The sequence below is a fragment of the Lissotriton vulgaris genome, chromosome 6, assembly GCF_964263255.1.
Source record: "Lissotriton vulgaris chromosome 6, aLisVul1.2, whole genome shotgun sequence".
Taxonomy (NCBI): Eukaryota; Metazoa; Chordata; class Amphibia; order Caudata; family Salamandridae; genus Lissotriton; species Lissotriton vulgaris.
In genome coordinates this window covers 1,860,256,684-1,860,328,772 of record NC_141694.1, presented here as the reverse complement: position 1 = coordinate 1,860,328,772, position 72,089 = coordinate 1,860,256,684, and positions in this window count along the sequence as shown.

Here is a 72,089-nt window from a genome sequence, read left to right as displayed (position 1 = left end):
GCCCGCAGCTGAAATCGTGATCGCCAGCACCCTCTGAAACTTTAACGGGGTGCCGTCAGCATGCCGCAGCAAGGCCCCCCCCCCACGTCGTCACCCTTTGTTTTAGGTAGGCCTCAATGTGCGTCACTGGACAACAGGGACTACCCGGAGCGCGCTGCAACACAATGCTACTCCCCTGGGCCTCCTGGTCTGTCTTTGACCTGGCAATTGTGATCAGCAGGGAATCCCCCCTCACTTGCGTGTGGTCCCTGCGCAGACCCCCCTCGGTATCCCTTTTATTGGCAGCCACTAGTTCGCCTACCCGCAGGGCCCCATAGAATGCCTGTGCAAATGCTGCCTGGAGTAGGACAACCTCACTAAGTGAGGAGCATGTCTACTCTAGTTCAGCCAGCAAGGGGGTCAACCTGTCAAATCATATCGGATGCCTGGTATCCTTTTTGCGCCCCTCTAGGCGCCGACAGCCGCGCAGCGCCTTTCCGACTATAAAGGAGTCCGTCGGGTCCCTGATCCCTTGGAGCTGAGCCATAAACGATATGGCGGCCTTATACCGACTGGCGGTTGCCGCCGACCAGCCCTCCTCATGAAGTGCCATTAATAATTGGGTAAAGGACCCCTCCTGACCCCATCTATGCTCCCATGCAGGGCCCAAAAAGGCGCAGTACGAGCGGAACGCCCCTTCATAAGCTTTCCTGGTCCTGGGCACTTAACTGGCTGCCACAAGGTTTTGTAGTCCGGGGTGCCGATTTGCCATAATGCTTTGGGAAATGGCGCTGCCACTAGCTCCGCTGAGGCTAAACAATCCCTGAATGCCTGCATTTTGAAACAAGAGGGCGCATCAGCTGCATTATTCAGTACACCCGGCACATGTTTTGCCCTGAATTGTACATTTAGCTTCAAGCATTTCAGCACAATTTCTTTCAACAATCGCAATATCCACTTGCAGCGTGCTGCCTGCTGGTTAATGCACTCAACTACAGTCATGTTATCCGACCAGAATATCACCGAGCGGTTTCGGAACTCTTCTGGCCAGGCCGACAACGCTACCCAGATTGGGAATAACTCCAGGAAACCAATGTTGCTCGTCAAGCCACTTGCTTCCCACCATGCTGGCCATTTCTGGGTCGACCAACGGTTACCAAGGATCGCGCCAAACCCCACACTGCCCACAGAGTCGGTCCATAAACCCAACTCTGCTGACGTGGCCGGGGCTTTGCTCCAGACTACCCGGCCATTGAAATCCGCCAGAAATGCCAGCCAAATGAGCATGTCCTGAACAACCTCTGCCGACAGCCTCGTACGATGGTGCCCTTCTTTGAGGCCAACTATGGCCTGCGCAATAGATCGTGAGAAAGGGCGAGCCATCGGTATAACCCTCAGTGCAAAATTCAGCTGTCCCACTGTTTGCTGTAGTTGATGCAGTGTCACCTTGTCGTTCCGAAGACATTGTAGCAATGAGGCCCTGAATTTGACGATCTTCTCCGCCGGCAGACGGAAGCAACCCTCCACGGAGTCTAGTTCAATACCCAGAAACTCCAGGGAGGTAGTCGGACCCACTGTTTTACCTGGCGCCAACGGAGCCCCGAAACCCCGCATGAGCACGCAGAATTCCTGCAATGCCCGTGCACAGTCCAGAGAGCCTGCCGGGCCGAGAAACAGGAAATCATTGAGATAATGCATCACATGTTGGTGCGCTGAGGCCTTCGAGAACGCCCACTCCAGAAATGAGCTAAACATTTCAAAATAGGCACAAGAAATTGAACAACCCATTGGCATGCACATATCCATGTAGTACTTCCCCTGGAATGTGAAACCCAACAAGTGCTGATCCTGGGGATGCACCGGTAGTAACCTAAATGCGGATTCAATATCCGATTTTGCTAACCATGCACCGGGGCCTAGGCAATTCAACATGACCACTGCGTCATCAAAAGATGCATACCTCACACTCCAAATGCCTGCATCGATTGCCTCATTCAAGTAAGCCCCCCTTGGTGCAGATAGATTATGAATGAGTCTGAATTCGCCCGGCTCCTTCTTGGGAACTACCCCTAATGGGGAACACACAAAATTTGCCGTTGGTATTTCACCAAACGGTCCTGCAACCCGCCCCAAGCAAACTTCTTTTGCAATTTTTGTGGCGACCACCATTGGGTTGTGCGCAACGGACAGCTGGTTTCCGCATAATTGGGTCCCCCAAAAATTACCCGCCGTGATACTGAAGCCATACGAGAAGCCATTTTGCAGGATCCCGGCCGACACATGATCAGGTTATTTGTTCAGCCAGGGAGTCAAAGCCAAAATATCCATGGGCGATTTTTTGTCATCCGAGGCACCGTGTCAATCTTGCTTGGTACCCCCTTTTCCCCCGGTAACATTGCCTCTGGATCGGCAGCTAGTTTTGGGGTGGGAGGTGTTACCACAACCTGCGCAGGCATGCCTGAACCTGCATGTTCCCTGAGGGCTACTACACGTTCCCTTGTTAAAACCCCAACATACCCCTTGCTTATTCCCATTCCCGCCCGATCTAGACTGAGTCTCTCCCCCGTGGGCTGGTCGAAAGGGCTGCGGGTGTTTCTGCTGAAAAGCCCTGGAACCATTCACACTCGACCCTGTTCCTCCCGCCGAGCCCGGCGTGAACTGCGCATGCCAAGATACAGTGTCCAAACAATCTCAAGTCAGTGATTCATTAAACTCTTTCACTTTTCTAAACGACACATCATACCTTTTCCATGCGTCCCCTCCATATTTCTCATGGAAGCCTGTGATCCTGCTCTGGTAGCAAGCAAGGTCTCCCAACAATTCTGGTGTTCGCTCACCCATAATTGCTACAAACACAGAAAAAGCCCTGATCCAGTTAATCATAGACTCCTCCACCCTGAATTCTGCCATTTTTGCCCTCCATTCACTGGGGTGCCACAAATCTTTCTGGGTTTTGGCATATTCTAATTCACGATTGTCTGTCAACAATGAAAACATATTAATGTATTTATTCGCCCACACCATCTCTTTCGTGGCCATCGGAACATGTGCCAGGCATTCCCGCCTTGAATGTACAGCACCCTCCCCCATTATTGGGAGCGACCTCTTACCATTTTCTGTCGTACCTCCAGTCGTGTCCGCCGCCTTATTCTGGTTCTCGACCAGTCGTGTTCGCCACCTGCAGAGGAATAGAAGGCATGTTCCCTGCCCCAGAGCCCCTTGCCTGCCTGAGCTGTTCGATAATTTGCCAGGCCTCCTCAGCTGGATCTTCCGCAGCCGCGGATCCCCCCGCTCCCTTCTTCAACCAAGGCAATAGCTCCACTAGATGCATTCCAGTTCGGGGGTACCTGTTCCTTATCAAGTGGTGTAATAATCACAAGTATTGGCAATCCCCCATCAGGTGCGGGCACCGGGCTGGCCACTGGGGTTACTGGAAGCAGCGGAACTTCCATCGGGACCGGGACCTCGCTAGGACCCCTTTCCCTTTCTTCTTTTTCCCCTTGTCCCCCCCTGGAGTAACATTCGGCAAAGCAGGCCCCACAATCCTCTTAGGTCTCCCTGAGGGCCCCGCCTGAGCTTCCACTTTCTTCTGGAGCGCCGCTAAGCTGCGACCCAATCGGTCCACTTTACCAAATTTCCTGTCCATCGGCGACACTTGGTTTACCAGTGTGCGAAGCATCCGTTCCATCTCGGAGCTCTTCCCATTCTTCTTTCCAGGCATATCCGACGTTCTGTGAAGGTCTTCGGATCCCAGATACGCCTCGAAGACTGAAACAGAAAAAACAATGATTACCACGTTCAAAAAACTGCTGCTTGTTCCCTTGAGGGCTCACGAGCGACGAGTGGTGCAGCCTTCAGAGCGCGGGAACAAGAGGACACCTGCCTGTACCCCGTGGCTTTTATCCTGCAGCGGGGAGGCAGGGTGGCATCCGCCTCCCGCCCAATAGTGCACAGACTTCCGGGCGGGCGTTAGGACAACCCTCTTAGGCGGTGGGGGCGTGCTCCAAACACGCCACTTTGGGCATACCGGCCGGGGACACGCCCCCCGCCTGCAAAGGTTTCCCAGGCGGTCGGGGCACCCGGCCATACGTTCGGGGTGACCGAGAGGTCTCCCCTTTCCACACACCTCCTGCCAAGCACCACTTCACACACACCACCAGCCAAGCGCCTGTCCACGCAACCCGCCAGCCAACCACCAGTGCATGCACTCCACCAGCCAAGCACCATCCACTCACACCGCCAGCCAAGCACCTAAACATGCACTCCGCCAGCCAAACAAAAATCCACACACACCACCCGCAAAACACCAAACCATGCACTCTGCCAGCCAGGCACCAGTCCACGCACACCTCCAGCCAAGTGCCAGTCCACGCACACCGCCATCCAAGCACCAGCCTGCACACACCACAATCACATTTAGAATTCTTTTTTTCAAAATAATACTAAACAAATGGAAATACCTACAAATCAGCTAACACAAATTCTAAAACTAAACACATTGCACTAATGCCAATCCTTGAAACAAACTTAATTTTTTTACAGAATACAGACCAGGCAATTCACTTTACAGCTCATTAAAACTCCCAAAACTTATTTTGCGTGTGGTTGATTTAAAACAAGCTGACACACACAATCCAGGCTTAGGACAGTCAGGGCAGTACATACGAGACTCCTTCCGCTCGCCTCTGCGCCAACAGACTCTGCATCTTCTAGTCGGAAAGTCTCTTCTTGTGGAAGTAGGAGGAATGTATTCAGCAAAGTGGCGATCTTTCAATCTAGCCACATCCTCCACCACTCCAAATCTAGGAACACTTGCCTGTTCCACTAGTACAAGGCTGCCTATTATAGACTCCTGAAACTTAACAAAAGGCATCTTCAACTCAGGACAAGACTTCTGGAACACAACAAAAGCATTAAAGGATGCCAAATGGAAAAGATGAATAGCCAACTTCTTGTACCAAATGTAAGCCTTTCGAAGAGCAGCGTAAGGTTCCAACCTCTGATCTACTCTGTCAACACCACCCATGTACTTATTGTAAGCTAAAATGCACACAGGTTTGCGCACTTCAGCACCCTGACCCCAAACAGGCACAGGTTCAGTACTTTCATCATGGATAGTAGTCAGCATGTACACATCTCTCTTGTCTGAAAACTTCACAGCTAGAAGCTCCACACATCGCAATGCACTAGACTGTCCGTGCACAAGCCTTTTGCAAACAAGTTCCTTTGGGAAACCTTTACTGTTACTGAGCATTGTGCCACAAGCAACAGTACCCACTTTGGCCAACTCCTTGAACAACCGCACACCAGTGTAGAAGTTATCTACATATAAATGGTGGCCTTTGTTAAATAATTATCTACCTAGTTCCCACACAATTTTCTCAGTCACTCCAAAAGTGGAAGGACAACCAGGAGGGTAATGCTGAACTCCTTACCAGTGTACACCCTGAAATTGTAGACAAATCCAGTCTCACTGTCACACAGCATATACAGAACCTGCATGTTCCCTGAGGGCTACTACACGTTGTTAAAACCCCAACATACCCCTTGCTTATTCCCATTCCCGCCCGATCTAGACTGAGTCTCTCCCCCGTGGGCTGGTCGAAAGGGCTGCGGGTGTTTCTGCTGAAAAGCCCTGGAACCATTCACACTCGACCCTGTTCCTCCCGCCGAGCCCGGCGTGAACTGCGCATGCCAAGATACAGTGTCCAAACAATCCCAAGTCAGTGATTCATTAAACTCTTTCACTTTTCTAAACGACACATCATACCTTTTCCATGCGTCCCCTCCATATTTCTCATGGAAGCCTGTGATCCTGCTCTGGTAGCAAGCAAGGTCTCCCAACAATTCTGGTGTTCGCTCACCCATAATTGCTACAAACACAGAAAAAGCCCTGATCCAGTTAATCATAGACTCCTCCACCCTGAATTCTGCCATTTTTGCCCTCCATTCACTGGGGTGCCCCAAATCTTTCTGGGTTTTGGCGTATTCTAATTCACGATTGTCTGTCAACAATGAAAACATATTAATGTATTTATTCGCCCACACCATCTCTTTCGTGGCCATCGGAACATGTTGTGCCAGGCATTCCCGCCTTGAATGTACAGCACCCTCCCCCATTATTGGGAGCGACCTCTTACCATTTTCTGTCGTACCTCCAGTCGTGTCCGCCGCCTTATTCTGGTTCTCGACCAGTCGTGTTCGCCACCTGCAGAGGAATAGAAGGCATGTTCCCTGCCCCAGAGCCCCTTGCCTGCCTGAGCTGTTCGATAATTTGCCAGGCCTCCTCAGCTGGATCTTCCGCAGCCGCGGATCCCCCCGCTCCCTTCTTCAACCAAGGCAATAGCTCCACTAGATGCATTCCAGTTCGGGGGTACCTGTTCCTTATCAAGTGGTGTAATAATCACAAGTATTGGCAATCCCCCATCAGGTGCGGGCACCGGGCTGGCCACTGGGGTTACTGGAAGCAGCGGAACTTCCATCGGGACCGGGACCTCGCTAGGACCCCTTTCCCTTTCTTCTTTTTCCCCTTGTCCCCCCCTGGAGTAACATTCGGCAAAGCAGGCCCCACAATCCTCTTAGGTCTCCCTGAGGGCCCCGCCTGAGCTTCCACTTTCTTCTGGAGCGCCGCTAAGCTGCGACCCAATCGGTCCACTTTACCAAATTTCCTGTCCATCGGCGACACTTGGTTTACCAGTGTGCGAAGCATCCGTTCCATCTCGGAGCTCTTCCCATTCTTCTTTCCAGGCATATCCGACGTTCTGTGAAGGTCTTCGGATCCCAGATACGCCTCGAAGACTGAAACAGAAAAAACAATGATTACCACGTTCAAAAAACTGCTGCTTGTTCCCTTGAGGGCTCACGAGCGACGAGTGGTGCAGCCTTCAGAGCGCGGGAACAAGAGGACACCTGCCTGTACCCCGTGGCTTTTATCCTGCAGCGGGGAGGCAGGGTGGCATCCGCCTCCCGCCCAATAGTGCACAGACTTCCGGGCGGGCGTTAGGACAACCCTCTTAGGCGGTGGGGGCGTGCTCCAAACACGCCACTTTGGGCATACCGGCCGGGGACACGCCCCCCGCCTGCAAAGGTTTCCCAGGCGGTCGGGGCACCCGGCCATACGTTCGGGGTGACCGAGAGGTCTCCCCTTTCCACACACCTCCTGCCAAGCACCACTTCACACACACCACCAGCCAAGCGCCTGTCCACGCAACCCGCCAGCCAACCACCAGTGCACGCACTCCACCAGCCAAGCACCATCCACTCACACCGCCAGCCAAGCACCTAAACATGCACTCCGCCAGCCAAACAAAAATCCACACACACCACCCGCAAAACACCAAACCATGCACTCTGCCAGCCAGGCACCAGTCCACGCACACCTCCAGCCAAGTGCCAGTCCACGCACACCGCCATCCAAGCACCAGCCTGCACACACCACAATCACATTTAGAATTCTTTTTTTCAAAATAATACTAAACAAATGGAAATACCTACAAATCAGCTAACACAAATTCTAAAACTAAACACATTGCACTAATGCCAATCCTTGAAACAAACTTAATTTTTTTACAGAATACAGACCAGGCAATTCACTTTACAGCTCATTAAAACTCCCAAAACTTATTTTGCGTGTGGTTGATTTAAAACAAGCTGACACACACAATCCAGGCTTAGGACAGTCAGGGCAGTACATACGAGACTCCTTCCGCTCGCCTCTGCGCCAACAGACTCTGCATCTTCTAGTCGGAAAGTCTCTTCTTGTGGAAGTAGGAGGAATGTATTCAGCAAAGTGGCGATCTTTCAATCTAGCCACATCCTCCACCACTCCAAATCTAGGAACACTTGCCTGTTCCACTAGTAAAAGGCTGCCTATTATAGACTCCTGAAACTTAACAAAAGGCATCTTCAACTCAGGACAAGACTTCTGGAACACAACAAAAGCATTAAAGGATGCCAAATGGAAAAGATGAATAGCCAACTTCTTGTACCAAATGTAAGCCTTTCGAAGAGCAGCGTAAGGTTCCAACCTCTGATCTACTCTGTCAACACCACCCATGTACTTATTGTAAGCTAAAATGCACACAGGTTTGCGCACTTCAGCACCCTGACCCCAAACAGGCACAGGTTCAGTACTTTCATCATGGATAGTAGTCAGCATGTACACATCTCTCTTGTCTGAAAACTTCACAGCTAGAAGCTCCACACATCGCAATGCACTAGACTGTCCCTGCACAAGCCTTTTGCAAACAAGTTCCTTTGGGAAACCTTTACTGTTACTGAGCATTGTGCCACAAGCAACAGTACCCACTTTGGCCAACTCCTTGAACAACCGCCCACCAGTGTAGAAGTTATCTACATATAAATGGTGGCCTTTGTTAAATAATTATCTACCTAGTTCCCACACAATTTTCTCAGTCACTCCAAAAGTGGAAGGACAACCAGGAGGGTAATGCTGGACTCCTTACCAGTGTACACCCTGAAATTGTAGACAAATCCAGTCTCACTGTCACACAGCATATACAGTTTGATTCCATAGCATGCCCTCTTACTAGGAATGTATTGCCTAAAAACCAAGCGGCCCTTGAACAATAGCAAAGACTCATCCACTGCAATTTCTTTACCAGGAGCAAAGATCTCAGAAAAACGACCAACAAAGTAATCAAGGACAGGCCGAATTTTAAACAGACGGTCACAATCAGGGTGATCGCGTGGCAAGGCTAAACCATTATCAACGAAATGCATCATCCGAAGAAGAAGCAAATACCGATCACGACTTATGAGAGCTGGAAATCTAGCTGTTGCCATCAAGGGACTAGTGGACCAATATGAAGACAATGATGGCTTCCTTAGCAAGCCCATCAAAAAAGTTAATCCCAAAAACTTCTTCATCTCTTCAACATTTGTGGGAGTCCACCGGGTAGCTCTAGAATGGGGTTTAAGGCTGGCACTGTTGTCCCTCAAAAACTGTTCTGCATACAAATTAGTTTGCTTTACAATCTGTTGCAAAAACACATCGTCAAAAAACAACTGAAAAAAATATATTGGCAGAAAATTCTCAGTATTCACTCTACACCCAGGAACACCAGTGAACTCTGGCAATGCCGGCTGCACCATGCCAGGGGGAACCCAGAGGCCATCCCTATCATCAGGGGGAGCAGCTACCCCAGCCTGCAGCCCAGAAGCCTCTTGATGCTGTACACCAACGGGAAGCCTAACAGCCACAGATACTTCTGGCTGCACAACACCAACAGAAAACATAGCATCCCCAGAGGGCTCTTGATGCTCTACACCAACGGGAATCCAAGCAGCCTGAGATGCTTCTTGCTGCACTACACCACCGGGAAAACAAGCAGGCCCAGATGCCTCTTGCCACTCTATAACAATGGGAAGCCTAACAGCCCCAGATGCCTCTTGCTGCACTACACCAACAGGAAGACTAACAGCGCCAGATGCCGCTTGGCGCACCACAGCAATGTGAAGCCTTTTGGGCGCAGGCTGCAGCCCACCTGCCTCTTGCCGACGTAAAAAGAAAGGAAACCTTGCAGCCCTAGGCAGCAGCACAGATGCCTCCTGGCCCACTACCAGCACACCAATATCCTCCTCTACCATAGGCACTTCATCAGCACTAGAACAAGATTCATCATCCGATGATGATTCCATGCGAAGAGAAAACTCAGTGCCTGAATCTTCTGCCCCTACCTCTGGGTCCGAATCGGAGTCAGTCTCTGAACCATGGTCAGAGGAAGACTCAAAAAGCAAACCAAGAACTTGTTGAGCAGTAATCCTGCGACTAGCCATTATCCTTGCAAAGCAAGAAGACTGCACACACAAGTGAACAACAACCTACACTGTGCAAAGTAAGAAGTAAACAAGGTAAGGCTTTTACACAAAGATCAATACATTCCAAAACAATTTCACTCTTACCAAATATAGCTACACTCACCAGCACCTACTCTGCTGAGACACAGCAAAAAGAAATGATATCCCACTAGAAAGAAAAAAAAAATGACAGATTAGAAAACAAAATGCACATCAAACACTAATGCTGAAAAAAATAACCAAACAAAAAACACAGAGCCACACAAACTGCTATAAGTACAACCTTTTTCAAAAAGACAATCATCAAGGGAAAGTAGTACAAAATACATTCACATACCAAGCACAAGCAACTACACAAGCTGCAAAACCAGCGGTAACATACCCACAACCTTCAACAATCCAAACAGCAAAAGCCTGGGACAAGAAAAAAATAGAGAAGAAAAAAAATTACTACCACATTTCACAAACAATATAACAATTACAAAAACAACACACAAATTTGCCCCCCAAATTTATATTTGCCCAGATGGGCCATCAAATAGGGCTTAGACAAATTGGGATTAGGTGAGGAAAACCGTCAGGACACTGGTTAATTTTTTTAAAGTTTTTTACTGCCTGATCCCTTTGGTGCCAGTCGGTCTTTTGCTCCTAACAGTACCCCCATCACACGGGGGCAGTAAGGACAAAAAAATACCAACTGGCACCAAGGGAGGCGGCCAGTAAAAAACAACCAAAAATATAACCACCATTGGAACCAAGCCTTGCCCATGGGCTCACTTCCACACCCTACAAAACTCAATTTCTAGGGCCTAGTGGACTAAAAAACAGAAAAGAAAAGGGCCAATTCACCCCCAGAGGGGTGGGGGTGAAGCAGAAAAACAAACCTAAAACAAGTTCACGCTAAGAAGCAAACCTTGCCCAAGGGGTAGCCGCCATTACAAAAAAAACAATCCCTGGTGCCTAGTGGCATTTTCTGCCCCCCGGGGGGCAGAAAAGGGCACAAAAACGGGCCTATTTGCCCCCGGGGAGGGCACAAAATATACATAAAAAATTAAGCTCCCTCCAAGAAGTGACCATTGCACAAGGGGTCAATACTAACCGTGCAAAAAAAATAACCCTGGAGCTAAGGGTGATTTTCTGCCCCCCCAGAGGCAAAACGGACAAAAAAAGGGCCAATTTGCCCCAAGGGGGGGGGGCAGAAAATCTAAACCATAAATATTTGCCACTAAGAAGCAACCCTTGCCCAAGGGGTCACTTCCAAAATATAAACAATGCCCAAATACAAATCCCTGGTGCTAGTGGTGAATTTCTGCGCCCCCCCCCCCCCAGTGGAAAACGGCCAAAAAAATGAGCAAATTTACCCCCAGGGGGGATAGAAAATCATGTACACAATTTCTGACCACCAGGAAGCGACCCTTACCCAAGGGGTCGCTTCCAAAATAAAAACATTGCCCACAAAAACAAACCCTGGCGCTAGTGGGGAAATTCTGCCCCCCCCGCAAAAAAACGGGCCAATTTGCCCCGTTAGAGGGCCTGCTGCTCTAACCATTGAGCCACACTTCTCCACAGTAGCAAATGGCTTCTGCAACTGGTTTGAGCTGGACACCAAATGTGCCCCCAGTGCAGACTTTTGGGACTCTCAGAGTGTGTGCCCCCCGCCCCAAATACACTAAAGCCTGTCTGGGTGGTGGTCACATCTCCCTGTGACAATAAACCTATTATTTGCCTTCCCATGCTCGAGCTCCGCTCAGCAGCAGGAGTGCAGACTGGTGTCTGTGGCTGGCAGCATCCATTTTGTGCTGCCTGGGTCGAGAAAGCTGGTACTGGATAGACCGGTGACCCACAGTAGTGGTTCTAGAAGGGAGAAATCATACCTCCCACACCAGCTACTGGTGTGAAGGTATGATTCCATGGTGTTTGACACCACACATAACATGTTTCTATGCAGCTGTTTTAAAGTTAGCATTTACTGCAAGGTTATAATGCACTTAAGTGTATACATGGTCGGCTACATCACAGAAAAACCCTGGAGAATAGGTCCTGAAGGCTGCAGAGGGGCTCTGCTCATGAAGGGGCACCCTCTCAAACAAAACCCAGTACCCTGCCTTCAGGTTTGATAAGACCTTTCATAGGGGAGACTGATAGTTTTGTGTGGGCAGTGATTTGTTATGTTATGTTAATTTTATTTATACAGCGCGCAGCTGCCCCAGCAAAGGGGCGTCCTGGCGCTTGAACAAGTACCCAAACATAACACACACATAGGGAAAAAACAGACATCTAAGCAGGTGCAGGAAACAGGAAAGTTTTAATAGCACGTCTGAAGGAGGACAGATTGTTCAGAGGTCGGATGTGCACCGGGAGAGAGTTCCATAACCCAGCGGCAAGTACCCGGTAGGAGCGGCCACCCATCCTGCTGAGTTTAAAACGGGGGCAGACCGCGAGATGAAGGGCCTCTGATCTCAAAGACCTTGAAGGAACATAAGGGATGAGTAAATTAGACCATGCAGGCGGCGAGGAGAACTTCAAGATTTTAAAAGTCAGACGGAGCGCCTTAAACTTAATTCTCTGCTTTACCGGTAACCAGTGAAGGGCAGAGATAGTGCTGGAGGCCGACCAGTGCCTGGGAAGGCCAACAATGGCCCGCGCTGCAGCATTCTGTACCCTTTGTAGTCTAGATGCCTCAGCCTGGTTTACCCCCAGCATCAGCGCGCTACCATAATCCAGCCGAGACAGGATTGAGGCTTGGACCACGAGCTGCCGGGTGGGGGGGGTCAAAAAATTTGAGGATTGGCCTTATTCCTCGCAGAATACCATGGCAGGTGGCAGCAACCTTCTTCGTGTGACCCGTAAAGGTAAGAGCCGGATCCAGCCATACTCCTAAGTTCTTTACTTCTGAAGTAGGAATGGGGGTGAGGCCCAGTTCTGGAGGCCACCACTGATCTCCCCAAAGCTCTGCATGTTTCCCCAAAACCATAACTTCAGTTTTTTTGGCATTTAGTTGTAGACAATTGGTTTTTAACCAATTTGCCACTGCCAAGAGTCCAGCGCAGAAACTGGGGGCATCCACTTCAGGGTCTCCACTAAGTGTCACCGCCAGCTGCGTATCGTCTGCATATGAGGTCATCGTCAGACCCCCACTGTTTGACGATTGCAGCTAGCGTTTTCACGTAGAGATTGAACAAAGTTGGACTTAATGAGGAGCCCTGTGGGACCCCCAGGTTCAGTGGATTGAAGGTGGACTGGCATGGTGGTATAGCCACCTTAAAGAACCGATCAGTAAGGAACGAGCGGAACCACTGAAGAGCAGTCCCTGCTACTCCAGCTTCCTCTAGGCGCTGAATCAGAATACGGTGAGACACCGTATCGAATGCGGCGCTCAGGTCTAATAAAAGGAGCGCCGCCGTCCGCCCAGAGTCAAGCACCAGACGCAAATGCTCGATCATGTAGAGCAAGGCAGTCTCGGTGCTGTGTCCTGGTCGAAAACCATTCTGACTTGGATCTAAGATATGGTTATGAGAAAGATGGTCCGTCAAGATGGAATTGACATGAGCCTCGGTGACTTTGGCCGTCCAGGGGAGAAGAGATATGGGGCGATAGTTCTCAGGCAAAAGCGGATCTGCATTTGCCTTCTTTAAAACTGGGGTGACTACCGCCCGCTTCCATGCGGAGGGGACCGATCCTGTAGACAACGACAGGTTGATCAGAGTGAGAATAGGGACACGACACAAGGGGGAGAGCAGTTTAATTTGAGCTGGCTTCAGCGGATCCAGAGGGGAGCCCGATTTAATCCTGAGACTTAGTTTGTCAAAGGCCTCCATAGACAAATCGGGGATGGAAGTCAGAGTCTCATAGTCCGAGAGACTCGAGTCAGCTGGCTCAGGATCAGACAGAGACAGGTCAAATTCTCGGTAGATAGCCTGCACTTTATCCCAAAAAAATGAGGCTAAACTCTCACAATGCGAGTCGGTGCAGATTTCTGCCGAAGTGGCTCTTTTATTCATAAGGTCTTTAAGGACCTTGAAAATTAATTTAGAGGGGTTGGTGCTAGTTTGGAATTCATGGGCATAGAATGCGGCCCGAGTTCTGCAGATTGCCCTGTGATAGGTCTTCAATTTGGCAAAATAAGAGGATTTCAGGTTGAGGTCATAAGACTTCCTCCATTCCCTCTCAGCTCTCCGGCAGAGTTTTTTAAGCTCGGTAAGGGAGTCATTATACCACGGACTGGGTGCCTTGGAATGACATTTGGACCAGCGCATAGGTATAAGGGAGTCAAGGGCATCCGAAATCCAATTGCAGAACAGGTCGTACCCTTGCTCCACATCCAAAGAAGGACTTAAGGGTTTCCGCTCCAATATCTTATAAAATTCCTCAAGTTTGAGCTTGTGCCAATGCCTTTTGAGGATCAGCCTATCCACAGATTTGAATGGCACGTTATCAATGGGACAAAAGACTTCCACCAGAAGGTGGTCGGTCCAGCCAACCGGGATCGGGTTGGATACCTTCATCCTCTCCAAAGTGGAGAAGAAGGGATCGAGGATGTGTCCCCCAGTGTGAGTAGGAAGCGTAACAAGTTGGACAAGTTGCAGTGCTTCAAAATCTGCAAGCAAAGTGTCTATGGCTGTAGATGACACGCGATCAAAGTGAATGTTAAGGTCGCCAGTGATAATAAAGTTCGCACAGCTAGGTGCTAAGGAACTAACCATGTCAGCAAGGGCGGTCTTGAAGGCTGTGTCATTGCCTGGAGGGCGATAGATAAGAATGCCACTCAACGTGAAATGATGACTAAAGGACACTTTAAAGAGAGCACTTTCACAGGCAGGCAGCCCAAGGGCTTTCCATTCCGCTGGGAAGCATGATTTTACTGCCATAGCTATGCCGCCTCCTCTTGTGGCACGATTCAAAGTATAAACCGTATATTCCGGAGGAAAAGTAAGATTGAGAATAGCGGCGTCAGAGTCCTGGAGCCAGGTTTCGGTAAGAAGAAGTAGGTCGGGGGGAGTCCTTTTCAATGAGGTCATGTATAAACTGGTGGTGTTTGACCAGTGACCTCACGTTCAATTCCAGATCAGAAGTACACGGGCAGCGATGTTATTGCTCGTGACCGAGTTACTCCCCTCCAAAGATCGAATCCTGACCGGTCTGTCAAGGGACCAACCCCTGCAGCCACAAGTGAATGGACCGGATAAGGGGTCTACAGGGTCGCATGAACCAGCATCGACCCTATTCCTAAAGCATAGCAGTTCAGCCCGAGTATAGCTGATTGAAGGTATAGCAGGCATAATGGTAGACCAAACTTGTGCCCAGAGCCCTGCCCCGCCTCGGATCTAGGAAATTCGATCATATCACGCCACACCTGAAAGCTCTAAAGTGGCTGCCATTCGAAGCGAGAATCCAACTTAAAATGGCATGTATCACCCACAAAGCGCTTCACTACAAAACACCAAGATACCTGGCTCAGAAAATAGAGTTATCGAGAGGAGACAGACCGGCCAGAAGTGCCAAGGATTTGCTGGTGAGACCACCCATCTTCCGGGAGAAGAAAACATACGACAGAGCTTTTTCAGGGGCAGCTCCTAGAATCTGGAACTCACTCCCTCCAAAGGTTAGGAAAATTACGGACACGGCAACATTTAAGAGGGAAGCAAAAATGTTCCTAATGAGTAAGTTCCTCATTTAGATGAGAAGAGACATCACCACTGCCACGACACTGTTGTGCCAAAGCAGAACAACAAAGGGAAGAAAAGAGAAAGTCTCTAATTGCACTGGGAATAACCTAGAGGCGTTATACTTATCCAGAATTGGGATGAGAAAGGCATAGATAAAGACTATTAGTCATGTTGTTATTGTACTTCAATTTACAGTACTGTAGGCAAATAGAATATCATGTATGATAACCTTGAAGACAGACACCGGCTGAAACTATATTGGAATATGCACTTGCCGATGGCAAGTTGTAGTTTAATTTACTGCGCCATTGTACATTGTTATGAGAAAACGCATTACAATCCTACACTAACCCACCTCATATCAGTATTAATCATTTTACTACATAACCTTAAACCTACCTACTTCATTCTCGGAATGGTTGTGATATGCAAGATGTATTCCTTAACCCACCTATTGTATTGTATCTGTATATGTGAAGCGCTCTGATACCCAAGGGTGACGTTTGAGCTATACAAAACTTTCTAATAAATACATAAATAAATAAAAAAATCGTGGTATGATCTTCATTCACTCCATTTGTTAGCCTGCAAAATTTGTAAGATATGTATAATAATTAGATATAGTTTAGATTTATTTAAATGTACTTAGTTTGAGAATGAAAAACATTAAGCAGCTGATTATAAGTGCAGCAGTCCATGGGACTGCCAAATCTGTGGTGACAGTCCACGAACCACTGGACTGGTGGTCTGCCCACCCTATACTAAATTTGGAGTTTAGACCATCCCCGGAAATTGCCAGGGATCTGTGATCAAACAGTGGTGGCACAGTGGTCAGAGGCAGCAATATGCTGGTGGTGCCACTGCAGCAGCGTTGAGCGTTATAAGAGTTGCCTCACCACCAGCCTTAACATAGCAGTGAGCCAGAGATGGAAAGGCTGGCAGTGAAACAATGCAGTAACGTGCTGTGATGGTGCCTGCCTGAGACTTACCTATGGTCCTTTAGACCGGCACGGCCATGACACCGCTGCAGCACCACCTGCCCACCAAGAAATACAATTGTAATCTGGTGGGTGGTGTGAGAAAGGCTTTGGCGGTGCTCCTACAAGGTACTGCCATCGAGACCTGCGGGAGTACCACAAATGTCTTAATCAGGCCCTAAATATTATCCATCGTTTATGCAGTGTGCCCATGAAGGCTTCAATGTAGATGCATTTTAAGATTTTTATTAGTGTCTTTTTGTTTACATACCTGAAAATTCTTCACAGCACACAGTCTCTGCACATGTTTTACGAGCAAAAGTGTCTCTAAATGATTCAATACCACCAGTGTGTCCTTGAAGGAGAATTCCTGATTTGCATTCAGCTTTTCAATCACTTTGAGGAAGTCCTCAATTGCTGTATCCAAAATCAGTAAGCAGTGTCAAGGGGTTGTCTTTTCCGCTGTAAACTCTTTATTTCTAATTAATATTAGGAAAAACATAATATTTAACAGTATTTGACCATTCAATAGTAAAGAAACATAATAAATTCACAATTTTTGAATTGGGAACATGCAATGAGAGGAAATGTTATTGTTTACAATCATCTAATGGCTATTATACTTTGCAATTAATACATTGTTACCTTCTGTCGGTGACTTGCTTTGAAATGTATTTACTAATTTTTTTCTGCATCTTCTTATCTCAGATTTGTAACCTCAATGTCACAATTCCCAGGTATTTGAATGTGTCCTCTACTTCTAGGGCTCATACACTGGATGGTAACACCGGTGCGTACCAGTAGCATGAGTGCCAAAATGTGGAGATGAGCATGAAAAAAGAGGCATTTCCTTACAAATAGACATTTAAAGATAGAGGGGATACATTGCCCCAGATTCCCATCAACAAGACCATTGGATAACACAAATAGATCTCAAGGATTCTTCTCTATCCACTCCCATTCAACGTTCTCATTCTCTGCAATTCATTTGAAAGGCCGCACTTTCCAATTTCTCTCATTACCCTTTGGTCCTTTACGAGAACATATTGTTTTCCAAACTTCTGGAACCAGTAAGAGCTTTGTTATGGCTTCACGGAGTATGCTTTGTAATCTACTCAACAGGGCTAATTATAACAGATACTGTACTCTGATTGGGGAAGGTACATGAGCTCACTGCTGATCTAGAAAGCTGACCTTCATATTATTGGTCATATCTTCGTTCTATGTTTATTTTTTTTTTGTTGGTGCTAAAGGTTGAATTAAGGAGTCATTTTCATCCCCTCTGTTCCTTTAATAGAATTCAAATCTCCTTACACATTAGTGGGGGCGATCTACATTAATGTGTACACTAAAAAGTAAACAATCCCTTCATGCAACTCCACAACACACCATCTCCCACTGAAAGATTTAAGCCTTTATCATGGAACCCCTGGACTGAGAGGAGTGTGTGCAGGGGCATAGGAGACACTAAACATCTGGAGGGGAACAGGGACACACTTGTGGACTTTCCAGTGACCCTATATAAATCACCCATTGTATGAGACCGTACACCTATTAAACAAATAAAATCACAGTTATGAAGAGAGATATTGAGAAAGACAGGCATGTAGTCACCACAGTTTACAAGTATGCTTTATTATTTACATTCACAAAATAATTAAACCAAATGTAAAAAAAGCATGTATATGAATCTTGCATCTTCATTCACCAAGCAACCAAAAGTGGGTTGAAAAAAGAAAGAATAAACTAAATGCTCTTAGCGACATTCGGACATCTCAAAATACAATTGGACTAATTAGAAATAGTTTTTTTTTGCCGCAGGAATCTATAATTAAATTATGAACTTTATTTTGAAAAGCCAAATAATTTCTCATGCCGTTCAGTGTGGAGGACAAATACTTTTGTTATTTTCTGTGGGTCAACTGAGTCCATAATCTCTATGTAAGTTGCATATGGCAGCATTATTCAGTCTTTTCTAGGATCTGAATTTTCTTCTTGTCCATTAATTAATGACTGATAATACAAACCAAATGTTTAACATTCTCAAGAATGCAATTTGTTACTAGTGCTTTATTTGTAAAAAAAGAAGTGCAGGTGCTGAAAATGTTGCCAAGGAGGCCACCGCTCATGTCTTCCTCCGGTGAACCCCACTTTCAACACTCTCACTGCCTCAGTCTCTATCTTCTAACCTTGATCTGTTCTCTGTCCCCTTAGTCTTTGCTCTAAGAGTCTATCCTCTCACCTCTCTAATTGTTTTCTATCACCTTTGTCATGCCCTGTATTTCTGATTTGCCCTCTATTCATTTTAGCCCTGCCCTTTTGTCTCTTCACTTTTATCCATGCTCTGCTCTCTCCCCTCGATCTTGGCTCTTTAATATCACTCTCTAGCAGTGATTAGCTGTGTCTCCATTTTATCATTTGTCTGCTTTTTTTCCTCTGTCCTGTCTTACACATTCTTTCATTCTATCTTCTCTTTTCCTAATGCTCTCTTCTTCACATCATGGCTGCTTTGTCTTTGTATCTGATTTGCTCTCCTCCTTTTCTTCTACTTTGCTCCGTTTCATCTCTCTCCTCTCTTGTTGTTTCCTCTCCTCTGTACTCTTGCTGTCTCTCATCTCTAACACTGCTGCTGCCTGTGACCCCTGTCAGCAGCCTGTACATGTCCCTGCTATTTTGAACTCTGCATTTTCCTGTTGTCATTCCTAAAGAAGTGGAAGATGACATGTTTTACTTTCTTACCTACACCGAGTGCAAAAACAAAATGTACACCAAATGAAAATGTTTTTTTGCATATATTAATCAGTGTGGTATGACTGGGTTTGTTGCGGAACAGGCGGCTGCTTGAGCACAGCAGGTCATGTCACTGCTATTGATACCTGTAATTAGTAGGTCCAGGGATGACGATGGCATTGGCATCCACTGCTCAGCTTGCTGTGACTCTGCCTGCTACAGCACAGGCATTGTCCCCAGCAGTAATGCTGCCAATGCCAGTAAGTATGGCTGTGGTGCCTACTGGACTCCCTCACGCTCAGCAATGACCATGCTAGGGTGCAGCGCACAGATTCTACTGGTGACGCCATGGAGCACAAAAGTTGTGTTGGGCCACAGCTGCATCGAGCACATTGAGGATAGCAGCAATGCAGGGCTGCCGGATATGATACTTTGGCTAAGCAACAAGTGGAAAGTCCACACTTACTCTCATTTATTTTTCCTCAAGAGCCCTCACTCCCAAGTTCCAAATGCGCTCCTGCAGCTTCCTTGCCTCAACTCCGTCTTGAGCCAGCCCCCAGCTACAATTATCCAATGGGAGGTTAAGGTCCAGTCAGTGGCAGGGTGCAGCAGACTAGGGGAATAGAATGCAAGCCATAGTTTTTCGATGACTTCTTGGATTTGTGATCAGAGTGATGACATAATCACTAATGTGGTGATACACAATCATGCCTGCCTGGACAGGCATATGCCGGCTTGCCTATGAACATTTACCAGCCAGTCACCATGCAATGTATGTCATTCTTTTTTATTTTGAATTGAACATTTAATATTGTGACCACCACCTGCAGGTTCAGAAATTGTAGCCCTGGCCCTGTAAAAGAAGTGCAGGTGCTGAGCACCTGAAAGCACCTTCTCAAATTGCATGATTAGCAGTATCTTCAACATTATGTTCTTGTTATGAAACAATCGCTAAATAACATTTCATCATTAAAGTACATCTATGTATGACGATTGAGGATTCAGAATCCAGCTCAAAGCATTTCAGGCCTGGTGGTCCCTCGTCAGGGGCAAATCTGAAAAGATACATACATTAATTACAGTGACTGTCTTTACTAGGTACATATACAGAACCGTGTATTTGTAGATGTCAATCATTGTCCTATCCAAAACGTGTGTCTAAGCAAACCATGCTAGTCAATAGAATGGCTTCAAACCCTTTGAGTATAAACAGTTATCATTTCCAGAGTACTGCAGCATGCTATACATGTCAGAAGTCCAATGCCGTGCTCTTAAACATGCTCACTGCTAGTGTGTGATGAGTGCTCTTTTAAACCCAACTGTCCATCCCGTGACTAAAGTGATAAAATGCACAACTTACCAAACTGATTCCAGCTCAATACCGTGTATCTATTGATATTCTAACTGTAGTGCTATGGTCCAAAAGCATAAAAGATCTGAAAAACATAATGAGTTTGTTGTGTAATCCAGTAACAATGTGTAAATCAAAATTTTCCTTCACCTATAATTGTTTAAAATCTTACCGCTATAGAGACAACTGGTTCTTAAGCATTCTTCTTAGCCTGCTCCTTCTTGGAATAACTGTTTTAATGTTCAGAATATAAGTCTCATAGTTGTTCTTTGCGCACTTATTTATTATTTATACAGCGTTATAAAATCTTACCGGAATGTAGTCTTAGACCACTCTGGCTTCCGTTCAGTTGCGTGTGGACTTTAAACTATCTTGAAGTAATAGCGTCACACAGTTGTGGTGTTTTTCTCATGCCTCTTAAACTTTCAATATTTCCTGCATGGTGAACGTAATAACGAATTAGAAAACCCCTTCTCGGCGATATGAGATTAATTTACCCTACGGTTCGACAATCTCTCCTTTCTATGGTCCCCAAGTAGCCCGACTTCTGGACGTTCGGTGGAGGAAGCGTCCCGCGAACCCGGTTAATTGAAGTTGCGCTAAGAACTGAGTTATGATGTCCCCACCTCTCGCGAGTGTACTACCGACTTTGTGCGCCATCTTTGAGTAGACTAATGTCATTTACTTATCACTGAACTGATGAAATCTGTGGTCATGATGATTAAATTTGCTCTGGGATAAAGAGTATCCTGTAAACTCAAATAGTCAATATGACACTGTCGACAAAATTATGATTGCACCATCTTTTACGGGTGCTCAACTAACTTAAGACGTCATCCTGAAACGGACAATTTCCATTAACACCATGGTGATGTTACATTGATTTTTCCGCATTTCAAGCTTAAGAATCTATAGTGCGAACGCAAACCATAATTAGTGTTTGTACTTGAGGATGCCTAAAGCGTTGGTAATTCAAGTTATAATTTTGCCGCTTCTCGCTGTAAAATCAATTTTATGCGCCATCTTACAGTGGATTGAGACTTCTTACTCGCAATGAATTTAAGTTCTCTAGAATGGCTTAAAGTGCCCTATGAAAAATAAATGTTTTAAGCGCCATCTTACATTGGACTAAGACTCCTTACTTGCAATGAGTTTGTTCTCCAAGATGCCTAATGTGAACTCAAAGTGTATTATTAGCTTGATGATACATACTATTGATAATGCAATGTGTTTAGGTATTGAAACTATGTAGAAGCGTAGTCTTAAACTAATTAATAACCTGAACATGTCTTCCTGAAGGCATTTATTACGTCTCGTTTGTCTTCTAGCTATCACTCCTAATTTGTCTCTGCATTCTATGGATCTCGAGGTTATGGTAAACAATCAGACATTATCATTGAATCCGAAGTCTGTATTAGGCTTATCAGTCCTCATATGAAGTGTCTATTACTCTTCCCAATGTCTACAAGACTTCTGACATGTTTACAATTCTTCCAAAATTACTTAGTCAAACACCATCATAAAATATGTCCTGCTCGATAGACTTACATTAATTCATGTTACAATTTCTCATTGCCTAATTTACATAAACAATTATCTGAAACATAGTAGATATGATTTACCTAACATTTTCACATTGCCTGATTTACATTAACAATTATCAGAAACATTGGAAATATGATTTGCCTAACAACATTTTCTCAATTCACATTGTTATTATTCAACTCTTCTTAGTTTCCATTACTCTTGCATTAGAGAGAACGTGTCTTTCAGTTCCTCTAGTGTCTATTTAACTCTAGGATGAATCTTCTTTCTATGCCTTAATATATAACGGAGAAACTAAAGTGTGTCACTAAATTATTAAAGATGAAAAGGAAAAATAAATATGTGGTCTGTATTTTTATATAGCTGCTGCAGTAAGTTTCCTGATCCAATAAATTTCCCTCTAAGAGTAATTTAGAATTGTCTGTGCCGTCCCTTGAAGAGAAGTGCTGAATGATTTGAAATATCAGTTGAGCAATATCATGATGAGCTTCTTACCAATCTAATGAAAGGCTGGATGTTGTATTTTTTTTTCTTATTCGACTTTTGTGTTCGGTCAATCGAATTTTCATTTTTCTGTCCGTCTTCCCAATATATAGTATCCCACATGGGTATTTGATGGAGTATACAACTCGTGTTGAGTTAGTCGAATGGTTCTTGCAATTTTATTTTTTCTCCAGTTCTTGGATGCAACAGTGTGTCTCCACATATTGCATTGCTTCAATGAATGCAATTTTCACCATGGAAAGTACCTCGTTTTAGGCTGGTCTTGATGGGTTTCTTTTTAGTCAGTATCTCCTTGATGTTACGCCCACTTTTAAACACAAATGGAGGGGTTTCTTTGTATAATCTATTAAACTCTGGTTCTTCTTTTAATAGCTCCCAACGTTTCAAGATTATTTGTTTAATCTGAGTTGAAACAGTAGAGAATTTAAGCTCAAATAGGCGACTTGGTAGTTGTTTTCTTAGGTTGTTTTTGAAGTAATTCTCTTCTGCGCGAACATGCTTGTTGTTTGTGTTCTTCCAATAACCCTTCTGGGTATCCTTGATCTAACAAATTTTGTTTCTGAATTTCCATAGTGTGCAAACTCACTTCTTCTTCAGATGTGGTGCATTGAATTCTCAGAAATTGTGAATACGGTAGGTTCTTGATTAATGCTGGAGGATGGAAACTTGAAAAATGAAGGGCATTATTATGGTCCGTTTGCTTTTTATAGACTTTTGTAGTAATAATGTTATGAATTTCTATCCAAGTGTCTAAAGAGGCTATTCCTCTTTTTTTGATTGTGCTGGTGAAATGAATTCTGGGATCTATACCATTTAGACACCTAAAGTTGTTTAATAGTATTTCTTTGGTGTCGTTCCATATTAGAAAGATGTCATCAATGTATCGTCTGAAGCAGATTAGACCTGTTTTCCACATACTGTTATTCAGAATGTGGTCGTATTTGAATTGTGCTATAAAAGTGTTGGCGAGGATGGGGCTCCTGGAAAGCCATTGATGTACCATTGAACTGTAAAAAGAATTTGGCGTTCCATTGAAAATAACTGTTATGTAGGCAGAACTGGAGTAATTATATAACCATGTAACTGAGATCATCTTTGTTTAGTTTGTTGAAGCGGAGCCCATTCTACTGCTTCAATGCCAAGAGCATGAGGTATTGAGCTGTACAATGACACCACATCATTGGTACATAACCACCAGTTTTCACTCCATTCCCCAGTTAGTGATTCTATGCTCCGGAGAAAATTGTTGGTGTCTTTGATGTATGTTACCCAATTATTTACAAATGGTTGCAGGTCTGCATCTGTGAACCTGCCTGGAATTTCAAATACGCAAAGGGTTAGTTTCTTTGTACTGAGCAAGAGTCAATGCAATGGCCTGTTAAAAGCACCTGTTCAAGTTTTTCATATATTTGGATGCCTTCTTGATCAAAACACTGAAAGAGATGAATAGAAACAGTATCTAAACTTCAAAATACTGAGGACAATAGTAGTCCCTGACTGTTGCAGGATGAAAAGTTTTTGCTGCTCCGTCATCTATCCATTTAGGGATTCAGTGCAGTCGTAGCACTTCAATGGCATTAAGATGGTACTTAGCAGTCATCTGGTTATTGGCACTGATCAGACTGTCAAACAACTCATCACTCCGGAGCTTTAATACTGTACTTTTTGCCTCATTAACAGCAACTAGTAGCCCTGATATAGTTTGCTGGGGTCCTTGCAAGGACTTGGAGAGCAATCTGAAGATCTGGGACTGCTCCTCTCTGAAAGTGTACCCGCATGCCACGAGCCAACACATCGCCACTGGACTTGGATGTTGATAATTGTTCTAGGGTTTCCAGAACAGGTTCATAATTATCCATTACTTTTTTTTTACAGCTTTTACATGGACCAGCCAGCGTGTTGGGCACAGTGGATTTATTTAACACATTTGCAGGACCTTCTACTCTGTACTGAATGAGGTCTATCAATCTTGCACGGTATGTCATAGATTGCCCAAAAAGATTACCAGGTTCGTGGACATAAAGTAGTGCATCTTCCACAATGGAACATTAATGTGCTGCAGTCTGCATCACCAGATTTGTACAATGTGCTCTACAATGGAAATAAAGGACAAGTGTTTGTTCTTGCCATATTAATGCCTGTGCGCCATAGTGTTTTCCTGCCATATTTGCTGCTCCATCATATGTTTGTGCTCTCAGCTTTGACAGAGAAAGACCATGACGACATAAAACATCTTTGACAATTGTAGATACAGTCCAATCAAATCGTCATGAGGGTACAGATCTTGGTTAGTGTAACAAATGCAACAGCTTTATTTTTCCTGACAAGATATATCCTGAGTGCCAGCAACAATTACAGCGTTTTGATTGTTACCAATATTTTAATGAATTTTATGCAAAATTGCATGGGACAATAACTGAGGAACTTCATTTTGGATGTCTGGGTTGAGACATTCTGCTCAATTTTCTGTAATCCACTGTTTCAAAGAAGGTACATCCTCTGCTCATGTACTAAGAACTTGTGGAAAATTTTCTGTGTGGTTATCATGACCTGGGAGTGTAAGGCCTTGTTTTGCCAGAAGAGCTGTGGTATGAATAATTTTGTTAAGACGAAACCAGGCATCTTTCTGTTGTTGTACTTGTTGTGATAATTGTTGATTGATTGATTGATTGGCCTCCTCTGTAGTGTACTAGTTGGCTCAGTGCATATGAATAATTATAACTGTTCTGGTGCTTTTTGAACCTTTCTATTGCCTTCTTCCAGTTGGTGTACTTGGAAAGCTAAGTTTATTTCAGTGACTTAGCCTTTTCACAGTGAGAAGCTTAACATCCCTGCTACTCCTGGAATCCCGTTCCTTGAAAATGCAGAATGCACTTTTTCTTCATTTGTGACTGTGTTACAATGATTTGAATAGGCAATGTGCTCCTGTGCGGTTGGTTTGGTGCCTCTGTGCTTCCAAGTGTATCCTCGGTATCCTGAAGACAACTTGTTGTTGTATAGGAACTGTACTTGATTCGTCTGAGACACTGGCAACTCCACAAATTGTTCCAGGGACTGGGGTGTAACCACTCTATATTTCTGAATCTGCAGCCCCAACTCCATATTGAATTGTAGACTGCAGCTCCAACATATTGCAATAAATCGTGTTAATTTCTGGGTAGTCTGAATATTGCTTCACTCCACTTGGCTGTTTAATTGCAAAGAATTTCCGGATGTCCATTCTAAGAAAAAAAAACAAATGAGTTTGTAGCAGTTGCAATTTGTGAATATACAGGATAATTAACTACAGTTTCAAAGTTGCAAACAGTCTTTTGTGTGAACTCACATGTAATCAGCACAGGACTTGTTGGGGGCAAAACCTGCCTCAAGTATAAGTTCCTCTCCCAATGTAGTGCAACAGGAAGGGGAAGTGAGAGCGCGCAAAGGCTTCCTAGAAGGTCTATACAGCTGCTTTATAACACCTTTAGGTTTCCACAGCAAGGAGAGCGTTCTAGTCAGCATCTTACCTGACTAAAGTGTTTCAGCAATACATAAGACACTGCAGTATATATTGTCCAGTGGCAAAGGAACCTACCTAAAAAATCTTTTAGCTGAATATGACAGGAAATGTAGCCATGCAGGCTTCCAAAAGTGAATTATTGTCTATATATAGCATAGAAAGAGAAAATGCACAAATGATGTGAGGCTAAGAAACAGAGTGCATTATCTCAATTTGACCAAAAGTATCCAAACGGATTGGCCAAGAAATCCATTATTTTTTTACGCTAGACACAATACAATAGTACACTTATTAGCCGTAGTAGTGGCAGACGCAGATCTCTTTTGCGATTTTCTTGATCTACTCACTGGCTGTAAGTTGCTGGTTGGAATGATTACTGGCTTCCAGTGGCTGGTGGTACTGCTTTTCCTTCTGCTCAGGGACTCTGGAGACTTACCACCAGGTTATGGTTCAGGTGAGCCGAAGCTTAGTCTGTGGAGTTGAAGTTGGATGAGGCGCCGGCTACTCAAGAGCGGTACTAAGATGCCCTGCTCAGTTATTAAATGGTGACACAAGTACATAGAAATTAAACTGAGGGACTTGAGACCTACTCTTCAATAGCAGTAACCTTAGCCAAGCTACCATCAGGTGTAAAACTCCACATAGTTTTAAGGGCAATATAGAATTGTGTAACACAGACATAGGAGAGTGAGTGTGAGATTCTTAAAGGCTCAGACATGGTGCAGGGTACCTATAGCCTCGAATTCACCAATACTCTGCCAGGGCCTTGCTCTCAAAATATATAAGCGAGTGAGTACTAAATTGCCAGTTCCCAGACTTAAATATCAAATAAAACATAGTGCAAGTCCTGTGTTAATTTTTTGTATGAAATTTGGAACCCCTGCAGGTGGTAATTTTACACTTTAAAGAAACACCGCTTTAAAGCACTTCTTCACATAGCATTAATAGCCTAGACACCAGCTAACTCTACCACCTCTGGTTGACTTTCAGCTGTAATTTGCATGCCTAGATTTCATATTCATGCCTATAGTAGAAAAAGTAAAGCTACAAGTACCAGAATGCAAATTGCTTCTGGCTAAAGAACCACGACTGGCTGATCTCATCAACAATTCTTGTCCGCTTAGAACTTTACCATTTAAAGTCACTCTGCTGAAAATCTAATTTGTACAGTCTTTAAAAGAATCATTTTTTCTCTGAACGCCCACGTGAGTGTCCCGAATTGAAGAAGACCCACCGCTGTCACAGGCAGACAGTAAGAGACCGCACAGAGGGGATGTGGTCCTAAAGCATTTGTCACGCGTTTTATCAAGTAGGTGCCTTAGCAGGCCTATATTTCTTAAGGTGGATGGGGGTCCAACTGGTGCAGTGGGGTCATAAAGGCCACTCACATTTCAAATGTTAGTGCAATACTGTGAGTAAGGCTCTTGCACATTTTATGAATCACAAACACATGCACAAGAGGCATACGTGGGAAAATTAAGATTTAAATTGGGAACATTGTCAGGCCACTAATGGTACAGACTTGATAATGGGAGCACTCAGCTTGCACTTGGCATGCCTGCAAAAAGGGCCCTCCTGGTTCTATCAGGGTGAAGAGTGGTTATGCCTGAATGAACATGGCTTACCTTTAATGTTACCAGAGGACCCCATAATATCAGAGACAGTGGTCAAGCGATGGGCTTTCCCTTTTTCTGACATTGCTCTCAAGTGTAAAAGTCCACTTGGTTAAGCTGAGGTAATGAAAGACACCATATCGCAGGATGCATTATTATGCTTAAGGAAAGTCAGGGACTGCAAAGTCGCGTTTTTCCTGATAGTGTAATTTTGTACCTTTTTACTAGGCTTCATTAGAAAAGTGGTAAGGCAGAGGGAAAGTGCCTACGCAGCCAGTGATTCCTAATTTTAGGCCCCAGCTCCCACCTGATCCAACTGTGATCTGCGACTGCAGCGCTTAACCCCACAGTCAGGCTCTGATAATACTTAAATTCTTAAGACCACGACATTCAAAACATAATAAGCTGATAGCAGGGGTCAAAGTGTGGGGGTGGGGAAGTAGGAGAACTGTCTGTGTGGAAAATCAGAGGGAGAGAATAACTGGAGGATTGGGTCAGTGGGCGGAGTCCAAGGTGTGGCCTGAAAGAGCAAAACTACCTTATTTGTATTATTTGCTTGGCATTTCACTGACCAATTATGACCTATCACGCTATTTAATTCAACCTATAGACACATGCTTTTTTAAGGTTTAATATGAGTTATTGACATTAAAATACATTCATAAGGTGGGATCTGTTTCAAATCACAGAATGCGCCAAATACTCTTAAAAGTGGAACCCCAAGCCATTTGTCTCCGAGCCATGCAGTTTTCAGTCATCAGAACGTCTTCCTTTTCCCACAAGAACAGGGGGCAATTTTTTTCTATAATGGGGGGGCATGGAATTGTCCAACAGGAACAAAAGAATGAACCAAAAAAAGTAATGTTGAGGACAGCGATGCTCCTGCTTCCTGCGGTTTATCAGGTCAATAGACTGTTTCTCATAACACAAAGGTTTATTGCAATAAATGTATAGAATTTTAACTTGAGCAAAATCAGGATGAATTTGTGGGTGTGGACTGCTTGCTGAAAATGCTGGTGCAGAAGTTGATGTGCTTGGCGCAGCAGGTTGGTTGTCCTTCAACCTCTATGTTGCAGCTCAAGCAAAGTTGTTGGGGTGTAAGTTCTAAACGTGTCGCTCCATATTTGCTGTGCCAAAGGAGTATTTTTGAGATGGATCACTCCTTGAAAGAGTTTATAAAATTTTACAGGTTACTTTTGGAGCATTAATCTTTTTTTGCACATCTGGAAAACTAAAAAACTGCCAAATTAGAGCTTCTCTCCTCCTCTTTAGGAATGAAATATTCCTCTGAAGAATGGCTGGAAGATGAGTCCATTGCTGTTATTATGGCAAACTTCGTTCTATTTGACAAGATTCTCAGAAGAGATGCTTCTTCTTAGAAAGTCAAAGTAGAATTATTAAAATGGGATGGAAGTTTCAACAGTTGTAATAGGAAGTGTTATGAACCAATCAAATCTCCTCTTTTAAAGTCACGTGGCTTTGTGTACACTTACGCTGTGATTACGATGCGAGTACGCATGATGTTTCACCGCGTTTTAAAAGTAATATAGGATTATTGGAACTTAAAAATTAATGTTTTCATAATTATCCTAGATAATGTCTTCTGTTAGTATGTTCAATAAATACATAAATATATGTTTTTAAACAGTTAAAGACATTCGCGTCTTTGCGTACGGGGCGCCGTACATGACATCACACAGAAGCTTTGATGCGACGTGTAACGTGTAAGCGTATTCGTATTGTATGCTGTGAATGATTAGCAGTACAAACTATGGTGCTTTCACTCTCTCACTGTCAAATCAGAGCACAGGGCAGGCTATGAGAATGGTTAGAAGTGGTCACTCATTAGAGATCCGATTCAGCTGTGTGGCTTATCCACGTTACTTTTTAGCCTGGTTAAGTTTGAGGTTTGCATGAAATACTATGCTATAGGCAGATATGGATCTTTAGGTAGCACATGAAGCTTGGTTATTATCATTTATATATAGGTGCCTGGGGGAGGGAAAAGACGTCTATGTCAATGGCGAGGATTGCACAATAGCTCCAGATCACTCCTTAATTTGTAGACACATACGATTGCATGGCTCTTGTAATCAAGATGCGCCTAATTTGGCCTGAGTTTTGAAAGGCACTCCGACACCTGCTATCATACCAACGGTCAGTTTACTGGAAACATGAGTTATTAAATTTGAAATAATGTTAACAGGCATCGGTTACATGATTACGGTAACTGAGCATGTGGTTTGCTATAAAAAAGTTGTGTTTACTCCTCTGCATGCGAAGCTGGATGTTTTCATCTGGCCATCGATTTCGACCTTGAAAGAAGAGTCAACCAAATGAGCCGTATTAGAGCGCTATTGTCTCAAAAAAAGGTTGCTCTTACATCTGCTAAAGAAACATTTGTCCTTCATGTAGCATCACCAGCACAGAAGTGTATGATTTATTAAATCGAGACGTGCATCTGTATTTTGGGGAGTTAATTCAGAGTATCTTTAATGCATCCTTGAAAACGGGGTTACCTTACTTTTTAAAAGTTAGAAGCAGTGGCCTTGTGACTTCTTTTCAAAGTATATTTGGTGTCTTCTCTACATTTTTTCATTCGATGTTTTCCAGCATCTTTGGTGAATTCCGCTTTATACTTGCATTAGTTGCCGGTGTGCTTTTATTAATTTGTTTACTTAAATATGGATGCACATCCTGCAGCACACAACAATATGTCCCGGCTGTTGCTGCTCCGCAACCGAATGCTTAGTTATTACGGAGCGCTGCCTCTGGCTACCTTGAGTGCAGCTTAGGAATTATCGTTTCGATTTTCCTTTTTCACATCCGATCAACCTGTCTTCCATTACCTGAGCTGCGATTTTGACTGGGCCCTGGATTTGTGTCTCTGCAGTACGGTGTCTTCCAAAGCGGATTATGACCAGCTGATGAGCCCCTTAGTGGTTCATGACTTGCTCTGTTCTGGCAGTGGGATTATGGCCTTAGCATCGATACATGGAATAAAGGGACGTTGGAATGTTTTTGCAGCGGCGCATGACTTCTTGGCACGCAGTTACATTGAAGATGACCCAAGTTTTCCTCGATGATGATAGGCTCTGGTCGTTGAGGAACATGCGTGTTCATTTCACTATTGAATTGGATGGCTGAAATGTTTTCAGATGAGAACAATGACTTTCTCTTGGAGGCTGTTGCTACATACTGAGTTTATATGCTGTTGGATTAAGACTCTTTGATTTTTCTACCTATTCTTTATTATTTAGTTACTGTTTTCTATGAAACAGCGAATAATTTTTTATGCAAATTTGAACTTGACTCTGCTTTTCAGGCTTGGACTCTATGTTCCTAATTCGCCCACGTTTATATCAGGTGCTAAGATCGAGGGAGGGTGTCGTGGGCTGAGCCTTGCACTCACACCGTGTTAAATTAGCATGGGATTATTAGAAGGTTAAATGCCATTTTTGCTTTCCTGCTCTGCTTTGCACATGACACGCACTTGTGATATTGTTTAGAGAAGGCTGAGTATTTTGTTTCACATGACAATAATTTCTACATTTCTAGACTGCCTCGCTAGTTTAGTGTGTATAGTGAGAGCATGGAACATCAAGGTGATCTTGGATATTATGTCTGTTATTCGGAATGATCCTCGCACTTTTGACCTATAACACATATGCAGCTGTGGCCATGTCTGACACAGGCGTGTTTACTAAATGTGGAGGCATAATTACACACCGTGGGAGAACATTCGTATCCTTACAATTTGTGCAGAAGTCAATGTGATCCACTACTGCTGAGTACCAGAGGTATGAAGCCGTCCATGTAATCCTATGAGACCTTCTGTAGTTATAAACTAACCTGTTAGGTAGGGAGGGTGAAATGTAGGTATGTTTTAAACCTGTTTCCTGTTAGCAATATAAGATACTTTCTCCCTTTGTGTTTTATGGAATAGTAACAATGCTGGCAACCATGTTTTTGATAATGATTGGTTGTATTATCTAAGGTACTGCGCATGAGATTACGGCATTAGAAATAAACATTTGAAACTTGCATGTGTCTTTATTTACTCCTTGTTTTGGACTGCTGTAAAACTATAACAAAAGAGTGCTCTCAAGTTTATCCACCTTACTTGAGGTAATCTAAGTCGCATGTTCTGGGTTGACTAGTCATTGGTGTTTTTGCTATAGGACGAAGAACCAATGAGTCACTGATTGCTAGTCTGGTAGGGGGTTTGGGTACTAAGGTGGGTTTGGGTACACCGTAATTCATTGAGGTCCTAAGTCTTTATGCACCGTTCTGTGTAGGAGCAGAATTCCTGCAACAGTAGTTACAACAAAAAGGCTTGATAAAGGGCCTTGAGTTTGAATCAGAATATGAAATTGAAGAATAATTGATAACCCCAGTCAAGAAAGGGAACAAGTGTGCAAATTTACAGTGCCTTCGGCTGGGGTACTTGTTACAATAAAAATGCTTGATAAAAGCCTGAACTTTGAATAGGAATATGAAATAGAAGAATAGTTGATATTCACAGCTAAGGAATGCAGCAAGTAGTTGTGTGTATGTGTGGATGATGTGTTGATTGAGTGGAAGATGGAAAAGGTGAAAAATAAGAAAGGCTGGAGACACGCAAACTACCCACTGCCTTGTCAGTGAAGAGAATCTTTGGATTTCCAGCTCATTACACAGATAGGGTGTTGGATGTCACAGTGGGAGCAAGAGAAACGAGTACCACATCTAAGGTAGCAAGCTAGTGCATAGAGTACACACAGTGTGCGGTAGAAAGGACGCAAGAAAGGACGGAAGTGTGCAAATTACCCACTGCTATTCATGGGTAGTAATTACGAAGAATGCTGAATAAAGAGCCTGCACTTTGAATTTGAATTAAAGAATAATAATTGATAAGTCCAGCCAAGAAAGGCAGTATTACTTGATAATATTACTTAGTATTACTATTAATGAACCAGCATTTGAGAGCGCTGCAGTTCCCTGTGAAAAAGGAACCAAGGGAAAGTGATATAGATATAGTTATATCCGCACTGGAAAACTAAACACCCACTTCTCTTACAAAGAAATGGAAAGTTTACATCTCTGCTCCTCTCTTATTTTTCACCTTATTCATCTTCCGCTCAATCAACACATCATCCACAAATACACACACCGACTTGCTACCTCTCTTGGCTGGGGTTATCAATCATTCTTCTTTAATTCAAATTGAAAGAACAGGCCCTTTATCGACACTTTTTATTATAACAACTACCCCGGCCGAAGGCACTATAAAATTTTCACACTTGGTCCCTTTCTTGGCTGCACTTATCAATTATCCTTCAATTTCATATTTTGATTCAAACTCAAGCCTTTTTGTTGTAACTACTGTTGCAGTGATTCTGATCCTACACACAACTGTGAATTATGGTGTTCCAAACCCCACCTTAGTACCCAAACACACTAACAGACTAGCAATCAGTGACTCATGGTTCTTCCTCCTATAGCAAAAACACCAATTATTAGTCAACCCACAACATGCAACTTAGGTTACCTCAGATAAGGTAGATAACAAGAGCACTCTTTCATTACATTCTTACACCAGTCCAAAACAAGCACTAAATAAACACACCTGCAACTTTAAAATGTTTATTTCTAACACTGTAATCTCATGCCCACTACCTTACATAATACAAGTAAACATATTATCGGAAACAAAGTTGTCAGCATTGTTACTATTCCATAAAATACAAAGAGAAAAAGCATCCTAAAACGCAAAAGGGAAACAGATTGAAAATATACCTAAATTTTACCCTCCCTACTTAGAAGGTTAGTTTATAACTACAGAAGATCTCATACGACTACATAGGCAGACCCATACCTCTGTTATTCAACAGTAGTGGATCACATTCAGTTCTACACAAACTGTCAAGATACGAATGTTCTCAAACTGTGTGTAATCATGCCTGCACACTTCATTACTAAACGCGCAAGTATAAGAGATGCCACAGCTGCATATCTCTTATTGCTCGAATGTGCGAACATCATTCCGAATAACACACACGGTATCCAACATAACCTTTATGTTTCATGCTCTCACTACACACACTAAAGTAGCGAGGCAGTCTACACATGTAGTATATCAAATTATTCTCATAGGAAGCAAAATACTCACCCTTCTCTAAACAATATTACAAGTGCATGTTGTGTGCAAAGCAGAGCAGGAAAAAAAATGGCGTTAAAGCTTCTAATTAACCCATGCTAACTTAACAGGGTGTGAGTGCAAGGCTCAGCACACAACACATTTCCTTCACCAAAGCACATAATATAAAAGTGGGCAAATTATAAACGCAGAGTCCAAGCCTAAAAAGCAGAGTCAAGTTCAATTTAGCAAAAAAAATTATTCGATCTTTAATAAAAAGCAGTAACTAAATAAAACTAGGTAGAAAAATCAAACAGTCTTATTCCACCAGCGTATAAGCACAGTATGTAGCAACAGCCTCCAACAGGAAGTCATTGTTCTCATCTGAAAACATTTCAGCCATCCAATTTAATATTGAGAAAGAACATAGATGTTCCTCAACGACCGGAGCCTCTATCCCCATCGGAGGAAAACTCGGGTCATCTTCAATGTAACTGCGTGCCAAGAAGTCATGCGTCGCTGCAAAAACATTCCAACATCCCATTATGCCATGTGTCGCTGCTAAGGCCATAATCCCACTGCCACAACAGAGCAAATCATGAACCACTAAGGGGCTCATCATCTGGTCATAATCCGCGTTGGGAGACACCATACTGCAGACACACAAATCCAGGGCCCTGTTGAAATCGTAGCTCAGGCAATAGAAGACAGGCTGAACGCATGTGAAAAAGGAGAATCGAAACGATAACCCATAAGCTGCACTCAATGTCGCCAGAGGCAGCACTCCATAGTAACTAAGCATTCGGTTGCGGACCAGCAACAACCGAGAAATATTGTCGGCGGCTGCAAGATTTGCATCCATATTTAACTGAACAAATATTACAAGCACACCGGCAACTAATGTGAGCATTAAGCACAAATCACCAAAGATGCTGGAAAAAAGCGAATGAAAAAACAAGACAAGACACCAAATATAGTTTCTACAGAAGTCACAAGGCCAATGCTTATAACTTTAAAAAAGTAAGCTAACCCCCTACTCGAGGATGCATTAAAGATAGTCTAAATTCACTCTCTAAAATTCCAGGGCACGTCTGTATTTAATAAAGCATACACTTCTGTGCGGGTGTTTGCTACATGAAGGACAACTGTTTCTCTAGCATATGTAAGAGCGACCTTTTTGAGACAATCGCGCTCTTATACGGCTCATTTGGTTGACTCTTCTTTCAAGGTCGGAATCAACGGCCAGATGGAAACATCCAGCTTCCCATACAGAGGAGTAAACAACTTTTTTATAGCAAACCACACGCTCAGTTAATGTAATTATGTAAGCGATGCCCGCTAACATCACACAATAAGCCACACAGCTGAATCGCATCTCCAATAAGTGACCACTTCTAACTATTCTCATAGCGCGCCCTCTGCTCTGATTTGACAGTGAGAGAGTGATCGCACCAAAGTTTCTACTGCTAATCATGCTCAGCATACGCTACAAATACGATAAAACGTCGATAATTTTAACACCGATCCTTGATAATATGCCCCAAATTTCGTAGCGCACCCTGCATCGCAAAATGCGATGCAGGGCACAGAACGAAGAGGCATATTATCAACTACTTAACGCGATACATTATCGCCGCTTTTATCGGCAGGAAACTGCTCATAAAGCGGTGATAATGGGCTTGATAATAGGCCCTTGTTAATTCCCATAGAAACATATGTTCTGGTGTTCACATGGGCTTCTATGGGAAATAACAAGGTGGTATTATCAAGCTCATTATCGCCATTTTATAACAAGTTTCCTGCCAATAAAAAAGCGATAATTTTAACACCGGTCCTTGATAATATGCACCTAAATTTACTGGTAAACAAAAGAGCAATGGGCCATATTATCAACAGAAGGCGATACATTTTCGCCGCTTTTATCGGCAGAAAACTGCCGATGAAGCGGCGATAATGGGCTTGATAATACGCCCTTGTTAATTCCCATAGAAGCCTATGTTCTGGTGTTACATGGGTTATTAGTTGGTTTTTTGAGAATCAGTATGACTGTCTGTATGGTTCGCTGTGGGATATTACTTAGTGCATAGATGCATGAATAAGTGACTCGCTGTATGTGTTTTGAAGACAGCATGTGTGCAGGACTGTATGGGTGGATGAGGGTGTGTATGTGTGTGAAAGTGAGTGAATGACTGTCTCAGTATTGTCTTTATGAGTAAGTACATATGTTTTAAAATAGTATATGTGAGCATTCATGTATATAAGTGAATATATATGAGAGTGAAAGATTGGAAGAGTTGCTATATAAATAAGTATGTATTTCTATAAGTGATTGTTTAAGAGAGTAAGTATGTGTAGGTTTATGTAGGTGTGTGTAGTGGTGTATGTATAGCTGTATATGGAAGTAAATGGATGTTTTTTTGTATGTGTGAGTATGTGTGTGAGTAACCCTACGGATGACTATTAGTGTGTAACAGGATGTATAGGTGTACGAGTACATATGATGAGTGACTACATGTATGAGTGACTATATAGAACTGTTGGTGAATGAGTGGATATGTATGTAGATTTTGGACTTACCTATATCAGTTAGAAGAACCTATTCAGTATCTCCATTGTTTTGAACATTTTAGTTTCTATTTTTAAATCTGTTTATCAAAGGTTATATTATGGTGAGCAGAGGTCTGTCACTCTTTCACGAGGATGATGTCATCAGTGATGTTATTTGATATGTCATGAGTGATGTCACTGACCATGTCATGAGTGATGTAATATGTGACGTCATCAGCAGTGCATTGCGGGCGCACAAGTTCTAGTTAGCTGAACTAACTGTAACAGGGGAATTTCAATGGTTTTGTATGAGTGAAATGTCCACCTAACTATAACATGTGTGAAACCTATGGTTTTTTCTACTTCATAAGGACATTAAATTACCTTGTTTCTATTGCTGGATTTGTTCAATATACCAGGTGAATCTGTGGGCCAGCTATGCTTATCGCCCACTGTCAAACGTAAGAAACGGAAAAACAATCTAAGTCACTTACACTGCCAAAAGTCAAAGTGGTAAACTATTATTAACACGTCCTTGTTGTTTATGGGTTTGTTCAAAAGGACGTATAATATTATCATTATTACCTTTGGTGGAATCTTGACTGTCCTTATATATACACAGTGTGGGTTCCTATCTTTTTATTTGCATTTAAAATCCTTTCCTTTGAACACAATGCAATATGTCTTATGAAGGTGAAGCAGGGTTTTACATAATAAGAAGTGTAGAAATTAAGCACTACAGAAAGCACTATGACAGGAAATTAAATCAGTCATCTCTTTATGTCCACAGCATTTTAAGAGTTTCGGGTGAACCAAAAGCAACCTTATCACGGGCCAAGAAACCTGGCTGCAAAGCTTTAATAGCTATATAGGTATGTTTGTCCTAGGATTCGGCCAGGAAAGTGAAACATTTCCTTAGCTCGGAGCTGATGTTTGTAAACCGGAGGAGTCCACAGATTAACAATTATGAGGATCACGGAAGGTTAAATTAATGTATTGAATACCCTCAAGACTGTCTAATAGAAAAATAATATGTGTACAGTGGGAGGGTGGACTTTGAGAGAAAAAATTCCTCCTGTAAGAAAATGAAATGTGGAATAAGTAGATTCGTTGAGCAAGTACAATGGAGTGGAAACTTTAAAGGGTATAGGATTTGAAGAAACTAAACTTAAAGTTGTTTTATTTTAGGATTCGTCAATAATTGAATGTTTTTTATTTTCTATTCATATTGTTTTTAATATGAATATATTGTCCTGAAGAAGGTAACGGAAAATAGTTTTCACCGAAACGGCGCGTCAACAGCTTTTCATCTTATAATATAAATTGTTTTATCATGTATTGTATTTTTTCTTTTTAATAAATATGTTTTTAATCAAGAATAATGAAAAAATAATATTGGCTGATAAATAAAATAGATATACAACTCTTCCATTTGAACATTTTCTGCCCTTATTATCATTGCTCGTCATGAAGTGTATCTTTTGAGGAAAAACCAATACCGGTGTGGGGATAAGTTGGTTAAACTATAGTTGTAAATTTGTTAATTTATTTTTGACTCCACCCCATAAATATCATATCAGCGGTTTTTGACAGTAGACTGTAAATAGATCACCACTTAGACTTTGACTTTAATAAACAAAGAAAGAGGACTCTTATATTTGTCATTCAATTTGGTTGACACATTATTAAATGTAAATTCTTTCCATTCCATGGTTGGATCACACAGTGTGATTCCCGCATTTAGCATGGCCAGTTAGTGGTTCTAGGCCCCAATGTGCATCAAGGGTTGTAGCGGGTCTAGTGGTTGGTAATGCTTGCTGTACTAGGTGGTCCTTAAGATTGCAGCTTTTTCGGAATGCGAAAAGTGGCCGCTCTATCGTGAGATTACCAGCATTCATGACAGGACAATGTTTCAAGATAGACTTTCGGATAGAGTTAGAGACAAGTGAAAAAGTGGTGACACAGACTATATGGTTTATATTTGTTTTTTGTTTAGGAGACAGCAGAACTTCTCTTGGGCAATACCAGGTAAGTTTTAGTGCATTATGTACCAACCTTTTGGGATATCCCCATGCTCTAAGCTTACTGAACAGGATGGAGGCCTCACAAAAATAGTCTTCCTTTGAGAAACAATTACGCCTGATGAGTAAAAATTGTGAGTATGAAAAGGAGTCCCTGAGTGCTTGAGGGTGATTGCTCTCATATCTGAGTAAGGTGTTCTGCTCAATGGTTTCTCTGTATAATCTGGTAAGCAATTCGCTGTTCGAATGGTAAATAGTGAGATCAAGGAATGGCATCTGTGATCTGTCATATGTAATGGTGAAGTTGAGACCTGAACAATTATTGAGCCAGTGTAAGAAATCTGAGAGTGTTTCTTCATTTTGATGCCACAATGTGACGCCGGTGAGGAATGGATTGGTGGGTGAGAGAATGGACGTCCTCTCTAGGAGGTCCATGAACCAAATTGCTAGGTTGGGGGCAAAAACAGACTTCACTGGCTGATAGTACTCATTCTCGAAGGATGAAAAAATTCCTGGTGAGACGAAGTTCCAATAATTGGATTTTGAACAGTGTAGGGACAGAGTGAGGCCGTGTTCTTGAGTCAAAGCTCCCTTGGATCACATTCAATGCAAAGATCTGTGGAATATTTGTGTATAGGGATTTCACATCCATGGTGCAGAGTACGTCATTAGCTGGGTCAAATAGGTGATGTTCTACCATCCTAATCATGGGCATGCTATCCCTGACATAGGAGTGAGCCATGGGTACAAAGTCGTTGATGAAGTGATCAATGTATTGGCCAAGTGGTTCTAAAATTGAAGCGCAGCTGGAAACTATGGCCTGTCCAGGAGGTTTGTCAGGTTTTTATGGACCTTTGGCAGTGTGTAGATCACTGGTGTAGGGGATGATTTTACATTAAGAAAGAGGAATTCTTTCTGGCTGAGAAAGCCCTCGGATTTGGCATCAGTCGTGAACTGTAAAATGAGTGTCTGTATTTCTCTGGTGGGATTCGTGGCTAGTCTGCAATAGTGATCTGTGTTAGCCTGCTGGCGTAGAATTTCAGCCTTCTATGAATCTTTTTCTTGCAGGACAATGCCTCTGCCTTTATTGGCAGATTTTATGACTAGCGATTCATTCCTGTTAAGCGAATCAATGGCTCTCTTTTCCACAAGCGAGATATTGTAAGGAATTAACTGTTTTCTAGACTCAAAAGTGGCTAAGTCCTTTAGTATTAGTTTCTCAAAGGTGGTCATTTCCCCTGGAATCATACTGGTTGAGGGAGAAAATGTGGATGGAAGCCAGAAGGAAGTGTTGGAAATGGTAGTGGGTGATGGGTTCAACAAAAAATATGCATGCAGGATCAATCGTCTGGAAAAACGTCAGTAGTTCAGTGTGTAATTCTAGGAAATTGGGAATGAAAGAAAGGCCCTTACTTAGCAATGATAATTATGCATCTGTGAGGTTATGCTGGTACAGGAGGGCCCTTTGCAAAGGTTGACTGATCTACTTCCTCATTGCTGCATTTGTATGTTACACAGGGACTAATGAGGCAAAATCTTTACAGGTATGTGTAAAAATATCAAAATAATAAACTATCATAAAATGTACCACATTAAACTGCAGCCATTTTTTCGCTACACAATTTAGTAAACACTGCAACATAATTTTGTCCTAGTTTGCTGCATAATTCCAGTGGCCCTAAAACAGTCAGCACATGTTAAAAGTACTTGTGCATGAAGTTTGCGAACTTAGTTTGGTGTGCATGCAAATCCTGCATTGCTGATCTCTAGTGAGTTGCACTACTACTACTACTACTGCTGAAACAAGGCCAATGGAGGTTCCAATGGGTGAGATGGACTTGCCTCAAGGGTCTTTTGACCTCAGTGACAGTCACTGTCACTAAAGGATGCCGAGAACCCCCTGTCAAAATTTCCAGGCGTGAGGACCCCCTTCTGCCAAAAACTTCTAGAACTTGGTACTCTTCCTTAACGACAACCACAAACGCCCCCAGCTTCCATTGCAATTTATTTTTATGGCGGGAAATTTTATTAAGCCGTGTTTAGAAAATTAAAGGTTTATGGGGTGAATGTGGCTTGGAGTCACAGGCCTACTACAGAGTTGAAACAAAAAGGCTCCAAAAAAAATTTGCCCAAAAATGCACAAAATACTTTCCTTTCCTAAACAAAACATAATTTGACAAAACTTAATAACATTTCTGAACCTATGTGATGGTGTTGCCTGTTTTCCCAGAGAGACTGCCAATTTGTGGATTTTTTTTTGCTACTGCCATCCTCAGGTTTTGTTCCACCTCAAGTCTTGAACGGAAACTTAGTATTTAATACCCCAAGTGCTGAGAACCCGTTCTCACAGAAATAGGATGAGCTGAAAGGCTAGAGAGTTTTGATTGCAGTTTCTCTGAAAGCTGAATGTTTTGCAACCATTTTCATCCAAAACTCTCCCAGGGAAACTTCAAGGATCAAATACTGCCAATGCTGAGAACCCAATCTTCCATAAATATGATGAACTAAAAGGCAGAATGATCCTGATGATATTTTTAAGAAACATGAATGGCCAAAATTCCCCCAATAACATTTTGCTGAATTGCATCTGGAGAAGGCAAGCACTCTGGACCTCAATTAGGTCTTCCTGATGGTGCACTGGGAGAGGAGTACCTGCATCCACTAGAAAAGGTTGGAAGACCCAGTCATTGTCATTATTAATCTCCTTAGGAAAGTACTTTTCTAAAGCGTCCCGAGAGAAGTCAAGTGATTTCTTAGGACCTCAGCAGCACTTTCAAGTTCATATCCTTTGTCCTCAACAGCTTCTGATAAACATGGGAATGCCTCCAGCAGACAGATAGAATAGAGGCGCACACTCAATCAATTTGATTAACTGGTTTATCACTTTAACCTATATTTAAAAAAATGGGTGCTTCACTACCAAATTGTGTTGGCTACACAATGTGAATACTATACAGGGATGCAGGCAGCGGCCTGCATGCAGTGTGCACTGTTCCAAGGAAAACACTATATTTCAATATAGAATCAATCACTTAAATGAAAATAAACACTCATTTGTATAAATACATTCTTTTTATCCAAATTATTTCAATCTTAAATGTTGCAATATCACATTTTTCTTAACAATTATAACGTTATGACTTTAAGTGTCATACTACACATGTCTCTACACATTCGAGATCATCCTGAAGTAATGTTTACTGACAAACAATAAATCCTATTTACATTGACATCAAGTGAACTAGAAACATTTTATATCATGTGTTATCATATGACTGATGGTATCTGAAGATGCGTAGCCCAATGCATTTCGGGAAATTATTTTCCCTTGGTCAGGGGCAATGTCCTAAAAATACAAAAACATGCATACATTTCTGATATATATAAACAATGTAGAAAGTAGATAGACACTTGGGGGGTATTTACTTAATGTCTCTGTACCTGGGCTCATAATTAACATGCACTATATTGCTCTAATGTTATGTCTACAAGAAAGTTTTGTTTGACCATATTAACACCATGTCTGCGTAAGATATCAACTGGTTAACTTCATGGAAGAAAAAATGATGGTGAAATCTTACATCTGTCTATTGTAGTAAGGTGGTGTGGTTGTAAGCCCTTATTCGAACCACCTGAACCAATGCATAGATTATGTTCAAGGCATTGAAGTTATCTACCTGTACGTATTAAATCCATGTGCAGTCTTCTGGCTCTGCGTGATGTAGTTAAATCGATGCGCAACCCGTTCTGGGTCTAGAGAAAATAAACGTAACAAGCGTACATTATTTTCTCAGTATATACGTTGTGTGTATATTCGCAGGAATGGTATTTATCAACGGTCCCTAGGTTACCAAGTCTCCCGAAAGCAGGAACGCTAGTGTGCTACAGTGATAATTAGATTATTAGTTACACGTACTATTAATAAACTAGCCAAGAGTACATTGAGTTCTCAATATGTGCATCCTAAACTAGTTCCTTGGAGCTGTCGTGGGAGAATGTTTTACTCTTTTACTACCATTCTCCAAATATGTGACCATACGTAAAAGATCAATGATTCAACAATACGCACCAAATGAATTGATGGTAACCGTGCAACTGTTGTAGACCGCCTAAATTGTTACACATATCAACAAGATCTGACTGCTTATTCACCATTGTTTTGTAGAGAGTATACTGAAAGAACTGACCTGTTCTTTATCAGCGATTGTACCAATCGACGTCCAACGGTTTCTCTTTGTCAATGTGAGTATACGACCCACGGATTAGACATCTACGTGGAGAATGGACCGTATATTAATATAAGCCTGTTCACAAATAGCTACCTCATTGTTAGTGACTCTGAATTTTCAGTCGAACAATTTTATTTCACATACCTAGTAGTTAGCGTTAATTAGCCGAAGTTCTAAATTGCTTTTCTGTAAACAAATAAAAATATGAGCAAAACGCTCAACTATGGTTGTATGAAAAAACATTTCTTGTTCAATAATGGAACATAATGTTACGTGCATACCTGTGATAAGGAAAGCCGGTAAACTGTCTAGAATTCAGCAGTCCATTAGGAATGACCGCGGATGGATACCATACGCTGTTAAAAGAGTGCCGAACAAATGGATTTATGGGAGTTGTAGTATGTTTGACTATCGACAATTATTCACGATATTCATGCTATGAGCTCTTCACATTTTTATCAACCTCAGTATACGCACGATGTTACAAAAAATATAACTACTCGACAATTCCGAATACCGGTATTGATAATATCGAGGTACCCTCAAGGGTCTGCATGAGATGAAGTGACTTTATGCGAGTTACTTCGTGCTGTCTGCCCCTTGCAAAAGATGATACGCTGTATCGGCCTATTCAAAAGATAAAAAAATTGTGCTCAATGTGTTTTGACAACTGTGGGTGTGATAACACTAAACATGTGACTTTACGAGTGTTTCTTGTGATTGATAACTGTGAGTGTGATGACTATAAACAATTGACCTTACGAGTCTTTCTTGTGATTGCCTATATAGTAGCAGGCCATCTTGTATTAGTCTTTTCCACAACTCCAGCTTCTTCTTGAAAGCAGATTTTTTTTGTACATTATGAAAGGTATACTTTCAGCTCCTTGCAAAGACAAATTCAAGGAATGTAATTTATCAGATGTCTGCAAGGCATGCTAAAAGCACAAGCCAACGAGGATTACACAACTGTTCTGCTTTGTATGGATCCAAATCTAGAAGGAACAGCTGCGATTCATTTCTCAATTCAAAAATACAGTTCAGAACCTTCCCGGACTTCTGTATGGAAAAGCAAACCATTATGTTCAGCTCCCATTTCTGCACACAAAATTGCAAACAGACGAGGTCTAGTGGGGTGAGCATTTATGAAAGTAACAATTTTCCCAACACAGTCCAACACATCCCTAAGTTCTCTATTCATGTCTCGGACTGCAGGGGGTTCCCAGTGAGCACCATATGTCCAGATCCAACAAAGCTGTCACATTTTAAGCAATTGGAGCACAGTAAGTCATTGAGAATGTCAAACCGGGTTGATGCTGTTGCCTGTCTCTTGATTGGTTTACAGAATAAAACATCTTCCAATATTACAGTTTTGTGATAGTATCTGGCATAAGCAATTAAATGAGCTTCCTTAGATAAGTCAGTCCCTTTATCCAATTGCAAAGCAAACAAACTCGATTTTAAGTATGCAAGGAGTTACCTGTGGATATCCTCTGACATGTCAGATTTCGGCTGCAAATTGTTGTGTCTGAGACTGGTACCATTTGCCACTTTTTCACCATGCATTGTCCTGGCTACATCCAGCATTGCTAGAAAAATCACTTTTTCTGTAACAGACTTTTTGTTTTTGGCAATGTGGTACGCTACTTGGTAAGATGCTTTCAAGGCATTTGTTGATGAGGAGACCACATTTTTCACAGTGTCTTTTTGGTGGATGATGACTCGGCGCTTTCTGGCAAAATAATCTGTATTCTTTACTACCAGTGACCCATGTTTAGTTTCCATGTGGCGCTTTCAATTGTTTGGTTTCAGACTTTTATTAGCCAAGGTCATGCCACAAACCACACACACTGGCTTTATTTCACTATTTATGGTGATGTAGGTGAATCGAAGGTCCAGGTAGGAGGCATCATACTTCCTAATGTTTGCAACTCTTTTCACAACATCTGTTTTGGCCTTTTGTTTGAGTGACCTACCATCTTTTGGCAGCAGGAAACTATCCATGTCAAATGTGTTTGACCTATGATATAAAATTCCAAAGTACAATATATATATATTTTTTTTAATTTTTGGGAAACCTTTATTGTGCAGTATAAGAAGAACAAATACGGGCCCACAACCATCAGGCCGGCCACGATACCATTTAAAGCACGAATGCAAACAATACGGCGACACAGTAGCTCATTAATACAGATTGGCAATCAATTAAAGTTACACTGGATAGCGCTGTGTTACCGTGTCCCAGGAGCAGTGAAGGTTAATTTTAAAGATTTTGTCCCAAATATGAAGTTTGTCTTTTTATAAAAATAGTAAGCCAAGGAGAGGAGAGTCCGTGCAGGCACTTTATGACACAATCAGGCAACTTTGTCACGCGAAAACCGACAACAACAGAAGCCGAAACCCCCCAGGCAGCATGGCGGCTCAAGAATATACGTAACAGGATAATGAAGCCAATCAGTAAGCTCCGCGTCCTCCGTCGCCCACCCACTACCAATCCCATTCACGGACCCAAGATAGAAATAGGAAAAGAAAAGAACACAATAATGAGGAGAAAAACAAGGCCCATAGAAACTAAAAACGGTAACTAAAATCCCAACCCCCAACCCCCCACCCTACACGCATGCAGAGGCTACGGCCTACCCCCCCCAGCAGTGTGCCTGTCGCCCAATAAGGAACCCGAAATATAGTAACAAAGAAAAGGAAGAAAAGAAAAAGGAAACCTTTTATTACCAGAGGAGGGCCAAATCCAAAGTCTCCCGGACTCCCCAGCCACAATTGTACTCTTCCACTCCATACATGAAAGCATCACAATGAGCATCAAACACAAAATGAAATGGGGAGAATCATCACTTCAGTACGTGCTGAGGAAGCGCCCCAGTCCGAGTCCCCACCAGCCATTCCAGCACAAGTTGTAAAATGGAAACCCCTAGCCCTGGCCAGATCGTAAATGTCCACCCAACCATGGCTCCCGGCAAGAGCTCGCCTCAGACAGAACAAAGGAACAAGATGGCCACCCTCGGCAGAGTCAAGATATTCAAGAGCAAAATGGACGCCGCCAAGCACAATCAGTTCCATTGTCCCAAGGGAATGGCGTTTCCAGGTTAGACAGGCGTCGCAGAGTATAGTTCAATAATAGCGGAGCTTGCAGATCAGAAAACACCAGGAAAACCAGTTGCTGCGCCGACGGCGCCGTAAACAAAAGTTGCAATGCCACGGATGAGGTCGTGGTTTCCAGCAGGGAGGGAAACACTGTAGCGCCACCAGAAGAACGATCCTCCATGCGCTTGGGCGGCAACAATGTAACACAGTCAGAACTCAGTGGGGGCAGATCAGCACAGCAAGGGAAATAAGTTGGTGATGTAAGCGCCGCTAGAAGTCCCACATCATCGAGCTTCCTGCCCAGCAATCAAGAGCTCTCACGCCATTCAGCTCTCAGGTCGGCTAGCGCTACTAAAGCGGGGCCGCAGGTTAATTCAGGCAAATATTCCATCCTGTCCGCGGTATGAGGTGCGGCCCTCAATCCAGCACACTGTTCGGGTTCACACCGGGCGAAACAGTCCAGGGCCGTGGCATAACCCACCCTCGTCTCAACGGCGCCAGCCATCACTGCCACCCCACTGGGAGAGCACGGGGTGCATGGGCAAGGTCCGCGTAGAAAGACAGGGTCCCAGGCTACCGGTGCAGTCCAGGGCGGCTGGTAGCGGGTGAACCACAAGAAAAGTCCCCCTCTGTTCGACTCAGGGCGGGGGCAAAACCAGAGGCAAGCTCCGTTAGCTGGCTGTACGCCAATACGGGGAAAGCACAGCGCGTCTCACCTGAGCATTCGACAGAGAGAAGCCGCAGGGTAAATTCCAAGCGGCCGAAAGAATACCTCGCGGAAGGGGCTAGTGAGTTTCGCCACGGCGTGTAATGTGAGGTAGAACGCCAGCCTTGCCCCAGCTCGATCGCTTCACGGAGCTCCAGCAGCCGCCATGTTTGCAGAGCAGCCCGGGTCCCAGCTCCAGGTCTAGGAGCGGCCGTCAGATTAGCTCGGCAGTATCTCCGGCTGGCAGGCTGGCAGGGTCCTCGGAGAAACGCCAACAGCCTCAGCGCACTTTCACCGTCCTCCCGCAGTAGCGCAATATCAGGATAGGAAGCAGAATGTATTTGCGGGAGACAAAGGCTCGCGGAGCCGGGAGACTACACGTCCGTCTCCGCCGCCATCTTGGCTCCTCCTCCCCAAAGTACAATATTAATGATTACCACAGACTTGCTGCTGCATGCAGTATGGTTGTCGTTTTTTAAGAAAACTCTTTGCAATTTCACATGAAGTATAAAAAATCTTCTTATCCTATCTAAAACGCAAACAACACAAAAGGTTCCTTCCACATGCTTAAAACAGAATTTGCAGCTGGTCCTGGCTTCCATTATGTGAGCTGGCATTGTGGGTCATTACCAAGGTTCTTCTTCCCTTGAGTGCTCACATATTGATAGCAATAGGCAACATGGGTGGATGACATGTTTACAATCTACCGCCTACTTGTTAATGAGATAAATCTGCCGTTTGTGCCCAAATTGATTATTGTAGTGCTCTCTAAATAGGCTAGTCCAACTTCTGATCTTCTGAAACCTTCATGAAAGGTAGAAGGACTACAAGGGTGTTGTCCATGTCATAGTTTGTCTCAGAAGGAAGATTACTGCTATCCAGTAAAAGCCAGCCTTGTGGTGCTGACTTAGAAACCCTGCCAGACAAGTGTAGGCTGTTGTGGCAGACTATTGGTTACTTAACAATACATTGCATTCCTATATTGACTTTCTTTTCTTTGCTCTCATATTCTATCTTCTTCCTTGCATTTAACTTCTTTCTATTGAAGGAATTAATGTGCATACATGCGTTCTGCCATTTTGTTCGATGTTATGGCTCATCCGATTTGCCCCCAAATCACTCATTATGCATTGGACAACTGTAAGACTACGAGGGCTCTATTTGTATTTGATTTGCTTTGCTTTGCCAGCAGCGTATGTACTCTCTCCCTGGGAATTCCCATTTCCTTGACAGGTTGGTGTCGGACCATCCACTCCTTCATGCCAACCTGAGATAAAAGTAACCCTGGGCGTAGTATGCGTAGTGGGGCTACGCGAAGCTACGCAAAGTGGGCAAGAAACTACACCCACCTACGCACTTCGCTTAGCCCCACTACGCGCTGCATGCCCCCCTCCCCTACATACCTAATTTTAGTAAATGGGCACAGAAAAATAAATAAAAGGCACTTACCTTGTCCGCTGCGTCCCAGGGCTCCCTCTGCTCGTTCGCGTCGCCGTCTAGATAACCAATGCGCATGCGCGGGCGGCCGCGCATGCGCATTGATTATCAAGACGGCGGTGTGAACTGGCAGAGGGAGCCCCGGGACGCAGCGGATAAGGTAAGTGCCTTTTATTTATTTTTCTTTGCCGTAGTGTTGCCTGCTTTGCCTACTTTGCAAAGGGCGAAGTTGGCAACACTACGCCCACTTCGTGGGCGTAGCGAAGTCCTTCGCCCAGGGTTAGATAAAAGCCTGCCAACATTCTCTCCACCTTTGTCACCTATAGTTATAATATCTAAAGCTTGACATTCTCTGGTTCCTGCCAGTGCCACCAAGTGTTGCCTCCCTTCTCACTCATCACTGGAGCTCATTCAGCTATAAGGGATATAGCGCAAAGTAGACAGTGAAGTTTACTTCATGTGAGTGCAGCGTATATGAGATCTTAAAAAGGGGCCCTGATTTGGAAAGCTGTACTGTTATAAACTTGTATATGATTGAGCTCTATATGTGTTTTGTGAGATATGGTAGACTGCATGCATTTGTGCTTCATGCAGACAATGTTTGTGGTAATAGCACAAAAAATCAAGAGTACCGATCTGACCTGCAACCCCTTTGGGCACGACCAGACTACCCTATTGGCAGGGCTACTGGAAATATGAGGCAAGTGAGGACCAAATTATGAGGTGGTTTTAAACTTGTAAAGGCCGAGCTGTAGAGGTATTTTGCAAGGTATGGTAGAATTCTTGCACTTGTGCGTCCTGCAGACAAAATTTATGGTAACAGCACAGAAATTAAGCAAGCAGCAAAACAAAGCACACACTGACCTGATCGGCCACTTGTGTGGGCACTGCAAGACTGCTCTATAGGAAGGGCTAATAAAATTAATTATGAGGGAAGGGAGGACCAAATTATGCATCAGGGTCAACTAAATTGTGTGGTATGAAAATAAAAATAATGCTATGTGTTGCACATATTCTGGGATACTGCTGCTTCATTATGTTGACTTTTTTTACACACGGTAACTATGGGCAAAGGTTTCACCTCATCACTGCTCGTTTAAAAACAAAATACAGCAATGAACAAGAGATAATGTCTAGTAAACCTTTGAAAGGGCCTTCCACTCTGCAGGAATATGCATAGCCACATTAGCTCACCTGGTTCTGGCCGGGAGAAGTAGGGGGTCCCTTAAAACCTTGGAGGTCTTGTGCAGAGTTAAACAGTTCACACACACACCTCTTTCCTCCCACCCCCTCCGATCCATCCCTCTTATCTCTGTCAATTAAAGTATGTCTGGCTCTGTTTCTCAATACCTAATAATCACACACAGGCCGGGCATTGTTAGTCCAGGATCCTCCTCTTCATCCCATCAATGTTAGGCCTCCTCCAAGCCCCCAGCCAAAGCAGTCCCGCACCAAGCACATTGCCTTTCTGTCTGCTGCATAACATGTGTATTTGTAAAGCGCACATATCACCCAAGCTAGGGTCTCAAGGCACTGCATACCAGGTGTAAATTGTTACCCATCTCAATGGTACTCATGTTATCAACCTCAGGTGAATGAAAGGCTGAGTGGACCCACCAGGATTTGAACCTTTGACCATGAGGTCAAACACAGGCCCATACAGTGGATACTTTAGTCCACTAAGCCACCAGACCCAGCTTGGTGGCAGCACCATTTCAAAAGGGGTCGAGCACCTGCAGCCTGCACCACAGTCACACTGCCCCTACCCTGCCTCATAAAAAAAAAAAAGAAAAGGCACCCCCCTAGCCCCCTGAGAGCTCGAGTCAGAGTGCACAAAGCACACAATGTCTCTGGTTGGTTTCTACAACATACAGCTCCCAAAATATCACACTTTCAATCCATTATTGGGATTAGACCCATAAACCAGTACTCGCTTCTCCAAATTCAATTGCCACTGAGTCATCTCAGGACACAAGTGCCGTGTGAAATAAAAGTTTGAACTGCTACACACCATTTACGATACACAACTGTCAATTGTTAGCCTCACTTATAGTCCATTCCCAAAACCAAAGTTTACATCATTGGGAATCAGTTTGGAGCTGTGTCCACCCTAGGCTGCTGCTACCAATAAATACAGCCACTAACTACCCCACCCCAGGAGACCTTATTATCTGCATATATTAACTCAATGTTACTAGGGTGCAACCCCAAGTAAGAGAACCTCTTGAAACACCAGCTGAGAAAATAGGGTAAGGCAGCCCTTCCACAGAAGTCCTGTTGTAGCTAATGAAAGGTTTGGAAAACCAATCCTGGGTGAAGAACATGCACTCCCCATCAAAAGAGAATCACCCACTCAATTGCCACCACTAATCAAATAAACTGATGGCAAGAGTTTACAGGAGGCTGCCCACTAAACAGGACTGGTATATTATGTTACCTTCCCAGCTACTTGGTCAAGTTGGTGATGCAGGGGGACAGGAGGCCTCAGCAGAGGTAAGAAGAAAGTTTAACAAAGGACACCAGCCAAAGATAATTTATCAGAATTGCTTGTGTTCCAGCGAGCCGCAGGTAGAGGAAATTGTAATTGTGTGACAGTGTCACCATTTACAGCACAAAGGCAGGTACACAGATGCCGTTCACCTCTGCAAACTAAGACAGAACCCATTTTAAACATTGTCTATCACATTGTGTTTAGGGCCTAGCATGGTGCAAAGGAGGTCAACGTCTATAGACTTGTTTTTGAAGGAGACTAATAGGTTAGTAGGAATTGACAACTTCAGATTTACAGAAATATTTTCCCCTTATCACCTACAAAATGTTGCTAATCTGAAATGATTTTTCCTGAAACAAATATCCAAAAGTATGTAGCTGTTCCCCTCTGCTATGATTTCTAGTAGTACTGGTAGCTGTTGTAGCACCTGCAGTAGTGAAATTAGTAGGAGCAGTTGGAGGAGTAGGAATAGTTGCTTTAAGGGTCATTGTATTAGTACATTAACAAGTATGATGTTCCAAGAAATAGTAATATGCCATCAAAGTATCCCCAGAGGACAATACAAAAATGCAAAAAACTGGGCCAGAACTAAATTTCACGGAAAAAATGTGGATTAATTGTGCTAAGATTGAAAATAAACATTTGCTGAGAAGCGAAGTTATGTGAATGTAGAAGGTATATGTAGAGTTTAAATTAGGCTCAACAACACATGCTGGTCATAAAACAACAGTAAAGGCAAACATTTTTTGCGACCCTTATGACCATTTATCTCACCCCTAGTAAATAGTTTTTAACTCTTCATTTGAATGAATATTCTCCAATAAATAAGCCCCAATCCACCTTTCAAACCATTTATACATTTGCAACTCTTTGAATCCAAAAGGAAATTCACATCCTTCATGTGTCTCTGAGTGGCAAAAAACCAGGGTGGATGCAGAGTAAGGCAGGGGAAGAGGCAGCTTACTCAAGTTTTACAAAGCTTCAGTTGCCTTCGAAACCAGCAGACAGCTGGGAGATCAGATTGCAGAGGCAGTCACGAGGAAGAAGCACAAAGAGGACTCCAGCTGGAAGAAAACAGTAGCAGAAACAAGGAAGTCCGCTAAAGGGAGCAGGAGTGAAAGGCAGCAGGAACAAACAAATATTGAAGCACTCCAGAGCCCTCCCCATTGGTGCATATTCATGGCTTCAGTTCCCAGCATTTCCTTGTGTGCATCCTGCAGTTTCTCTGATTGGAGCACAGTCATCAATGACGTTGTGTTCTTTTATGATGTCCTCCAATCAGAGAGCTTCTTGAGATGCACTGTTCAGAATCCAAAACTAAGAGTAAACATTTTGGATTCCAGATTCATGAAGTGGCACCATGCGAATACGTGACCCCCTTTCCACGCCTCTACCCCCCCAGGGGTCAGCTTCTACAGATTGAAGACCCCTGCTCTAGGTTGTGCTGCTTCGTAGGCTTGCCTGCAAGACTGGAGGTAAACTTCAATATGGATTGTGGTGGACATTCCTTCAATAACCCAAACCTGCCACCACTAGGGTCCACCTGCTGGTGCTAAGACAGCCAGGGGCGCATTATAGATGTGGCTCTATTCCCTTTATTGATCTGGACTCACCTTTTAAAAGGTGCGCCCAGTGCATTGAAGGGAACTGCACCACATTATGATGAATGAAATGTTCTCAGGGCAGCCGTCAAACTGCATTCATGTAAAAACCAGTGTGGCTGCTTTACAGACGCTCTGTGTTTTCACAGTGTAGGCAGCAAATGGGATGTGTGGGGACCCCCTTTCTCCCCCAGAGGGCTACTCTCATAAGGCAGACTGACAGTGCTCCACCTGATATGTGGTGCACTGTCAGTGCACCTCCTGAGAGCTTCTTTACTTCTGCGCCCACGTCTGTAATACAGCACGGGCACAGAGTTAAAGGAATCCCCTTATTTGCACTGGACAAAACCCCCATGCAAATGAGGGAACACTCTTTGAAAGTAGCACTGGTGCTTAAAGTTCTCCAGCACTATTGGTATTACAGGAGGGGCTGCACAAGTTTCCGCAGCTCCTTCTTTAATACCAAATTGCACTCTGTACTACTGCCCCATGGCATCTAAGGTCTATTGGGGCCTTCCAAGGTCTAGCATTAGAATGTGCTACGTCAGGTTAAAGGACTGGTCAGAAAGGCTGAGCCTAGTTCCAGAGTGCCACATCCTCTCCCCTGCTGAACACCATACTGCCCCACTGAGAGAAAGTCGCACTGCCTTCAGCTACAAAACACCTGGATGAAATTCAATTCAAATTCTGCCCCAGACAAGAGTAATATGCGGCTTAAAAAAGCAAAGTAACAACATCCTGGAAAAAGCAAACACTCATAGGGAATGCAAGTTTAAGTAAAGCATGTGAAATTTAAGTAGAAACAACATGGCAACCTTAATACTTTTACACTCATTAAGAAATCAGTGAGTGATTTTTCCTGACACATTAGGGACGTGACTACAGAGCCCAAAAGGGACCCATTTCAATGTGTATTGCTTATATCCTTACAAACGTAAGCAGTTTGGTTTAAAAAGACTACATTCCTGAACACAGAGCTGTGGTTCAGTTAGTACTGATATAAGTAACCCTCCCCACCCATTAAAATCATGGCATGCATTACAGTAAATGATCACGCAAAACAAGTTTGTTGGAAACAGTTTGCAAACAGGTTTATTCCATACAAACATATGCCAACGTGGTGGGTTAACTTACGAGCGATCCAAGGGCAGGTAGCGGTGACTGACCTAAACTTCGCTGCCCGCCTGGAGAGCCAAAATGCACTTTGGCCAACCCAGTTGGTGCTATAAGTTATGTGGTGATTATCCCCCTGAAATACTGTGAACCACCGGTTCCCCCACTTTACTCACAACTTTTAAGAGCGGAGTGTTGCAAGGCAAGCCCCCGGTTGCACAGTCTTACAACTACCCAAACAACTAGCAGGTTCCGACGATTTTCATCCAGGGTCCTTGTGAGAAGTTGGCCTGATATGTGGTGTTTCCAATTCTGGAACCACCTTGTATCAGTCCAAACAATCCCTTATGGTGTCTGGTTGTAAGTCAACCTTGTAGACAAGCTATCCTAGGGGTAGCATGGACTAAGCAGCCTTAAAGGCTTAACTTAAGAGGTCGTGTTAAGCGAGCTGTTTTACCACATACAATCCTGTAATACCAAATGAAAGGACACCACACAAGTATACATTATCAAAATATATGTGTTTATTTCTAAATTAATCCCCAGTACTCTTTATGAGGAAAGGGGCACAAGCGTTAAATCAAAAGCACAGTATAACATACAAAGTTGCACAATTATGGATGAGGGCGGGTGGCCACTCAAACCATATACTAAAAAAAATTGTATAAGAGATACCAATCGAACAGTGGTTAGGCCTAGAGAATCGCTCGGAGCAGTCAGGACTAGCAATGCTGAAGTCGGGAGAAGCCCGCGGGATTCGGGTGCAGCACGTAAAGTGCGGCTTGCACCAATGCAAAGTCAAAGGTGCGTAAAAGTTACACAAAGTTAGTTTAAAGATACTTCCGCTGAACCTAGAGGAACAAAACTTAAGACACAGACCCTAGAGGTGTGTACCAACGTGGGCACACCGGCGTTGCAATGTTACCTCACCCACAGGAAGTGGGTGCACAGGGTCGAAGTGGCATCGGGTTTTGACACGCAGGTTCTTGGTGCTTGGAGCTGGAGAAGCTGCAGGCGATGGGAAGCAGAAGTGTCCGGTGTGATCCAAGGGTGGATCGAAGTCGAGATGAATCTGAAAGCAGAGGGGACAGAGTCCGGGTCACTCAGCAGTGACCAGGGTGGAACCAGAACGGAACCAGCCAATGTTGGGCGCAATCAGATGGTTGTCGGGAGGCTTCTCTCCGCTGTCACGTGGGCTCTGGGGCATCTGCGACGTCCAGGAGCAGGTCACGATCTGTCCCACGCAGGCTCTCGCCGTCAGCACCGTCGGCTTCAAGATTGCAGCAAACAGCACTTGGCAAAAGCAATCCACGTGGAACCAGGAGATTGCTTCTCACTCAGACCAGGAGGGTCAGAGTGGGGGCTCCTTTTCACAGGAGCTGGTGCAGACCTGGAGGAACCAGGAAAGCAAGTCGTTTTCAAGTTTTTGTCGGCACTGGGGCCACAAGCCAGCTGGCAAGGCCAACGCGTCGAGCCAACACAAGCAGAAGGGCCCCACGCAGCACTCGTCGAGTGTGGAGGGGGTAGCTTTGGTGCAAGTGTAGCTCAGGGTTAGGGCTTCTCAAACCCCGGTGTACAGCTTCGAGGGTCACTCGTGGGCTGCACGGTCAGCGTCTCGTGGCCTTTTCAAGATGGCGTGCCCCACGCTTCTGGTCGCCTCCACGGGTCTCAGCTCTGCAGGGACTGTGGATCGGGCTGGGAGAAGGCAGGCTAGCTTGATCTCGTTGATCTCTGTCGCTTGAGTTCCGGCGGGAACTGCAACAAAGCAAGGGTCGAGGGCTGGATGGTGCCTGTTTGAACAGGGTGGTCACTCCTTGACCACAAGGGAGATTCTTCAGTCTTCTACGTTGAGTAGGATGTCGAAGGGTCCAGAATTCGTTTCTTATGTTTCTTCAGGATGATCTGAGTTGCATTGGCACTGCTCCCACTCTTATTCCAATCTGAGGGGTGGATCTCTTGCTAGGTCCCTCCCTATGGGTGGGACCAGGAAGAGGGGCTGTTACACCCCCTTTCCTTTGTCCAGGTCACACTGGAGCTGGGGCTGGTGTGCCCCAGAACCGGTTTGACCGGATTATGCAAGGGGAAGCCTTGTGCTCCCCAGGCACTGTCTGGTTTCTTTCAAACCTCCCTGCTACAATCCACTATCTCCTGTCTAGGGTGGTGTGACACCTCCCTGCGACAGGAAAGCCTTTGTCCAGGCCTCCTCTGCTGAGTTTCGGTCAGCAGCAGGAGGTCATACATGTGTCTGTGGCAGAAGCATCCATTTTGTGGATCTGAGACTCTGTTAAAAAGTCAACCGCGTTTTAGCCAAAGTAACATGTCGTCCCCTCTAGAGGGGTGGAATGCTACCCCCGTCGCCAGGACTGGCGAGGGGGTAGTATTCCAATTCGTATGACACCTTACACGACATGTTTTGATAAAGCCAAACCAAAGTTAACATATAACCGCAAGGATTATAATGCACTTAATAGTATATGGTTTGGCATTATCCCGGAACAGCTAAGGGAATTGGTCCCGACAGCTGCAGACAGGCTCAGCTCATGCTAGAGCACCATCTCACATTAAACCACGCACTCTGCCTTCAGGATTGTTAAGGCCTGCCATAGGAGTGGCTCACAGGTTTATATGTGTCCAGATAGGTTTAGATATAGGCATACTATATCTAAGCAAGGGGTGATTACACCACCTTGCCCCAGCTGAGTGATCAGCCAGTTGTGTCAATTTTAGATAGCCAGCCAGGGGTGGCAAAAGATATGCTGCAGCCCCTGGTAGGCCTTGGATGCACCTATGCCCTGGGCACCTATAGTGCTCTGTACAGGGGCTGATAAGGTGACCCAAGCCAATCTAGTTATGCACCTAGGGTACATGAAATCCATTTTACAGAGAGAGCAGATAGCTTGGGGCCCTGATTAGCAGGGAACCAGGCCAACTAAGTCGAAAACCAGCTAAACACAAGGCAAAAAATCTGGGGTAACCATAGTCAGGTAGCCACCTTCCTACACAACCCCTCCCCAAACGAAAGGAGATAAGGCTATCCTTGGCCAGGTAAGCCTATATATCCTGAGTGGCCATATAAGGAAGTACCTGCACTAGCATGGGTACCCCCTGTCTCATGGTCCACTAAGCAGTCCCTCACCCTTGGGGTATCAGAGGGTCTCCACCATAGGGAATCACTACCTTGGGTGTGTCTTTGCAAGTTAGAAGGCTGGTTTGGATATGGAGTTTTGAAGTGAGGCTCCACTAATTTAGGACTCAGCTTCCTCCAATTATCTTCCACAATGTGTGCCCTTCTCTCTTCAACTGAGTTGAACTGTGCTCTCAGGGTCAGCCTTTGGCTACCTAAAGCTGGAGACTGGGTCCCTCTGTTTGGCTTGCTGGAGGGACAGTTCAGGTTTGGGCCCTTTGGGTCCCAGGTTTGGCTGTGCACAACAGAATCCATCTGTGGGAGGTCCCTAACTACTTTTAAGGCGGCTCCCTCAGGAGTTTTTAAAGTTTTCACCTTACTAGGGCTACTAGTTTTGGTGCCCCTAATCTGTTGATGGGGGTGCTTTATTTGACAGGGGGCCCTCTGGGTCTCACTGTCCTTCTTGTCCTCTGCAGCCCTGGGCTGACTAAGGCAAGGTAGAGAGGGGCAGGTTACCTGCTCCAGACTGGGTCCCACCTGAGAAGGGTACACTGCCATCAGAGGCTCTGTCAGGCCAGGCCTAACAACCTCTGGGGCAGTTCCTTCATCAGGGGTAAGATCAGTTCCCTGAGGAGGCTGATCCTGTCCTAATGTCTGGTGAGGGGAAGATTTCTCTTCCTCCTCTATGCTCTCAGTTTGGGTGGAGTGATCCATCATTTCAGGCTTCACAACAACCGTATCTGTTTGAGTTTGGGCTGTGGCCATCACAGCCTCACCAACCTTTTCAGGAGGAGACTCAGTTTGGGTTTCTGCTGTTATCATAACAGCTTTGCTATTCTGTTTTGGAAGAGCATCTGTTAAAGATGGGGCAGAGAGTTGCACAGCCCTACCAACCTTTTCAGGAAGGACATCTTGGGTTGGGGCTATAGCCAGTGCAGCCCCACTAACCTTTCCGTTGGAGTTTACCATTCTAGAATGGATTTCCTGTTCAACCTCAGCCCAGGCTGAGATTTCTAAATCATTACCCAGTAGACAGTCTACAGGCAAGTTTGGTGACACTGCCACTCTCTTTGGGCCAATGACACCTCCCCAGCTGAGACTTACTACTGCCATGGGATGATTTGTTTGGATGCCATCAATGTTTGTTACCTGGTATGCGGCACCAGGTAAAAGTTGCTTAGAGGGGACTATACAGTCAGCCACCATGGTGATGCTAGCCCCTGTGTCTCTAAAGGCTTCAACTTTCAAACCATTGATGATGGGTTCTTGTCTATATTTGCTCGAGGTATTTGGGCGATCAGAGAGGTTGGCATACCCCATGCCAGTCTCATAAACAAGATCATTTGGGGATGGGGACCTGGATAGGCCAGGGTCCTCCTGGGCTCCAAAAGTAAACCCACCCAGATTCCTGGGTGTGCTCCCACTTCCTGGGGGATTACTGCTGACAGTAACAGGAGGCGTTGGAGCCTGCTTTGGAGGTATGTTTTCTTTATTGTCATTCTTGGGACAACAGCTGTCTGTTTTGTAATGCCCAACCTGTTTACAGGCATGACAATAAGGCTTTTTCTCAGTTGATGAAGTGTCTTGGGACCCACCCCCATTCTTGGAGTTTTGGGGCCCTGGGGAAGTCTTTTCTTTACTTTTATCCCCACCCTTATCTTAAGGCTTGGTAGACTCCTTCTTCTGGTTACTGTCCTGATTCTTAGGCCTAATCCTGGTTCTGACCCATTTATCTGCCCTCTTTCCCAATTCTTGGGGAGAGGTCAAATCTGAGTCCACCAGGTGCTGGTGTAAGAGCTGGTTCTGACAATTACTTAGGATCTGCTCCCTCATAATCAAATTATACAATCCTGTGAAGTCATGTACTTTGCTGCCATTTAGCCAACCCTCCAGAGCCTTAGTTGCACAATCAACAAAATCAGTCCAGTCCTGAGTCTGTGTCTTCTGGGTGTCTCTGAACTTTAACCTGTATTGTTAAGTGGCTAAGCCAAACCCATCTATCAGAACACTCCTCAGGACTTTGTAATTGTTGGCATCCTCATGTCTGACAGTGAGGAGCCTATCTCTCCCTTTCTCTGAAAAGGAGTACCATAAGATTGCTGCCCACTGTTCCTCAGGAACCTGCTGTACCATGCAGGCCCTCTCAAGAGCAGTCATCCATTTGTGGATGTCATCCCCTTCCTTGTAGGGGGGCACATTTTTTGTCAGGTTTCTATTATCATAGGCCCTGTCTTTCTCTTTAGGAACTTTGCTGCCACCAGTGGCATCAAAGCCACACAATTTTCTTTCTCTTGCTAAAGCAAGTTTAGCTTGAGCCAAGGCTATCTCTTCCCTCTCTATCTGGAGTTGGACAGCCCTCATCCTGGCCCTATGCTCTTTCCTCTGGGGGGGGAAGTCATTCCCCTTTGAGATTCTCTTGAGACACTAGAAACATGAGAGTCCCCTGATGGAGATCTCACCCTCCTGGTGCCTGGGAGAATTAGGTTATGGGATCTGGGGAGGTGCTGGCCCTCTCCACCCCCATGTAGGTCTAGATTGGCCTGGTTAAGCCTACCAACCTGTACCTGGGTCACCCTCTGATCCTGATCTTCAGGCTCCTCTATCTCTGAGCCTTCCTCTTCCTCTTCCTCCTCCTCTTCTTCTTCTGGAAGATCCTCATTCTGAGGGGAGTTCACCCCCTCACCTGAATCTAAGGGAGCCTGACTCACCTTATCTAAGTCATCCTTTTCCAGGATTGCTATCAGGTAGGGAATGGTAGGGCCTCTGCCCTTTTTTAGCCCCCTTGCTGTGCACAAGGCACCCAAGTCTTTGTGGCTAAGGTTGTCATATCTGGAAGTTGCCTTGGTAGGGTCAACTATTACAGGAGCAGAGCCTGAGGCTACATCTATATCAGACATGACTGCTAGTGAGGTGTAAGTGGTGCACTTACCTACACTAAGTGTTTTCCTACTGTACCTTGCTAGTGAGTTGTAGTCAGGGTGTGCTAATCCCTTTAATCTACAACTACTAAGTTCAGTAGAACCTAATATGCTAAGCTTTTGATTTTATATGTACCTAAGGTACTTGATGTGATCTTTCAATTTGATATAAAGATTGCAATGGTAAAACAAACAGCAAGCTCAAATCCGCACCGCTGCGCACCAATGTGAGAAGTTGGCCTGATATGTAGTGTTTCCAATTCTGGAACCACTTTGTATCAGTCCAAACAATCCCTTATGGTGTCTGTTGTAAGTCAACCTTGTAGACAAGCTATCCTAGGGGTAGCATGGACTAAGCAGCCTTAAAGGCTTAACTTAAGAGGTCGTGTTAAGCGAGCTGTTTTACCACATACAATCCTGTAATACCAAATGAAAGGACACCACACAAGTATATATTATAAAAATATATGTGTTTATTTCTAAATTAATCCCCACTACTCTTTATGAGGAAAGGGGCACAAGCGTTAAATCAAAAGCACAGTATAACATACAAAGTTGCACAATTATGGATGAGGGCGGGTGGCCACTCAAACCATATACTAAAAAAATGTCCCTGCCACTTAACCCAGAAGGTGGTGGCTGTCTGGGTGAACTGGCAACAGATGTAAGGCAGATTCAATGTTTGCCTTAGCTAACAAAGCCCCTTTGCCTGCTCTCCTCACCATGTCCACAGCCATGTTGAGCACGCAGTAGAGACAGAACAGGTTCCACCCTCTAACCAGTAGTTCACTGAATTCCCTGCTGGGCGTGACAGGTGGTGTATTAATCTGAAACTCCATGGTTCTTTTTTTTATGACCACTCCCAGGGGGGAACCACAAAGTTGCCAAGCGGTGTTGCAGTGATTCTGCTCATGCACGGATCTATGCACAGGAAACCAGGACCTCAGTATATTGTGGTGCACCGAAAAAAAACCACCTCAGTGCCTAGAACACCAATCTGACTAGCATCAGTGTCTAGTTCGTTCTACGTGCTACAGCGAAGCTACCAATGATTATACAACCCAGAACAAGCGACTTAGTGAACTCTCAGGTATAGTGGGAATCAAGACCACTCTTTCGGTTTAACACTCAGACTAGTCCACAATGTGAGTAATCAGAGCCATGAGATAGTTTAAAATGTTTATTTTAACTATGTGCTCTAAGATACAGTACTTTCGCCAATACTAACAAATATGCGTAAGAATAATACAATCTGCATTGTAACAATTCCATAAAACACAAAGGGGGAAATCATATTATAATAACAGTGGAAGCAGGACTATAGCGCCTTGTACCACCCTCCCCTTGCTAGGAGCTAGCTTTTATAATAAAAGACCTCTAGGCTTGAACGGGGAACCCCATACCTCCAAGATAGGATGCAGTGAATCCCATCCCAGGACAAGCAGAGCTCTCTCTCTGCTTGTGAAAGAGTCAACAAACTGGTTGGGGAAGGAGTCATGCGATGCCAAGGCAGTGTGGTCAAAATCTGTAAGGCAGGTGAGGCAAGCAACAGTGCTCGAGTCCGGAGGGTAGGTGACTGTCGAGGAGGAGAACCACAGTCAATCTCCTCTACGGCTACATAAGTAGCTCCGCCGGGCAATGGCCATGTCACTGGGGCTTCACTGTCTGAAGATTCCAGTGGTAAACAGCAGTAAAAAAAAAAGCAGGAAACAATTAACAAAAAGGTAGTGGGGGATGGGACATAAAGCCTGTAGTAGGAAGTAAAGCAAGAAATCCCACATACCTGCGATAAAAAGAGGATTAATATCAGGGGTCCCATTAAAGACATGAATGCAGGTCCTTTATCTGGTCGGGTCACAGCATCGCAGTGTCAGTGGCCGGCAGCACTCACTGGCTGAAGTGGTCTGGGTACGGAGAGGGCCAGTAAAAGGTCACAATATGGCTGTCTGGAGCTAAACCATTCACCGGTAAGATGTCGGCGAGCCTCCCAATGTCAAAAACCATCCGGAGGCTCAGAAACCAGGTTGCTGGACAAAAAAAGGACAGCAAGTCCCACCCATGATCGCCACCGCAGAGAAGGACTCCTCCTGCCCCCGTCTAGCAGAAATCCAGTATGGGAGTTGGCCTAGTTTCAGGTGGATTGACTGGGATGCCTGCTTCCATGCACTCTGCCTAGGGCCCCTGTGCACCAGCCGGGAGTATAGGTGGGGATCGATCAGTGCTGCGGGGCTGCCGCTTACTGTGGTATTGCCTGTGGTCTGAGTTGTCTGCAACTGCTTTTCAGGCTGGGTGGAAGGAGTCACCTGGGGGGAGAAACTGTGCAGTGTTTGCTTATCACTGGCTACACCAACCCATACTTTAGCAATTGACTGTGCCCCTCCCCACCAGAAGTTGGGCCCTTGTGATGAAGCTGAGTCCCCAAGTTAGTGAAACTGGTTTTGAAGCCCTCCATAAAACTCAGCATGGAGTCCATCAGCTTACACATTTTGTCCATAGACTCGTCGCTTGCTGGTGTTGTGACAATGGTGCATGCTGGCACAGCCCAGTGTCTGCCTCGCACGGCCCGGTGTCTGCCTCGCACGGCCCGGTGTCTGCCTCGCACGGCCCGGTGTCTGCCTCGCACGGCCCGGTGTCTGCCTCGCACGGCCCGGTGTCTGCCTCGCACGGCCCGGTGTCTGCCTCGCACGGCCCGGTGTCTGCCTCGCACGGCCCGGTGTCTGCCTCGCACGGCCCGGTGTCTGCCTCTCACGGCCCGGTCTCTGCCTCTCACGGCCCGGTCTCTGCCTCTCACGGCCCGGTCTCTGCCTCTCACGGCCCGGTCTCTGCCTCTCACGGCCCGGTCTCTGCCTCTCACGGCCCGGTCTCTGCCTCTCACGGCCCGGTCTCTGCCTCTCACGGCCCGGTCTCTGCCTCTCACGGCCCGGTCTCTGCCTCTCACGGCCCAGTCTCTGCCTCGCACTGTGATGCCGGGGCTCTTACTTTTGGTTTTGGTGCGGGGGCCTAGCAAAATAATTCTTTGTTCTTAGGCCGGTAGGCCCTTTTCTGGCTTGTTAGCCCAGTATCTGCATGAACTGGCTAGGGTGCTCCGGGTCTGTCCAATTCAATCCCAGAGTCTTCTGGCCCTTGTCCCACAGTGTCCCCCTTGTCCGCGCAGTGTCCCCCTTGTCCGCGCAGTGTCCCCCTTGTCCGCGCAGTGTCCCCCTTGTCCGCGCAGTGTCCCCCTTGTCCGCGCAGTGTCCCCCTTGTCCGCGCAGTGTCCCCCTTGTCCGCGCAGTGTCCCCCTTGTCCGCGCAGTGTCCCCCTTGTCCGCGCAGTGTCCCCCTTGCCCGCGCAGTGTCCCCCTTGCCATCTCCATGAAACTTGCCCAGTCTTCATCCTGAGATGTGCTGGGAGTCACCGCTAGTTGTCATCTGTGAAAATAGGGGAGGGGGAGCCCTGGCTTTCCGTGCCCTTGCCTTTGTGCGTTCGACTCCAATTTGGAAGAATCTCCGGGGAATGTGTTTGGAATTGGTCCCAGCACCCTCCCAGTCCACTGATTAGGGCAGGTCCAATTGGATTCTGTTCCCCACCACTTGTTCATTATGCCCCCATCCCTGCCATACTTACTTTTCCGCTGTGTCACGACAACCAATTGACATGGTCTACAGTCTGGGAAGTCTAGGGTGTGAAAGATGCGCACAGGTTATCATCCTGTGAATGCTCTCTTTGCTAGCTATTCCGGGCACCTTTGCTCTCCCACACCTGAGTGTCCCGACTTATCCTTTATGTCCTCATCCCCCTTAAGGCTGCTCAGGTGAGGACCAGTGCATCAAAACTGGAGAAACCACATTACCTTGATTGGAACAGAAAAAGGGAGGAGGGGTGGAGGGGATATGAACAAACACAATTTATTTACACTTTTGGCCCATCCCTGATGGAACGCCTGTCCCTATCTAGGCCTACCCTGCTGCTGCCCTGCTCTTAGTACCAATGGGAATTTCAGGAAGTAGAACATTCCCCTGCTAATCTTGAGACATTATAACAGTCTCTTGTGTTTCACATCCCTGATGAGGGCTCGGAGGTCCCTATGTCAATTGTACTGGTCACAAGCTCTATTCGCTCCAATGCCTCTATCCTCCTGGCGTTCAAGGAGCTGTATAGAATAATGCACATGATTAGGACCTGACAGCAATATGAATTGCACAAACCACAAGGCCCCTATTTTCCTCATTCTGAGAAGCCCTTCCATTTCCTTTCCTTCCACCGTAACACCTGTATGCCACCGAAGGTGTGCCCCGTACCTACTTAATGGCTTACTCCTGCAACGTGAGAGCTCAGTATCCTTTTCATCCTCCTGCAGGCAGTCACGTATGGCTGCAAAACAAATTTCAAACCTGTGCATAAACACTCTGTCCACAATGCTCAGTTCTTCCAATAGGGGGCAGCTGATCAACCGGGACCCATGAGCTCAAAGACCCAGTTAGCCCCCACCCTGCCAGGCTGGTAAGTCGACCAATGACCCAAACCTGGCTGCCCCTGGAGGGTGGGGGCCAACTTGCGATCCTCCATAGCAATCACTCCTGGTCAGAGTACTCCAGGCTGCTGGGCCGCCCCTCCCTGTACAGGGTGCAAAGGTGCACCCACTCCAACCCAGGGCAGAAAAGAACAGAGGTTCGGTCAGCACCCCAGCATGTGCCTGTATGCCCCCGGCTGTCCCTGCTGTGCCCAACTTCACAGGGTGGAAGCCAAAATCCCCAGGGTGTTGGTGGCCCTCCGGCTTCTGCCCCCGCATGCACTGAGGTGATCCTGAGGCCCCTATTCGCAGCATACCCATCCTGTAGACACCTGAAGGCCTATAGCTGCTATGGAGAAGACCCACCCCAGGCACATGCCTCCCTGCCTGAGGCAGTCCCCGCTGACCCTCCTTCATGGGGCCGGCCAATAACACCAGACACCACACCTACAGCCCTGCAGGACCAAGATGAGTGTCAGTCACCCGGTAGACCCCCAAAACTACCTGGCTGTTGAGCAGTACACGGCCCCCTCTGGGTCACATATGCTGTTTCCCTGGGGCGGGCCAACACTTGAAAATACCCCCAGAGGGCGCTGGATCGCCGTGCTGCACTCAGTCATGCTGGTTGGTCTGGTGCCCACAGCGGGTCCAGATACTGTTGAGGAGGGTGCAGTTGAGCACACGGTCCCCCCTGTGGCAACCCGGAGGGGCCTACAGTTAAAAATACCCCCCGGAGAGGCCGACTCAAACCAGAGGATCTACTTTCTGGGAGGAGGCCCTGCAGTAATGAATCTTAAGGGGAGCTAAAAGGAAAGCCACCCTGACTTAGTGGCTGCCCGGTGTACCCGCAGAGTGCTGGTGCCTGGCAAATGGAGGCCACCAACCCCCCCTGAAGCGGGTACCCGATGAAGATGCCCAGTCCCTGGCCCTGTACTGTGCCACTGCGCCACCAAGCCTTGACAGACCTCAGGCAGGCAGTGGAAATATGGCCAGGGGGTTATTGTATGAGGAGGGATGCCACCCCAGGGACAACAACCTCTATGGGTTTGGACCCGGGGGAGGCATGAGCTAACTCACAGCCACTTTTTTGATGGTATTTCAGACCAGCACGACCACCTAACGGTGTTACTACGATACAAAGAGGGAGGCCAGATGGGCGGGAGCAGGTATAAATACCTTGCCCGTATTCTCTGTGCACAGGAATTGAAGCACCCCAGGTGCCTGGCTTGGGGTCTCCTCCCTTGGCTCTCCACGACTAGTGAAGTGGTGGTGTGCCTAATGTGCACAAAGGTGGCCGCCCTTTTGAGTTGGCACATTGAGTGTGCTGTGGGCAGCCTCATTTTATAAGCTAAAATAAGGAAAACAACTTAAAAGGATCACATTAAACATTTTTCACTTCACCCATCAACCAGGTATTACATTACCTCCAAGAATGGTGCAGTTCCGCACCCTAGGAAAACAATGTTGTGCAAAGAAAGAAGATACAAAGAAAGGAGCGCTTTGTTGGTGAACTTGGTAAAGTAGCGCTAATGTGTGTGTGTGTGTTAATAAACCAATCTGGCCTGTCTGCGACCACTCTCTAAAGCTTTATTTAGATATTTGCCTATTTTTCTTATTTTGATCCTTTTTAGGTCTCGGCTGTCGAAAGCAGGAAGCATGCGCTGCTCTCGGCATCGGAGAGCTTCTTGGAATCAATACAGATTCCAAAGCTCTCTGAGGAAGAGTTGAAGCCCCGCCCATCTTTTTAATTGGTTACCGTCAGCTTCCATGCAAAACAGTGGCTTTTGATTGTAAAGGAGGCTTCTTAGTCCCTCCTTGTTGCCGCCTTGTCTCCTTTTGGCCACTCCCACTGGAATTAGATTTTTTTACCGGCGGCGTGACACTCTCTCCTTCAATTACTTCCTAAAGCACTTCTTTTTTTCTCTCAACGTTGGCAAATGCAGCAGCGTGTTTACTTTCGCATCGCACTTTCACTTTAAGTGAAAGCACAATGCAAAAGTAAACACACCGCTGCTGTCCATACTCGCGCTCTGGAGAGCACATGGTGAGCAGCATTCAGACTGTCGTGGAAAGGAACCCCACACACTAGCACCTAGGGATCCTTTCCGACAGTAGATGCGTGTCTGTGTGTTTATAGAATACACACGACCCCTGCACCCTTACTGTGTGCCTACAAGATGATGGCAGGAAGGGGTGTCATTCATGCCTCCCACTGACAGGATGCACACGGTACAGCTCTAACTCGGGTGCTTCACTCGGATTGTGGGGGGCTGCAGTGGATGGCGCGGCATGCCTGGACCCTTTGGCACATTTGCATGAACTGCCATCACACCGGCATTTGTAATGATTGGCATTCGTTGCCATCTAGCGGTTTGTTTTGGGGTGAATAGCACGCCCAGCCGTGGTCTCTGCACATGTGAAAACAGAAAACACTTGCACCCGGCATCAATTGGCCCATATGCTGACAATCATGTGGCACGGAGTCTGCCCCTCCAGCTCACTGTAGAGAGTAAGGGAACGGGGCAGTTTTAAAGGCTGGTGTTCAGTGTCCGACTCCTCAGCCAGCAACTTTCCTGAAGAATATTGGGTGGAGAGACCAGACATAGATTCGGCTTTCTATGTTCAGATTGATATGACAAATTTTCAGTGGCTCGCCATGTACTCACGCAATTTACACAAAAGTGTACGTGCGGCTTATGGTAGGGTGACCAGTTTCTCAAAATGAAAAACGGGGACAGGTCATAGACATAGAAGTGGGACTAAGGTTTGCAGTAACCATCAACATAAAAGTGGGACTATTTGACAGCGGTCATAGACATAAAAAAAGGACTACAATGACAGCTCCCTCCACAGGCCGAGCTGAAGCATTACAGACGACAAATCAGATCTTTTATCAGCAGTAACCATTAATTCCATTTAAACAGACTTTGCCTCAACATTTGCTATCGTATGTTTTCTTATTAGATAAGTATATATATATTGTGATTGTGCGATTTTCTTCATTGTTCACAGATAACAATCGAAGAGGAGTTTGTGCTCTTGTTTTTGCCATGAGGAAATGAACGAGTGCATTGCTATAGAGTTTGCTATATTATATATATATAGATACTGGTTGCCAAAATCAGATAATGCTGTTTGTAGAATACTCAAAGTCTGGGTAAGGAAAAGTTTAGGAACCAAATGGTGTCCAATGATGTGTTCAGATCACTCAATTGATCTTGAACAGAAGACACTATTATGTCAAAGAGGTGAAGAAGAGAAGATACAAAGTCTATAAGACTAGAAAACAGTACCCATCAGCCCACTCAAAAGTGGAGTATCGTCATCTGGGTAGTTGGAAAAAAGGTGTCCTATAGGCTTCTCCTCAGCGAAAGACTGAGCCGAGGGGAGGTCACCTCCCCCTCGGCTCAGTCTTTCGACCCGAGGCAACGACGGAGAGTGCGTGGCCTCCTTCCTACCTGAGCAGTTGCCAGCCGAGGTGAGGCTTTCTCTCCCCACATTTAGGGAGAAGATACACCATTATCCTTTGAATCCATGGGAGATTGGTCGCTATTCACGATAAGTATGTGTTGCAGTAGCATATCATAGGTCCTGAAGAAAGCCGTTAAAGGCTGAAACATGTCGACCAAGTAACACACATGATAGATAGCAATTCCTTCCATGCTATCAGCATACTGCTTTTAATGATACCACTCTGATGGTCAAATCCAATAAAGTTTCCTTATGTCATCAAAGTAGGTATTTTTAACCACCAGGATTATTTTCCTTTTCTTGTCTTTATTTTCTGCACTGCAACTTTTTTGCCCTGTCTGCTCACACACTGTCTTCTATGGGTTGGATGTTCGACCTAAGGGTCCATGATTAGGCAACCTCAGACTTTCGCTGAGGAGAAGCCTATAGGACACCTTTTTTCCAACTACCCAGATGACGATACTCCACTTTTGAGTGGGCTGATGGGTACTGTTTTCTAGTCTTATAGACTTTGTATCTTCTCTTCTTCACCTCTTTGACATAATAGTGTCTTCTGTTCAAAATCAATTGAGTGATCTGAACACATCATTGGACACCATTTGGTTCCAAAACTTTTCCTTACCCAGACTTTGAGTACCTCTCGTGTTTTTTTGCTGTATGAGTTGGGGGACAAGGTACCTTCTCTGTCTATAAACTATTTCCCCTATGACCCTCCAATACTCTGTATGTTTCCTGTTTGTAGAATACTCCTTCCCATAAAGCACTCCCCCTATATTCAGCACAGTTGACTGAAATATAAATAATGTTTGCTTTATTTAAAACAACTTTCACATTTAAAGACTTTCTTGATTGAAGAATTATAAACACAGGGTAAAAAGCCATAAAGTAGGACCAAACTGAAAGACCGTTAAAAATTCTGTTTGATGTACAAGGCCTATTGTTGAATTACACTGCCCTTATCTGAAGAGTGAATTTGTCTTGCATTAACCGATTATGACACTCACTGCAGCTTTGTTCAAAGTTGACCCTTGTGATAAACAAGGCTCCAGTTCCATTAAGTTTCTTTCATCAGTCCGCGTGTTATTCATATTGGAGAAAATTCTTTCCACTGGAGCATTAGTTCCTGGCAGACATAATGCAAACTGGACCATCATGCCAATGTTCTTAAATGTCATATTATGAGTTTGGAAATGGGTGAATATTTCCACCCACCGATTCTCTGCAGTCTTCTTTTGGTCATTGCACGCGGCAAGTCTAACTGCTGTGTATTTTCGTACACAGGTGATCTAATCAAAAAGCTCTGTTTCATCCATCTCAAGTGTGCTACATACATATTGTTCAAGTAACAGGCATTTCAACTTTATCCCAGGCAGGAACAGCATCAAGAAGGATCCAGGAAAAAGAGTTCACATCAGAAAAAAGTGCCCCCCACTCTTCCAAGTAATCAATACTGCAATTGTAGAAAGAACATACTGAGTTACAGATTTTTGTTTCTGGTGAGAGTCCTTGTTCTTTGAGTGGTTTAATAAGCTCCTTCACCCTAAGGCCCATGAAGCCGGTGTCTCTCCATTCCTTCAATTTCCCTATTAATTGTGTAATTTGCCTTGCAACATCTATGGCATTTGCATGCTGCTTTTCTATCTCCTTTATTGTGTCACTAAAAAGAGCCAGTTGGTTGCGCAAAAACAAAGAGCCAGATTTCAGCAAGAGGGTTTTATAAAACTTGACAATTGCTGTTGGGGGATTTGCCTGGGACAGAAAATACGAACGTAGGGCTGGGAACAGTTTTAGCACCCTGTCAACTGCAGGCATTAGGGAAAGCCAGTGAGTGTTGCTTGTACCTAGGAGTTGTTGATAATCTACATCAAGAAACTCACAAAATTATTTCAGTTGTTCAGTTCAGACAGTGTAAATGTGGAAATATTTGTACAATTTTTACACAAAAGATTCGATGTCCGTTGGCAGCCCATCAGCAGTGGTTTGCACTGCAGTATGGACAATGTGTGCAGCACCACCTATCCCAAGTACTTTATTATGAGGAATAGCTTCCTTGAGCTTACAGAAAACATTGTTCTTTCTGGCTCCAACTTTTCCCCCAAAGATTGTATTGGTATTATCTGCACAAAACCCAACTACTTTTTCAAGCAAATTACACTTTTGAAGGGTATGGTACAGTTATTCAAAAAGTTTTGCAGATGTTTCACCAGGAATAGAGGTAAATTCTAAAATGTTCTCCTTAACATCCTCAAAATGCTTGAAATACCTAATCACAATTAATATCAATTTAACTTCTTTCCTCTTGCAAGCATCAATAGACACAGATATACAAGCAATACTACTCAAGTCAGAATTAAGGTCCATATTTGCGAGAGGAGCCAGTACTTTTGTAATCAAGGCTTCAGTCTTGGTGTAGGCACAGCAACACTTTTCATCATACTGTTTCCGAATCCATGCTGATGTACAGTCCATTGACCAAAAACTGTGGTTATGTCTAGCAAGATGATATGCTAACGTACCTTCAGCATCAGCCCTACTGAGTTCAGCATGTCCAGATTATGGCTTACCCAAAAAAGTCGTAATGTTACTGGTGCTGCTTGAAGGTTCAGCCAGAACTTGTGTTTTTTTTTTTTTGTCCGAATGTGCTCCTTTGTATTAGCCTTTCCACCATGGCCAATGGAGAATGTAGATCTGCAGATCTTGCAGAACACGTTGACATTACTGTTCCTGACCTTGCTCAGAAAAACGGGTATGATCTTTGCATCTCCTCGCTGAATGAACACTGTCGCTGCGGCATCTCTCCGGTAGGTGGGTAGCTATCTACCTATCCTTTCTGTGTTTTCATTTGGAGAAGAAAAAAAGTCATGTAACTAGGACGCCTACTGACAAACTGTAACCAAGTTTCATATAAAAAGTTACTTTAACGCACATAGCAAACACATTATTCCTTTTAAAATATCCATAACGAAGGACAAAATAAATTGTACCCATAAGTTAAAAACATTTCAGAAGGGTGTGTTCATCAACATTGTTGAAAAATACTTGCAGCAATGTCTTGAACTCAAATCAGATGAAAAATGTCCAAAAAGTCATATTTACCATTTTGCCAGTTGTGTGATCATCCTTGCCAATTGGAGATTCTGGTATCAAATACCACAGTGCAGTAAAGTGTTGCCAACTTAGAAGCTCAATTTAGGTTTGGAAAAAGCATTTTGGGTTGTTACTATTTAACCTGTTAATTAGTTGAGGTATCAGCGATTAATTTGACGGTTTAAGGAGAAGCAGTCAAATCAGACAATTGATTTCCACCTTATATTCTGGTGTTGTCATATGGTTACTACGTTTCTATATATTGTGTTAAGTTAGCATGTGCTTATTAAATGTTTAAACGCCATATTTTCTTTCTGCTTCGGTTTGCACACGACACCTAATTGTTATTGTAGCTTCTAACCTAGACGAAAGATGTGATTTATTTGAGAATAATATGTTATTGCACTGGTATCAGTCGTGCTTGGTACACTTGGTACAACTGTCTGCACACTGAGAACTGCACACTCTAAGAATAACCTAACACAAGATTGCTGAAGGCCTGATCCTCGCACCACGTTAGTCATAACACAAATAATGTTGTTGCCAATATTGGGCTCTACGCGGGTTTAAGATACAGTTGCAGGGAATGAATCAACACACTTGATGCTTCGCATGCTGAGAGCTGGTAGCGGTTGATGTGATCTCCTCCTACTGAGAATTAGAGGTATGGGTCCGCCCTGCTAAGAATCCAGATGAGACCTTCTTAGATATAATATAATATGCTAATTAGGGTGCGCGAAATATAGGTGATACAGAATTCTATAGATCTTTGCATCATAACATGCTATCACCTTTTGCTTATTATGGATTAGTGACTATGCTGCTAACTCTGATTTTTATAATATGTATGTTGATATTATATAAGATACTGCGTTTGAGAATGTTGCATTGAAAAATAAACATTTCAAACTTGCACGTGTGTTCTCTGCCTCCCAGTTTCGGTTTGTAATGATTATATAACGAAAGAGTGTTCATGTGTTCCACGATACCTGAGGTATTCTAAGTTCATGTTCTGGATTGTCTAAGTCATTGGTAAGTTATTATTGCCGATGAGACACTGTAGCTAGCTTGGTAAGGGGATTTCTGAAACAAAGGTGAGTTTTGGGTCACCCTAACTCACCGAGGTTCTAGATCTCTGTGCACAGTTCTATGGGAGAACGGAAACCCTGCTACATGGCGCCCACGTTGGTTGGCCTTATATCATGACACTCGAGTAGTATAACATTCAAACCTTAACGCCTTCATTCCCGTTTCCGGAAAACGGCAGTGTCGGAAAAACCTACCTATTTTGGAAATAGGTCTTTTTCAAGCTTGAATCTAACTGTAAAAGGTTTCTTTGAATTACTACCCAGTTGTGCTACAAAGTACTCTTTGTATTTTCACTTTCCTGTGCTGACATGGCACAAGCCGTGGACATCCCGCAGCATAGTCGCATTGCGGTGCGTGACCATTTGCGGATGTATGATGTTCCTGTGGAAGGCTTGGCTGTCGTTCTGGTAGTGAGTGCGGAACATGCTTACCCGTACAAACTATTTTATTCGTGGGTGACATTTCCGGCGGTGGACGCTAATTCTGGAGAGTTCCATTCATACACTGCTTCGGCTGTACCGGCTGCGTATGCTCCGTACAGAGCACTGGAGGTTCCTATTGATGCTTGGCAGCATGGAGTTTGGTTTGGTGGCGCCCTACCACACTCTTTATCCGCTTCGAGGTTAGGTCCTTTGTCCATTCCGGGCACACCTTGGCCCGCTTTGGCTGGATTCACTCCTCACCCTCTACGCGCCACTTGTAACGTGGCTGATCTGCAGCGGCTTCATGAAGTCGCGGTGGCAGTGATTAGAGCGCTTGTTCATTACACTAGCCGTAATGTTCAGGACGCGGCCCCTAGGGGCGCACAGCTTCGTGCAGAACATGCTGGTCTGAAAATCAATCCAGTCATGGTGAACTCCGTGATG